At 38.2% G+C, this 72,089-nt stretch overlaps 4 protein-coding genes across 5 annotated transcripts; 3 read left to right on the forward strand and 1 right to left on the reverse strand.

Annotated features, from left to right (window-relative positions):
• The first annotated feature begins 10,641 nt into the window (after positions 1-10,641).
• On the forward strand, positions 10,642-14,349 carry LOC104097186 (nuclear pore complex protein NUP43). 2 transcript variants are annotated; one of them, XM_009603719.3, is made up of 5 exons: positions 10,642-11,391; positions 12,433-12,502; positions 13,432-13,720; positions 13,812-13,885; positions 14,027-14,349. In XM_009603719.3, the coding sequence occupies exons 1-5, from the start codon at positions 10,736-10,738 to the stop codon at positions 14,078-14,080; spliced, it is 1,143 nt and encodes a 380-aa protein (XP_009602014.1). In that variant the 5' UTR covers positions 10,642-10,735; the 3' UTR covers positions 14,081-14,349. The 2 variants fall into 2 exon arrangements, with proteins under 2 accessions (XP_009602014.1, XP_009602015.1); XM_009603720.3 differs by having other exon boundaries at positions 13,483-13,720.
• Positions 14,350-28,094: 13,745 nt separating this feature from the next.
• On the forward strand, positions 28,095-32,530 carry LOC104114384 (large ribosomal subunit protein bL35c). The gene is made up of 3 exons (XM_009624812.4): positions 28,095-28,462; positions 29,193-29,309; positions 32,195-32,530. The coding sequence occupies exons 1-3, from the start codon at positions 28,187-28,189 to the stop codon at positions 32,267-32,269; spliced, it is 468 nt and encodes a 155-aa protein (XP_009623107.1). The 5' UTR covers positions 28,095-28,186; the 3' UTR covers positions 32,270-32,530.
• Positions 32,531-38,380: 5,850 nt separating this feature from the next.
• On the forward strand, positions 38,381-44,585 carry LOC104114385 (uncharacterized). Its single transcript, XM_009624813.4, has 6 exons — positions 38,381-38,736; positions 40,624-40,905; positions 40,991-41,164; positions 41,432-41,538; positions 42,437-42,771; positions 43,754-44,585. The coding sequence occupies exons 1-6, from the start codon at positions 38,611-38,613 to the stop codon at positions 44,326-44,328; spliced, it is 1,599 nt and encodes a 532-aa protein (XP_009623108.1). The 5' UTR covers positions 38,381-38,610; the 3' UTR covers positions 44,329-44,585.
• Positions 44,586-57,670: 13,085 nt separating this feature from the next.
• On the reverse strand, positions 57,671-58,096 carry LOC138901008 (uncharacterized). Its single transcript, XM_070188732.1, has one exon. The coding sequence runs from the start codon at positions 58,094-58,096 to the stop codon at positions 57,671-57,673; it is 426 nt and encodes a 141-aa protein (XP_070044833.1).
• Between the last annotated feature and the right edge of the window lie 13,993 nt (positions 58,097-72,089).

A 72,089-nucleotide genomic window follows, 5' to 3' on the forward strand; every position in this document is an offset into this window, starting at 1 on the left:
TCAAACTAGGGAGTGGAGACCCTATGTTGGAAAAGAGACTAGGGAGTGGAGACCCTATGTCTAAAATATCTCCAACTAGGGAGTGGAGACCCTATGTTGGAAAAGAGACTAGGGAGTGGAGACCCTATGTCTAAAATAAAATTAACTAGGGAGTGGAGGCCCTATGTTGGAAAAGATACTAGGGAGTGGAGACCCTATGTCTAAAATATCATCAACTAGGGAGCGAAGACCCTATGTTGGAAAAGCGACTAGGGAGTGGAGACCTTATGTCTAAAATAAAATAACTAGGGGGTGGAGACCCTATGTTGGAAAAGTGACTAGGGAGTGGAGACCATATGTCTAAAATAAAATTAACTAGGAAGTGGAGACCCTATGTTAGAAAAACGACTAGGGAGTGGAGACCCTATGTCTAAAATAAAATCAACTAGGGAGTGAAGACCCTATGTTGGAAAATCAACTAGGGAGTGGAGACCCTATGTTGGAAAAGCGACTAGGGAGTGGAGACCCTAATGTCTAAAAATATCAACTAGGGAGTTGAGACCCTATGTTGGAAAAGCAACTAGGAAGTGGAGGCCCTATGTCTAAAAACATCAACTAGGGAGTGGAGACCCTATGTTGGAAAAGCCAACTAGGAAGTGGAGACCCTATGTCTAAAAACATCAACTAGGAAGTAGAGACCCTATATTGGAAAAGCGACTAGGGAATGGAGACCCTATGTCTAAAAACATCAATTAGGGAGTAGAGACCATATGTCTAAAAATATCAACTAGGGAGTGGAGACCCTATGTTGGAAAAATGACTAGGGAGTGGAGACCCTATGTCTAAAAATATCAACTAGGGAGTGGAGACCCTATGTCTAAAAACATCAATAGGGAGTGGAGACCCTATGTTGGAAAAGTCGACTAGGGAGTGGAGACCTTATGTCTAAAAACATCAACTAGGAAGTGGAGACCCTATGTTGGAAAAGCGATTAGGAGTGGAGACCCTATGTCTAAAACCATCAACTAGGGAGTGGATACCCTATGTTGGAAAAACGACTAGGGAGTGGAGACCCTATGTCTAAAAACATCAACTAGGGAGTGGATACCCTATGTTGAAAAAGCTGACTAGGGATTGGAGACCCTATGTCTAAAATAAACATCAACTAGGGAGTGGAGACCCTATGTTGGAAAAGCGACTAGGGAGTGGAGACCCTATATCTAAAATAATCATCAACTAGGGAGTGGAGACCTTATGTTGGAAAATAGAAGGGAGTGGAGACCCTATGTTAGAAAAGAGACTAGGGAGTGGCGATCCTATGTCCAAAAATATCAACTACGGAGTAGAAACCCCATGTTGGAAAAGCAGACCAGGTAGTGGAGACCTTATACTACCATGATTTTGAATATTCTTTCTTTTCATCATATTTATTCTTTTAAAAACAAAAAGAGAATGAGTAAAATTCGAGAAATAATTTGGAGAAGACCTCCCTTTTTTGGAGTGGTTGTTGTTGCAGAGCTATTTCAGTCTCCACGTGATTTTCTTTTTGGTTGCGCCTGCTTCTTGCAAGGTTGCTTTGGATTACGCCTGTTTCCTGTGGTTCAAACAAAGAACAATTTGTCAGTTTGAAATGGTGGTTTGTTTTGCGACCTTGAGTGCTTCAGTCACTTGATCTCGGCCCGTCTTCTTTGATGGTACTTTCAACTGCAACTGGTTGTTCCCTGAACACCGACTTCATTTCTGCCCCCGGAGAACCCTTGGCTTTTCTAAAACTTTACCATGACGGTTGGTCGCGTGGGACTTAACCTTTTTCAGCTTCATTTTGCCTTTGTAGGCTTTTCACTTCTTTCCTTTAAATTTAACTTCAGAGCGTTGGGGAACCTTCGGCTTTTCAAACTTTGCAAAGACGGTTAGCCACGTGGGACTTAACCTTTTTAACTTTATTTTGCCTTTGTGGGCATTTAAATTTGCTTTTCTTATTACAAGAGTCTTTGACTTTGAGGCATCGACCATCATTGCTAGTTGGAGTCGACTTGATGCCCCTGCCGAGGCTGGGTGCCCTTTTTCATATTGGCTTGTATCAAATGAGAATCCTATAAATCAGTCTTGCCATCCCTTCTTTGCCTTAGTTTGGAACAGAGTTAGACCAAAAGGGATTCAAAGAAAAACAAACAATGGAATGGATAATGAATTTAGACAAGAGGTGTCCTTTTCGGGGAAGAGAAAGAAGGACTTATCTGGAGTAAATGCGGACTTCAATAAACATAACATGCCTTTTGGACTGGATGCCTGATATGTGTGAATCGTCTGACTCTCAGAAATTCATCACAACTTTTGCCTCGAAACAGAGAGACCTTGCCCAGGACTGTGTCAGTGCCAGTGACTGTGAGGATACTCTTTTTGATCAGTGGCTCCCTTTACGGGTTTTCACCAACTGACCTCTCTCATTTCTCTTCCCATCATCACCTTATAGTGCTCTTTGCGAGTTTTCACTAACAAGACTATCTCATTTTCCATTTCTCTATTTATCATCGCCTTACGGTGCCCGTGAAGGTTTTCACCAATAAGACTCTATCATTTTATTTTTCTCATTTTGGTTGCATCAAAACCAAGTGACTGTATCCTTCAATTGTGAACATTCTCGTTGATTGATCAGAAGGACTTGAAAAGGATTTGGGCAAAAAGGATTTGGACTGAATTACAACTTTGGAACCTTTCATGCGAAAACATTGCCAAACCATTATATCATCTGGCCCGGTTTCACTTTTGGAGGAATTTGGATTTTTATTTTAGTGTGACTGAACCCCAGAGAGAGGCTGCCTACGTATCCTTTCGGAATCAAGTCAAACGTAGTTCAAGAAACTTTTATTTTTGATTTTCTTTTGTTTTTCTTTTTCTTTTCATTTTTTGTCCTTTTTTTTTTGAATTGTCGTTTCATTTTCTTTTTGTCTTATTTATTTATTTATTTATTTATTTTCAATAACACTTTCAAGTTCCAAAAAGGATAATAAAAGAAAGGTAGCATGCTCAAAGTGTTGGCAAAAGGGTTAATGGTGTTTGGGTAGCGAGAATGAAAGTTTTCGTCATCCCAACCGGAGAACATTAATGCTATATAGAGGATCCAACATAGTACCTTTTGACTGCACCCATGTTGACAACTATTTCAGTGACATTTCCTTCGATGTTTCCCAGGTACAACACTCTATTTTGGTAGTACTCTTGTTATAACATATGGACCTTTCCAATTTGGAGATAATTTTCCTTTAGTTGTTCCGATTCTTTGTTTTATTTCCTTAAAACTTATCTTCATTGCATTCTGATTCTTGATTCATTATTTCGAAGTGTGACAACGTTTTAGGATCTGGGCATGAAGTCCGCAAGTATGTCATATCATTAAAATCTGCATTTAACAGAACTAACTAAAAAAATAATAATAAGAGGAGTGACAAAGTCAAGAAAAGAGACATGGACCGGTCACCGAGATTCCCGTTTGACAAGGAACTTTTCGGGCTTGGCACCCGTTTCTAGGTTTCTCCTCTGTTGCGGCGATTGGTACTATGGCTTTTAGTGCCAGATCAAATTCCCCATCATCACAGATCATTCCAACGACCGGCCTATTATTGTGAGTAGGCAAAGGATTGTTCATCACATATGGAGCCTTTTCAGCCCTAAGAACGATTCTTTTTGCTTCTCTCACGTCTTCAACTGCCCTCGTGAGGGTCCAACAGTCCTCTGCATGTCCCACTGCTCCAGAGTGGTATTCACATCTAGCATCATCTCGGTGCACAGGAGACTCGAGGTTTGGCCGGTTCAGGGCCACTGGCTGCAGCAGACCTAGCCTGGTTAGCTTTTGGAGCAAACTTGAATATGATTCACCAATAGGGGTGAACTGATTTCTTGTGAGAGGCTCTCTTGGACGAGGGTTGTATTGGAGAATATTTTGTTGGGGATTATATGGAGGTTGGTAGGGACAGGTATTTCTGGGAGGTAGAGCTCAATTTTGTGAATAATGTTGTGGTTGTGGGTAAGGTTTGTGCGTTCACTACCGCATAGTGAGGCGGTGCCACGACATAAGCAGCATCTTGATGGGGGTAATAATGTTGGGGGGTTCTTGACAGCACATATGATTGGTTGAATGGCCTGTGGGCCCCTCTCGAGCTCGAAGCCAACATGACTCCCCCTTCTCTCACGTTTGTATTCACCAAACCCCCTGAACCATTCTGAACGGCTTGTGATATAGCCTTAAAAGCAGCCTGACTTAAGATTCGGCCCGTTTTTAACCCATTTTCTACCATCTCCCCAATTTTGATGGCATCAGTGAACGATTTTCCCATGGCAGACATCATATTCTGGAAGTAGTCCGCATCTTGAACCTGCAGAAAGACCGTAACCATCTCCGCTTCATCCATTGGAGGCTTTATCCCGATGGCCTGCTCCCGCCACCTGATTGCATACTCACGAAAACTTTCTGCAGTTTTCTTTTTCAAATTGGACAAAGAGTTTCTATCGGGAGCGATGTCCACATTATACTGGAACTGGCAGACAAAATCTCGAGCCAGATCATCCCAAACATGCCAATGGGAGATCTCTTGATCCATGTATCTCTCAGAAGCAATTCACGTGACACTTTCTCCGAAGTAGGCCATTAACAACTCCTCCTTCCCACCAGCGCCCCTCAACTGGTTACAATATCGTTTCAGGTGAGCGATCGGGTCTCCGTGCCCTTCTTACTTTTCAAATTTTGGCATCTTGAAGCCAGCTGGCAAATGAATATTTGGAAACATGCACAAGTCCGAGTAGGAGATACTTTTTTGGCCACTTAGGCCTTGCATGTTCTTCAAACTCTATTCCAAACTTTTTATTTTTCGAGCCATTTCTTCATGCTCGGGATTTTTAACTGCTCTTTCTGGTTCAATTAGAAACTCATATTATAGTTGTTGGGCATACGAGTCCGGGGTGACATGAGTCATATCATGATGAAATTGCGAACCTTAGAAGTTGAATGTTGGGGGTTCAAAACATGGCTTGGGCACAGTTGGCTGCCCCGTGGTGAAGACAGGCGATACGGAGAATAATACTGGAGGTGCCCTGGAAACTGGCGCCTGAGGGCGAACCACAGAAGGCATGCCAGGACCGTTAGACAGCATTGAAGGGTGCCTACATGGGATGAGCGGGCTGGGCACATGGATGTTGGTAGCCCCACTTGACCTTGGGATCAACTCGGGGAATCCAGGAATTGCACTCGGCGGTTCCCTACTATTAGACCAGGCGTCACATATTTCCAACATGCGGAGACGCAGCATCCTATTCTCTTCAGTAGTTACTAATTCTGGTTGTGGAATAACCGGTGCCGGGCTATCCCAAGGATTGATAATTGGTAGATGACTTTCGGAGGCCATAGGAACCCTGCCTTTGGATCTTGTGAAGTAAGGATGGGAAGACAGGTCACCAACAAAAACCAACCACCTGAACGGAACCTGGTCAACTTGGACACACAACAACCTTGTTAGTTTTGAGACATTTAACATATAGGAAATCGCACGTTGGAATGCAAAGCACCTAAACAGTTAAACGCTTCTACCATGTGTTTGAACGGTTGTGTGTTTCATCCCGGCTTTAACTAACCCTTTTTCAATTTGTACTTCTTTTATTTTTATTTCGCATTTTTTTTGGATCTTTCACATCTTGATTTTTTTCTCTTTTGTTTTTTGTCGCTCTTGGTTTTTCTCTGTTATTTTTGTTACTCTTTTCTTTCTTTTTCACTCATTTTTTTTTTGTTTATTTTTCACTCAAATAATTTTATGGCTCTGATCGAATCCAATGGGGATTGTCTACGTATCATGACGCCGCATGAATCAGATCACTACGTAGTTCAGGAAAATCAGGAATTGAGTAAATAAACTAACTCTTTTTTTTAAAATTATTTTTATAACACTCGAACCATGAAAGCATTTAGAAAAAGAATATATATATATATATATATATAAAATTTATTTTTTTATTTTTTATTATTCTTTTTTCGAATGAAAGACTTCTACAAAGAAAATATTTTTGGGTTTAATTTTTTTTTCTTTTTCTTATTTTAAATTTTTTAAGAAAAGACTTCTAAAGAAGGAATTAAAGGAAAATATTTTTGAATTTTTGAAAATTGGGGGCCGGAACCGATGAGGTTTGCCTACATATCTCACATCCGGTGAAAATCAGACCCATGTAGTTCGGTCAATTTTGACATAATATGGGAAACATGACACTTGAAAATTTTGGCTCATTTTGAAATGACTTTTCTTTTTCTCTCTCTTTTTTTTTCAAAATTTCAGCAGAGTTTCGGGATTTTTTAAATACTGGGATTTTTGAAAATCGGATGAATTTTCTCTCTCCTACCTCACTCATAGTTTTTTCTCAATTTTCTGTACTTATTCTAGAAGTCGATCAACATGCAAACCAGATCAAACAAAATGCACAAGTAGCACGTAGAATGTATCAGGATGGTCTTTTATTTTGGGTACACCTGTCCTAGATAGACCCAACCCCTGTGTTGAGTCCCCAAAGTCAAATGCACGTGATGCAAACAAACGTTCCTACTAGGGATCCGGCATTAGGCTATGTTATTCTAGGTTTAAACCTAGGGTATGTTCTAGACATGGCTTACCCAAGCGGACAGCTCGAGCCGAGGTGGGGTAATATACTGGGAGCACGAAAGTCTACCCGGCCTAGTTGCTGATCCAGCCTCGTTCTATTTGGTACGACCTCTAACAGAAAAGTGGGTCATGCGTACGTGTGCTCCATATTTTTAGAAGACTCGGAAGGGAGGCGTAAGAAGACAATTTAATACATTTCAAATAATATCAAAGCCGTAAATGAGCGGCAATTAGCATATTAGGCCCACAAATACAGTAATATCAACAAACAATAAAGCTAAGTATAGATCACATTAACAAGCTTGAATTCTGAACCCTAAACCAGAGATTCCGGGTTCGTTCCCCAACAGAGTCGCCAGAGCTGTCACACCTCCTTTTTCCCGAGGGATAGGGGAGTTTTTCCAATTAAAGTGACATTATTCGAAATGAGATTATTTATTTAATTTAGAGTCGCCATTTGGGATAATTTTTATGGTGTCCTAAATCACCGGTTTATTTTAAAATCCCAAATCGAGAAAATTTGACTCTGTTTAAAGTCTGCGAAATCAGAAGACCGGGTAAGGAATTTTATTAATTCGGGAGGAGGTGTTTGGCATTCCCGGATTTCGTAATTTTAGCATAATCACTTTAATCATACGTGGCTTAGTTAGATTATTTAATTACTTATATTTAGAACCTATGTACATTTACCTTTTTTTACCATTTTTAATTATGGCCTTATGGAATTAATCTTGGAAACGGATCACATGTGTGTGAATCCGTTTTATTTGGGACGCTTAAAATCATGTCACACGTACGTGTACACGATTAATCACGCTTTATTAATTAACAAGATTATTTTGGCCAAAGTCGTGCGAACGCGTACCTTAATTTATTTTTGAAAAATCATAATTATGTCATACGAACATGTACATAATCACGATAATAGATTAAAATACGCCTAAAAGCATTTCTACGGATATTTAAGGGTTAACTAATTTTCAGAAGGCTGAGGCTATATATATGAGAGTCTGATTTATAGTCTAAAGAAAACAAGCTATTAGCAATTGAGGTGCTGTTTTTGGGTGATACGTGACTAAGATCCTCATTGACGTTAGTGGGTTTCGACTATTTAAGAGAAAAATTGAGTTTATGTTCACAGGGAATCGTTTGGATCAAAATAACACAATTAAGCTCCTTAGGCTAGCTTTTAAGAGCTTATGGATCGTTAAGGCTCCTGAAATGGGATACAAATTTTGGGCCAACCCATAGCTCATGTTGAGTCCATGTGAACTCCTTTATTATACAACTACTTTGTTGTTGGGCTTAGTGTTCTGGGATCAACGGGCCCACCAACCTACAATCTTATATGATTCTTTACAAATTTATGGTTTATTAATGATATGAAAGATCACCTACGATAATATCATCATAATCATTCAAAAAAATACCATTTCAGATACCCAGAATTAAGGATCGAAATTATACAAAATAGATAATTTAATTAAATTTACACAATTCTAATCACAAAAAAAAACTTAGTATTATAGAATCCTTGCATCTAGATAATTATCAGTTGTAACTTCATTGAAAAACTATACAAGCACTCCTGCTGTTTCCAATCTCATTAACTTCTGCTAAGGTACTCATTTCTGGCACATGTGATTTTACAATTCTCCAAACCAATGCTGCATTTACAAGGATAGCTACAGAGCTAACTTGCAAATCAGCATCCAACTTATCACAATTGAAACAAGCAGAAACAGAAAGTTAGGATTCAAATGATTTTAACTTTTCAGGATTTCAACGCCCAAAGGGAAAGCAGGGAAAAGGCATGACAAAAACATCTTTCAACAAGTTGTTTTAAAGAAATAAAGATTAACTAGGAACAAATACAAGAAGATCTAGCTACCAAGCATCACAAATTTATGAAAACTAAGCATGAATGTGACTTGAGCAAGTCAAAATTATTCATATATAAACTGCAAATGAATATTTACATACCTAAAGCAGAGAACAATGGAGAAATGACCAAATAAAGGTATGGAATCCAAAAAAAACACGCTCAGCTACTAGCAGAGAAACAACAAACAGAGGAACAAGCAAGGATTCGAGCTTTAGAACTAGAGCTCAAACACATCCAAATGAGAACAAGAAACAATACAGAAGAAATAGCCCCAAAAATTTAGCTTGATGGAACTTTTTTTTTTAGTGTTTTCCTCAGTCTGAAAATCAGTCTTAAAATGAAGAAAAGGATTCTGAATTTCAGAGCGTTTTTCTGTGTGTGAGTCCAGTCCCTTTATGCAGAGAATTCCTCTATTATATAAAGTGTAAGAGTGTATTAAGATAGAGACGAGGGAGGTTCCAGAAGGGAATCTGGTAGCCCTCCCTAAAATTCAAGAAAATAGCATCTTTTGGCAACTGAATTGGACAGTTGTCCTATTTTCAGCATCTTTTCTAACAGTTGTCCCTTTTAGATATTTTTCTTTACTCCCAAACCTTTAAACTTATGAAACTTTAACTTTTACCCCAAGTTTTGAACTAATTCCCCCTATTTTAATGTATTTTCAAATCTTTTATCCTATTTTAAAACCTTTTAACAAACAAACAGACAGATTCCCTTATTTTCCTATTTGTTTTAGACCCCTAAAATCCCAATTACTATACATAAACATACAAAAAGGAGCATACTGATCTTAAATAAAATATTAATGTTAAAACCTAGCTATTCAACCATTAATTGATTATACTTGAAGTAATTGAGCCGATTAACAATATCAGACTAATTAATCAGGCAAGTAACTAATAAACTAGACAAAAGAAACATTAAAACAGTAGTTAATCTTAAATGCAAAAATAATAACTAATTTAAACTAATGAGAAAATACCCCGAAGAGTGTGGAAATTCGAAACTTCGACTAGTTGGCCGGACTCTAGTATTTTCGACACGAACTGAAATTAACGTCAACCGATTGTTCTCGAGAACAATCAATTAACGAGACTTTCAGTTTGAATCGAACCTTGAAGCTTCTAAAAACTTAAAAAGGGCAAGACTAGGGTTTCTGGATTTTTTAGATCTGGTATTGGGTGAATTCGGGTGGGTTTTGGAGGCTAAAACTAAGAGATTAGGAGTGAGGGGAAGGTGGGGATTGTCTGGTAAAATTTTGGATTTATTTGGAGTGGTGCCGCAGGTCAAAAGCGGGTTGGGGATGTAGTGGCAGCTAGGGTTTGATGAGGGGTGAAGGAGATAAGAGAATGAGGGGTCTTCAGGGTTTGAGGGTCGGGTTAGGATAGTTATATGGGAATGGATGGATTAGTTCCGGGCTGTGGGATCATGGGGAATCAACGAATAGGATTGTAAAGGGTGAAAGTAGGTCGTTTTGGTTTAGGGGGTGCTGGATCGGGTTTAATGAGGTTGGGCTTAGGCAGATGGAGAAAAAATGGGCCATGCAAAATTGGCTCAATCCAATTTTAACTAAAAACAAACCCCCATTTTCCTTCAATTAATCAAATCAATTTATTTTCAAATGTGGCCATTCTAATTTCCCAAATCAACCCTAATTTTGCCAAATTGAACTACTTACTATTTTTAACAATTAACTAGTTAACTTAACACTAAGAAAATTATTAATTTTAAAACCTAAAGCTAAAAATGTAAAAATGACATTGTATTTTTGTGATTTTCATTTAATAATATATTTAATTAATATAATTAAATCCTAAATGCATATAAACATCTAAACTTCTAATGCAATGAAGAATTAAACACTTTTTGGTAATTTTTATGACTTTAAAATATTAAATATGCGCAAAACTACACCTAAATGCAAAAAAGTGGTTAAAAAGAATTTCTAAAATTCTATAAAATTAAAAACAATTAGAAAAAATTTATTTTGGTGGATTTTGTGGGAGTATTTTTATGAGTCAAAAATTACGTGCTCACAGTAAGGATATATTTGGACTTATAGTATAGCGAATGATATATTTAAACATTTTTCGAAGCATGTGGTATATTTGGCCCTTTTCCTTCTTTTTCAAGTAGTAATGCAGCAAAAAAGTAAACCAAAACCTCAGTCCCTCCTTTTAACTCACAGTCAAATCTCAGCTAAAACCCTCAAAGCAAAAAACCGCATTCAACAATGGCGGTAATCACCTCTTCTTCTTCTCAACAACTCCAAGTCCACCGTTTCCCTCAAAACAACTACATTGATTCCCTCCGTTTTCTCCCTCAACTCTCTGCTTTTCACCGTCACATCATCCTCGCCACTTTCAACTCCGACTCCTCCAGCTCATCAATCCAAATCCTAAATTTAATCCAAAAAACTTCAAATTCAGACTCAAACTCAAGCTCACCAGAAATTATACTTCAGTCCTCACTCACAACACCATCAAGAATCAGCTCATTAAAAACCTCACAAAACCCCAATAAACCCCTTATTGCTGCTTCCACATTTTCGGGGGATTTGTTGGTTTATACAGCTGATTTGGTTAATGGGTCGTTGGATTTTGTCGATTCGGTAAAGGGGTTTCATTTGGGTCGGGTTGCGGGGATTGATGTGAGTGAAAATGGGTCGGAGTTTGTGAGTGTTGGGGAGGATGGGAGGATTAATTTGGTGAGTTTTGTTGGTGGGGGGTCGAGTTCTAAGAGGGTTTTTGATGGTAATGGGTTGGTTTCATATGGGGCGGTTAAATGGGCGTCTCCGGTGGAGTTTGTGAGTGGTGGATTGGGGTTTGGTCTTCAATGGTGGGATCAACGACGGCCCGGGGGACCGGTTTCACAGTTTAAAGGGAATTGGTAATTGAACTTTTGTTTTAATTGCTTATCATTTCTTGAATAGGCGATATATACTAGTTGAGAATATGTTTTAGACATTAGCACTTATATTGTAGGTCTTATGCTTTCTAAGAGTGGTTTAACCTTTCAGAGATTTATACCTTATATACGGAACTTCTTGTACTTATTATTTGTATCTGCATAATATTGGTCAATGAGGATTTATATGGCTGATACCAACTTGTTTAGGCGTAGTGGTACTAGTTGTTGCTATTCATGTTTTGTAATAGGGCATAATGGAAGAAAAAGATCTATATAGACGATACATGTTAGTTGAGAATATGTTTTGGATGTTAGCACTTTTAATGTTGGTTTTATGCTTTCTATGAGTGGTTTAACCTTTCAGAGATTTATGCATTTGATCTCTGAGTTCTGTCCAAGTTTTTTGTTGGTGTAGTATCATTAATGTATATCGATGGTGTATATTTTTGGTTCATTTTTGCATTTCTTTGATTGCTTTTGTTAGACTTCTTACTTGAGGAATAATTGATAGTAACAGTAGCTGAAATTGATGTGAAGACACTGACTTCTTACAATGGTACCTCTGCTGTAACCTATAGGTCTAAATCTTAGTTAAGGTAGAGTGAGCCTGTCTTGAATATAGAAATTGAGCCAATATATACTTCACAGATGATATGTGTCAGCGTATTAGTTTTTTCTATGCTATTGTGTTGGAATTGACCTATCGAAAGGAAAAAAATCAAGGAGGGGAAAAATGTAATCTTGGAACCTTTCTCATAGCATGAACTTGCAGTTAGGGCTTGTCTCGTCCCTTAAAATGTCAAAATTAGAAAGTGACATGTTTATTCTCAACCTGCAATCCCGAATTGAGGACGGGTTTTTGGGGTGGACAAGTTGATTAGACCGAATAATTCCATATGTCCCTTAGTTATAGCATGAAGACGCTTTTTTGTGATTCTATAGTCTGCATCCTTTAACTGGCCAAGAGTGTTGTTCTGTATTGTTGTAAGTCCTTTTTCTGAAAGTTTATTTACATCGCAGGACTCGTGGATCAACTTCTGGCATTGTACATTCAATTGATATTCATCCATCAAGAAAGCATACTTGTCTTGTAAGCTGATATTCCTGCCTTACCTTGAACTCTTGATCGACAATGCTTGTCGCCCCTCGTTCCTGAACCTTTTTTTTTCCTTTTTGATAACGGTGGTATTTGAGTCAACTTGTGTGCACCTGGTCTAGTCCACCAGGTAATTGTTACTGGCGGAGGTACACAGGAAATCTACTCTTCAAGATTTAGGCAAATGGGAAGAATTTACCTCGATTGCCTTTCCTGTGGCCGAGGTCGTTATCTCAGCTCTTTAACCACTAAGGCCACCCCTCATTCACTACCTTATCAAGCTTGAACATAAAACTTAATTTTCAGTTTTATTAGCTAGTAGGAGGTGAACTTATGGCTAGAGTAGAACAGAAGTACGAGAAGTGATAATTTAGAGAAGAAAGCTTGTGACTACCTCGACTTTCAGTTGCTGATAAAATGAAACATTGTGCCACTTCAATGTGGTTAAAACATGTAAAGAGATTATCAATTACCATTTCTAGAGGAGTGAGGGAATTATTAGTTGCATTGGTGACGAGGAGTTCATCAGTGCCATTTGACGTCATAACTAGACTAGAATACATCAAAAAACTGTAGCTAATAGCATAACTATACAGATGTCTCGAATGAGTATGTTATCTTTATTTAACCCATGATAGATCTGATGGCCTGCCCTTTGACAATCTCTTAAATTAAAGTTCATTTCCAAGAAATCAACTGAAGTCAAAATTCAAAGAACCAATTAAATGAAGTTTCTTGTCTTTCTTTTATTTTCTTTATTTTTTTTGGAGGATGTGCAGGTATAGTGGGGAGGGGAGGGGAGGGAAGAGGAATGGAGTGGAGAGTGACTGGAAAATTTTAGACGCAAAAGAAACATGTAACTAGTACTATGGTCAATTAATTTCTGGGTTATGACTGATAATGGTTGGATGTTTTTCTATTAGGCTTGCAAGGTTGTTTCGAGTTTCACGTCTCTAATTCTATTGTTTTTGAAGGCAGGAGGTTCTTCTGGTACTGTGTTTGCATGGGACCTTCGCTGGCAACAGCAGCCCATAATACTTGCTGGTGTCGGAACCAGTGATTTTTCTGCCCTTTCACCATCGGAAAGTGATGTTTGGGAGGTCCACTATGACAACTATACTACTTCATCCAACTACCGCAACATCTCAGAATCACGTGTTCTTCCTGCCATGATTTGCTCAGAAGATGGCATTCTTGCCGTAATTGAACAAGGTATAATGCGTTCAGACTTCTTCTGCATGTTATTTCTTATGTATTATTTCTGATTGTCTGAAGCTGATCTGGTTCGTCTTCATTTGCACAGGTGAAGAACCCGTTGAGCTTCTTGCTGAACCTTGTGCCATCAACAGCTTTGACATTGATCGACAAAACCCCTCAGTAAGTGAAACCTTATCTGATAACTTTGATGTGCTTATGTTCTTTAAGAGAATCATTTTCGTCTCTGTGTTACATTTCATTTTCGTAGCAACCTGTTACTGCTATGCATACATATATAACATCAAGAACGCTACATTGCAGGACATTGTTTGTAGTTTGGAGTGGGAGTCGATAGCCATCTTGACAAGGTCTTAACTGCTGCTTATGAAGCTGAGAACTTTGAAAGACTAGTGCTTGTGAAGCTGAGAACTTTAGTTATATGGCGACGGGTTATCGTTGTTGTATTTTGAGTTTATTATATAGTTAAGCACTTCAGTTTTGGTCATTTGTTTATTATGAGAAAGTCTGCTGTTTTTTTTTCTTCACTATGAGAAAGTGTTGCTGTAAAGGAAAAATGCTGGCAAAGCTAAAGGAATTACAATGCTCTTTAGGTACTTTTATAGCATAGAATATTTAACTGTTCCTCTTCTGGTGCCCACACAGTTGAATTTTGGCCAGTACAAGGTTATAGATTATATCTAGCACTTCCGTTCATCCATAATGACAAGTACTAACACTAGAGAAGATTTAACCAAAATGTGAAAGACAGAAAAAATGTGAAACACAATAAAAATCGCTAGCACTCCTAGACAAAACACTATCAGACTAGCGGACAAAACACTATTAGACTAGCCGGCGCAACGAGGAGAAATGCTCGACTACCCCCTAACCTACAACAATAATGCTCGACCTCCCCATCTTACTATCAAGGGCCATGTCCTCGGAAATCTAAAGTCGCGTCATGTCCTGCCTGATCACCTCGCCCAAATACTTCTTGTGCCGCCCTATACCTCTTCTCGTACCTGCCAGAGCCAAACGCTCAAACCTCCTAATCGGAGCATCTAATCAAAACATGGAAAGAAAAATAACAAAAAATTGCGCCATGTTTTTTAAAATCTAGTTAAAGGATCGTCCATCCAATAAAATAAACTTGAGTTCATTTACCCAGTAGAAGACTTAGAATAGGTCTTTCTGTTAAATTAAGAAGAATTAACTTCAATAACCGACCGCCCAACCATTTAAACAAAATATATTTTTTGGATGTGTAATATATGTATAATTCATATATAATATGTGTATAACCATATAGAATTTATATACTCCCTCCATTTTAATTTATGTGAACATATTTTCTTTTTAATCCGTGTTAAAAAGAATGACACCTTTCCATATTTAAAAATAATTTATTTTTATGCAATTATTTATAGTTACACAAAATATATGTACCTCATTTTATACCACAGGTTCAATCTTTTTAGTTTGTTGTTGCTAGACCAAACACACTCACGCAAGTATACGCGGTCGTCAAGTAATAAAGTGACTAAAAGTCGGATATCGAACTCACGAGGACTTATGATTAACTATTAACTAAATTAGACTATCCTTATTATCTAAACAAGAATTAAATCTAAAAATATTTTATTCCAACTAATTAAATAAGAAAAATATAAATAATAAACTTTGAACAGAGAAAGAGCAGATTTTAATGATATCAATGTAATTAAAACGATCTAGGGTTATGGTCTATCTAACAATCCTATTGTATTCTTCAATTGAATTGACCGACTAATTTATCTAGCTTATTGGTTGACAGGGTTAATGCTCATAAGAATCTGTCGAGTTCTTACTTGCCTATTCAAGCTAACCTAACGCCTATATGTCTATGGAGTTAGAATCAACAAGAACGCATTTATAATTCCTGTAAATCAACCAAGCAAGGCAATTAGGTATATGTCTATCCTAACCACGAATCCGTTCCCCGATGCCCGAGTTCAAGAACTTGCCCTACTCAATCCTATATGCAATATAGAATTCCCACTTTCGAGTTCAATTCTAGATTCGTAGATAGTATTCAATTGGTGATCAAGCAATTAAATAATTAAGCGCAAGATTGAATAAATAAACTAATATGATAAATCAAGAAGTCAAAATCAATATCCGAATAACAATAGTCATGAAAGAACCACAACCCTAGAACGTGAAGTTTAGCTCCACATAGACATGGTAGCCAAACAACAAATCATATAAAGAAACATAAAAATTACTAAGTTTGGTGGGAGAAAGATGAAACTCGATGAATTCCGGCCTCCACAGCTTTGTCGTGGCTTTTTTTTCCTTCCCAATATGTTAGATAACCTAAAAGAGGCGTTTTTAGCTTATATATTGCGTACAAAAGTCGTGGGCCAAAGCTCTCCTATTCCTAGTCCAATTCGGCTTCAGGGATTGATGCTAAGGTGGATGCGACGCATCCACCTTGTCCTCCATTTCAATTTTTGCCTGCGAAGGTGGATGCGACGCATCCACCTTGTCCTCTATTTCTCAGCTTGCATGCGATGGTGGACGCGACGCATCCAGCTTCACTTCTACTTCCCAGTTTCGCACGCGATGGCGGACGCTATGGCCCAACTTCACTGCTAAGGTTGCATGCAGGATGATGTTTTCCTAGGTTGGATGCGACGCATCCAACCCTTCTTCCTCTAGCTAAACTACTTTTTCTTCATATTTTGTACTCCGAACACCTTAAATCGTCACACATAACTTAATGATATCAAACACAATAATTACACCATGTTGGGTGTTTTAAAGATTAAATAACATCAAAAGGTAGTTAAAACATGGGCAAAGTAACATCAACACATATCGAAATATGCCAAACATCACTACCCCACACTTAAACCTTTGTTCGTCCTCGAACAAACTATCCTATAGTAGACGAAACAAAATTGAGCTCTTATCATTCAAAGCACACTGCACCTCTGACCGTGGTTATTTGCAACAATTAGGCTCTAGGCTATGCATCACATACCCTTCGCTTTACTTAAGCCATTCTTTTAAAAATATTCGAACAAAGACAACATGCTCACAACAATCCTAACCTCAAAAACCGACTCAATGTCACTATGCACTCATGGCTTGAACAACCAACATCATATGAGAAGTCTAATAACGTTACCTATCCCTCGTGAAACCATGTGCCCTCACAACAAAAGCAGAGAGAGTAGAATCAATCCACACATTCGAATCTCATGCTCACAAAGAAAATCGCTCACTCTCACAAAAGAAGTCACATGCATGTAGTTGGTACCATAGGCTTGCCCTTAATGTAAATCTCTACTAATGTAAGCTCGCTCGATCTAAAATCAATTAGGACTTTTTCATGGTTGTAATGTGGGCTAAGGGACGGGTAGGATATATTTAAGGAATAGTGACTCACCCTCCTAAGCACTTTAATACATCACAAAATTACTTTAAGCGCAAATTCTTCAACACCACTTCAATTTCACAAACAATATCACCCCCAAAACAGTCCCTTTTTCTTTAAGCACTACTTTAATTCATACCCACTAGCAAGAACAAGATAACAATTTATTCATTTATATTTTTCCTTTTTTTTTTTTTTCAATTTCCGCTAGTGGTGTATTATTTTACAAAATAAGTGCACCCTTCTTTCTTTCATTGGTTCCACTCAAAAGTCACCCCACACTTAGTCCCTTCTTACTTCTTTTAGCGCTCATCTAACAATTAAAGTGCTTTAAGAGGTAAAAGGATCAAAACAATGTCAATTAAGAATAAAAAGGGTATAGGCTTGTAATGTGGGTACCAAATAAAAGGTCTACAGGCTCAAAAGGGTTAACTAGGGATAGATTTTATTTGTGATAAGCAATAAGCTCAAAAAGATCAAAGAAAGCCTAAAATCATTTTTCAAACCGAGCATCACCTAAAATTTCGCTTCAACTCACATACCGGGCAAGTTCTAGACACAAGTACAATACATGGACAATACAAAAACCTTACCACACATGGCACATGACTCATTAAGGACGGTTACATTCCGACTCTCAAGTAATGCAAGTATTCACGGAGCAACGAGATATTAAGCATTAAGCGCAAAGTGAACACAAGTCAAGAAAATGAGAAATAGGCTGCAACAAAACATGCTATCCGTTTTAACAAGGCATCATCAATAATTTCAGAGTGAGAAGGGAAGATATTACATATGTAAAAGCTTAAATATGCCAGTATCAACCAAGTCAAGGTCACCTAGGTTCATCATTCTTCCTCCTTTTATTCCCTACATTCCTACTCTACTCTAAAAAGAAAACAAAATTACCCGGTTCAAACTACATCCCATGGAAAAGAACCGATGCACAAAGAAAAACCACAGGGGATTATTACTATCTACAAAGATACTATATATATATATATATATATATATATATACACTATATATATATTTTCATAATGATAAACTGATAGATAAACTGATAGTTATTAATCCAGTGAATATATTAGTACATTCATCCATACATCAAACATAAATCACCCCCACCCCACACTTAGGACTGTGCGTTGTCCCCAACGCACACAAACAAGGTAAAGTAGGGTGAGAAGAACTCCCTCAAGTCAAGGTGGAGGGCTCATCCGCAGTCTGTGGAGGAGCATCTGCATCCATAGCATTCCTATCATCAACAACTGGTGCGGATTCTGTATCAGGTGTTACAGCGACCTCAATAGGCCTGTTGAGTGGAGCCTCGGTGACTATGGGAGGAACAGGAGTGGATGGTCCGGCAGTGGATGATGCAATCAGCTGGGAGATGTCTGTACCTGCACATTGAACCAGAGCTCTGAGGAGTAATGATATCTCCTTCATCATCGTGGCCTGCTCGGTCTGAACTCGGCTTAGATCCGCACGAGTCTGTCTCAACTCATCCCTGGTGGCACTCAACTCGACACGAGTCGCTATCAGCTCAGCCCTGTTCTCTTGCATATCTGCTTGCATATGCTCAAATAATTGTTGGATGGTGAGCTTAGAAGACCTTCCCTTGTTCGGCTCTAGAACATGAGTGACATCATATGGTCCTGGAGCTTTAGCCTCAATGTCGTCATTCTCCTTGTCCCATAGTACTCCCCTCTCTGTTAAAAAAGCCGTTAGGGTATTAGCAAAGAACAGCCTCCACTTGTAATTCATCCTGGTTCGCTGCATTTGATCATGCATGATGGCTCCGAAGTTGAGTGGTATCCCCTCTAATAAAGCATATAATACGAGTGCGCGGTAACGAGGGACATCAGTTTTATGTTGGCATGGCAGCAGGCGGTTACAAATGAAATTTAGAGCCACACGTGCTAACGCACTCATGAATTCCTTTGCTATAGAGTGGTACTCCATACTCCCATGCTTCCATTCTGCATCCTTCCTGGTAGGGCATAGGACAGACTTAATGTGTGCATAATCTGGTGTTTTGCATATGGCGTCAAACCTGTCTGTGAGTGTGTGTGGCACCCTTAAGAAGTTATTCAGAGCTTCAGCTGACACATTAATATCTACCCCTCTTACTCGCACAATGTTTCCCCTTGCGTGACGCCAATTGGCGTAGAGCTCTCTAACAATGGTGAGGTTGGCTTTGCCATGACCTTTCAGAATGGGTCCCCATTTTTGCACCTCTCGAATTGACTTGAGAAACTCTGAGTACTTTGTCTTAAGAGGTCCGATGTTTATCGGCTTTTCCGGAATATACTTTCTTTGAAACCAGTATCTTCTTATAGGCTCGGAATGCCTTCTCATTAACAAAGTATTTCTCCCAATCAACTCGGTCTATGGGTTCACCCTCGTCTTCATCACTCATGTTGATCTGTAGGTGGTCATTGTCCGAATCGGAATCGGATTCAGATTCTGTAGTAATCTTCTCCTTCCCTTTATCAGTTGGAGCACTCATTCTCGAAGCTTTTCTTTGGTATGTCACAGGCTCTCGTATCTCTATTCCTTTGCTTGGTGTAATACCCTTCTTCACTGTCCTCCTGACCAATGTTTCCTCATCCTCTTGCTCTGAATCATCACTTAACTGCCTAGGCAGCAATTCCATTTCCTTCTCCGTCCGCTTCCTTTTTTCTGTGGATTTGGACCGCCCGCTGCCCTTCCGGTAGGCTTTTTGGGCGGTTGCTTGTTACCATCTTTGTCTTGTTGCTTGGATGGTTTACTCGCTGCTGTCATTTTACGAATCTAAGTACCTGCAATGCAAAGAATTCAACAATTAGCAGATGAAACAGCGAAGTTCAGCTTGAAAGCAATTGCAACAGCTTGCAGACTTCAATTTATTCGTAAAGTCATGCCATTCACTCTTCATGGAATTGTAGCTCATGACTTTCAGCAAGTATGTGATAACTCTCTTCAAAAATTCAATTTCACATAGCCCCTCACTCGACCCCACACTTATTCTCAAGCATACACCAATGTTGCTCGGTTACTCAGACTTCACCGACGCCTAAATTTTCCTCAGGGACAATTCGTCGAACATGTGGTATGCAACAAGTGTGCCTAGTTCATTCTATCAGTTGAGCAATGCAACTACCCTCCCAAAGTTGGACGAGATGAAGGGAATTATAGTTTATCATCTCGCAACCATTACAACTACCAAGAACGACAGCCCTAAAAATCTTGAAATTGCAAAACCTACTTGTTGCTACCATTGAAGGAGGGAGGAGAGACGAATTAGGAGAGAAGCCAACGGAAGAACGAAGAGGATGATGCGTACCTGTCGCGTTTGAGCTTATTGCGTTACAATTTCGATGAGAGAATTCTGTTCTGCGTTCGTAGGCGTCGCCAAAAATAGACGAGTGGATGCGTCGCAAGAAACGTTTTTTTCGAATAGGTTATCTTAAGATGTGTTAAAATATATATTACTTACCTGTGCGTGCGAGCTTTGACGCGACGCATCCCCTTGTCTTCCTTCAAAAATTTTCAGACGCGATACGGGCGCGATAGGCAGACTTCACTGCCTTGAGCAATTGGCCCGTCAAAAAAATTTTTTTATTTTTTTTGCTGAGGGGGACGCGACGCATCCGCCTCGTTTTCTCATATCTGGGGAACTTTTTAGTTTTAATTTTTTTTTTTTTTGAATAAGATCTATGTCCTACGAAAAGAAAGAAAAAAAAAATTAAAAATAAAATAAAAATAAACTAACTAACTTGGGTGGCCTCCCAAGAAGCGCCTGATTTAACGTCGCGGCACGACGCAACATGTTCTTCATGCCTCCACTAAATCCATTGTGGTCTTGTGACGTGCAATGTCACCACCCCAATAGTGTTTTACTCTTTGGCCATTTACCAAGAATGTCGTATTGGACCCCTTATCACACAATTCTATCGCACCATGAGGTTTCACACTAACCACTTCAAACGGACCCGACCATCGAGATTTAAGCTTTCCTGGAAAAAGCTTTAGCCTTGAATTAAACAGTAGAATTTCTTGACCTGGTTCAAACTCACGATGTTGGATATGCTTATCATGCCATCTTTTGGTCTTCTCTTTATACAATTTGGCATTTTCATACGCATGCAATCGAAACTCATCAAGCTCGTTGAGTTGTAGCAATCTCTTCTCACCGGCCAAGTCCATCTCCATATTTAGCTTTTTAATCGCCCAATATGCTTTGTGTTCAAGCTCGACGGGCAGATGGCAGGCCTTCCCATAAACCAACCTGTACGGAGAAGTGCCTATTGGGGTCTTGTACGCAGTGCGATATGCCCATAATGCGTCATCCAACTTCCCGGCCCAGTCCTTTCTATTCATACTTACTGTCTTTTCCAAAATCTGCTTGACCTCTCTGTTGGAAACTTCTACTTGACCACTCGTTTGGGGATGATAGGCAGTGGAAACTTTGTGCTTGACTCCGTATTTTGCAAGAATATTATTCAGCAGTTTGTTACAAAAGTGAGTTCCCCCGTCGCTTATCAACACTCTTGGGGTCCCAAAACGTGTGAAGATGTGCTTCTTTACAAAGCCTACCACAACTTTTGCGTCGTTAGTAGGAAGAGCTATGGCCTCTACCCACTTAGAAACATAGTCGACCGCCACCAAGATGTATCTGTGTCCGTTAGAATATGGGAATGGTCCCATAAAATCAATCCCCCAAACATCAAAAAGTTCTACCGCCAGTATATTTTGCAAGGGCATCTCGTGCTTCCTCGTGATAGTTCCAGTTCTTTGGCATCTATCACAATTTTTAACGAAGGCATGTGCATCCTTAAACAATTTTGGCCAATAAAAACCTGATTGTAGCACTTTTTGGGCGGTTCTATCCCCGCCGTGATGACCTCCATATGGTGACGCATGGCAGTCATGTAGTATAGCCTTCATCTCTTCCTCAGGAACACACCTTCTCACCAACTGATCTGCACACTGCCTATATAGGAATGGCTCATCCCACACGTAGAACCTTACATCATGTAGGAATCTTCTTCTATTGTCAGCTGTCCATTCTAGTGGCGTTACCCCACTTGCGATAAAATTCACATAATCTGCATACCATGGGGCTTCACCTGAGGTGATTGCTAATATTTGCTCATCCGGAAATGTTTCTTTAATTGACCCTCCTTCAGCTACATGGTTCCGGCTCTCTAATCTGGACAAATGATCGGCCACTTGATTTTCTGTCCCTTTTCGATCTCGGATCTCTAAGTCAAATTCTTGCAAGAGGAGGACCCAACGAATCAGCCTCGGCTTGGCGTCTTTCTTTTCAAATAGGTATCTGATAGCTGAATGATCTGTGTAGACGATGACTTTGGTTCCCACTAGATAGGATCTGAACTTGTCAAATGCCCACACCACTGCAAGCAACTCCTTTTCAGTCACTGTATAATTCATCTGAGCTGGATTCATAGTTTTGCTTGCATAATAAATGGAGTGAAAGATTTTATCCCTCCTTTGCCCCAACACCGCTCCAATTGCTATGTCACTTGCATCGCACATCAACTCAAATGGTTGTGCCCAATCGGGGCCAATGATAATTGGTGCAGTCACCAATCTTCCCTTCAGCTCCTCAAATGCTTTCAGACATGCATTATCAAACTTGAAGGTAACGTCTTTCTCTAGAAGCCTGCACAAAGGGGAAGAAATTTTCGAAAAATCTTTAATGAAACGACGATAAAAACCTGCATGACCCAAGAAACTGCGAATGCCTTTGATGGATGTCGGCGGGGGCAATTTTTCGATCGTCTCCACCTTTGCTTTATCCACCTGTAGACCATCTTTTGAAACCTTGTGCCCCAAAACTATACCTTCACGTACCATGAAATGGCACTTTTTCCAGTTTAGCACCAAGTTCGTCTCTTCACACCTAGCTAGCACTTTATCAAGGTTCATCAAACAACTATCAAAAGAACATCCAAACACAGAAAAATCGTCCATGAATACTTCTACATATCTTTCAACCATGTCAGTGAAAATAGCCATCATACACCTTTGAAAAGTCGCAGGTGCATTACAAAGACCGAAGGGCATTCTCTTGAACGCATACGTGCCATAAGGACATGTAAATGTAGTTTTCTCTTGGTCTTCTGGGGCTATAGCAATCTGATTATACCCCGAATAACCGTCCAGGAAACAGTAGTATTCCTGGCCAGCTAATCTATCAAGCATTTGGTCAATAAAAGGAAGGGGAAAGTGGTCTTTCCGGGTGGCATTGTTCAGTTTTCTGTAATCTATGCAAATTCTCCATCCAGTTACAGTTCTTGTAGGAATTAAGTCATTATTTTCATTAACTACTACGGTTATCCCCCCTTTCTTCGGCACACATTGAACGGGGCTTACCCATTTACTATCAGAGATTGGAAATACAATACCTGCATCAAGCCACTTAATCACTTCTTTCCTTACCACTTCTTTCATGATTGGATTTAGTCGGCGTTGGTGTTCTACACTTGGCTTGTGTCCGTCCTCCATGAGGATTTTGTGCATGCAGAAAGCTGGACTAATGCCTTTAATGTCAGACATTGTCCACCCAATTGCTCGCTTGTGCTCACGTAGCACCCTTAATAGCTTTTCTTCCTGTAATTTAGACAAGTGAGCAGAAATAATAACAGGTAAAGTGTCAGAACTTCCCAAATAAGCATATTGAAGGTGAGGGGGTAGGGGTTTAAGTTCCAAATTTGGAGCTTTTTCAATTGACGGCTTTGGTGGGGGGCCACTTGGCCTATTCAGGGGCTCAAACGGGATTATTCCTTGCATGTAACCACATGATGTATCTAGGATTCCCTTCATCTCCTCAACCTCATCATCCATCTCCAAGCTATCAAACATCATGATTGCTTTTTCTAAACAGTCGCCTAGATATACACTCGTGTTAAGAAGTTTCTCATCCACCTCCACCACAGATATCATAGAGAGCTCCTCATAGTGGCGGGGGAGTTGGATTGCTTTGTAGACATTGAAGACTGCCTCCTCGTTGTCCACTCTCATAATCATTTTCCCTTCTCTCACTTTAATTATTGCATCGCCAGTAGCCAAGAGAGGTCGTCCCAATATGATTGGAACTTGTTCATCAGCCTCGAAGTCTAGAATAATGAAGTCAGCTGGGAAGATGAATTTTCCAATTTGCAGCAGCACATCTTCAATCACTCCTTCGGGGTAGGCTATGGACCTATCAGCTAATTGCAACATCACGGTGGTTGGTCTCGGAGCTCCCAGACCTAATTGCTTAAACAAGGATAACGGCATCAGATTTATGCTTGCACCCAAATCACACAGAGCACGTCCTACGTTAATATTACCGATTTGCACTGGAATGGTGAAGCTGCAAGGGTCCTTAAGCTTTTGGGGAAGCTTGTTTTGGACCCTTGATGTGCACTCCTCAGTAAGTGCAACCATCTCGAACTCAGTCAATTTCCTCTTATGAGCCACTATGTCTTTTATGTACTTAGCGTACTTTGGAATTTCACGAAGTACATCCACTAATGGAATATTTAATTGAACCTGACTCAACATGGCGAGAAATTTGTTGAACATGCGATCGTCATTCCTTTTCTGCAATCTTTGGGGGAAAGGTGGTGGTGGCCTTGTAACCTCCATTCGCTCTGAACTTGCATCATCTTCCTTTGACTCTTGTGTTGCCTTAGGTGTCAACTCCCCCCCAGGTATAGGTTTTTCTTTTATCTTCCTTGGCGCTTCCTCTAGTTCCCTCCCGTTTCTAAGTGTAACTGCATTAATTTGAGGGTTCTTCTCTGTATCACTGGGAAGTGAGCCTGTAGGTCTAGTATTTTGGTTTGCTGCTAACTGCCCCATTTGCCTCTCAAGATTTCTGAAATCGGTCCTGAGCTGTTGATTGTCTAGTAACAACTTTTTCAGCAAGTCATTCGTACTTTCTTCCATTTGTTGGGGTGGCTTCTGAGGTTGAGTAAAATTCCCTTGAGGCCTATACTGATTCTGTTGACTTCCGCCCCATGAGAAGTTAGGATGATTCCTCCAGTTTGGGTTGTAAGTGTTCCCATATTGCGCATGTTGATTCATAGGACCTCTGTTTTGTTGCCCCACATAGTATATAGATTCAGGATTCGTGGGGCACATGTCAATCATATGACTGTCTCCGCATAGTTCGCAACAAATAGACATCTGCTGTACATGTTGCATTTGTTGTGTTGTCATTCTATTCATCTGATTTGCCAATTTTGCTATATCGGCTCTCATGGCGGAAAAGTCATCAAGCTCAATCAAACCGACGGCCTTCTGTTTAATTCCCCTTCGTGAATCACCCTCTCCTTGCCAATTATGGTCATTAGCAGTGAAATTATTTAGCAAGAGTTGTATTTCACTATACGGTCTTGCCATGCAACTACCCCCACAAGCTGAGTCAAGATTCATCTTTGATGCTTCATCTAACCCATCAACAAAAGTGTGACCCAATACCTCATCAGTTTGACAATGATGCGGGCAGTCTCTGAGTAGTTTCTTGTATCTTTCCCAAGCTTGACGAAGTGTCTCGCCATCCCGTTGTTGGAACCTAAGAATTTGGCTCCTCAACGACTTTGTCTTCTTAGTTGGGAAAAACTTGATCAGGAATTTCCTTGCTAGATCATCCCAAGTGTGGATAGAGTTCGCGGGCTCCTTTTGCAACCATTCTTTAGCTTCCCCCAACAGTGAAAAAGGGAATAGTGTCAGCCTGACATAGTCCTTGGAGACGTTCGGATAATTGTAAGTGTCCGTGATTTCCAAGAAGTTCTGAATATGCCTCTGCGGGTCCTCATGAGATAGACCCACATATTGTCCTGTGGACTGAATCAGCTGTACCATGTACTGTTTGAGTTCAAAATGCCCAGTGATATCAGGCTTCACAATAGCCTGAGTCATATTCGCAAGATTGGGCCTTGCGGCTTCAATTACCGGACGCTCTTCATTGCCTGCCATATCTATTGGCTGTGGTTGGACTGCGATGTCCAAATCTCTTTCTATTCTCGTTCTAGCTTCGTGTTCCCTTCTCACTCTATGTAGTGTTCGTTCGATTTCTGGATCAAGAGGAATGAGGTTGTTTGCACTTCTACTCCTCTGCATTCGAGAGAAAACCCTGCGTTGACACAAACCAGGCAAACTGAAAATTAAAACTTGAAAACAAATATCTAATAAAAGCTTAACTTAGTCACGTAGCTAATTTCTAAGTCCCCGGCAACGGCGCCAAAAACTTGTTGCGACCAAACACACTCACGCAAGTATACGCGGTCGTCAAGTAATAAAGTGACTAAAAGTCGGATATCGAACCCACGAGGACTTATGATTAACTATTAACTAAATTAGACTATCCTTATTATCTAAACAAGAATTAAATCTAAAAATATTTTATTCCAACTAATTAAATAAGAAAAATATAAATAATAAACTTTGAACAGAGAAAGAGCAGATTTTAATGATATCAATGTAATTAAAACGATCTAGGGTTATGGTCTATCTAACAATCCTATTGTATTCTTCAATTGAATTGACCGACTAATTTATCTAGCTTATTGGTTGACAGGGTTAATGCTCATAAGAATCTGTCGAGTTCTTACTTGCCTATTCAAGCTAACCTAACGCCTATATGTCTATGGAGTTAGAATCAACAAGAACGCATTTATAATTCCTGTAAATCAACCAAGCAAGGCAATTAGGTATATGTCTATCCTAACCACGAATCCGTTCCCCGATGCCCGAGTTCAAGAACTTGCCCTACTCAATCCTATATGCAATATAGAATTTCCACTTTCGAGTTCAATTCTAGATTCGTAGATAGTATTCAATTGGTGATCAAGCAATTAAATAATTAAGCGCAAGATTGAATAAATAAACTAATATGATAAATCAAGAAGTCAAAATCAATATCCGAATAACAATAGTCATGAAAGAACCACAACCCTAGAACGTGAAGTTTAGCTCCACATAGACATGGTAGCCAAACAACAAATCATATAAAGAAACATAAAAATTACTAAGTTTGGTGGGAGAAAGATGAAACTCGATGAATTCCGGCCTCCACAGCTTTGTCGTGGCTTTTTTTTCCTTCCCAATATGTTAGATAACCTAAAAGAGGCGTTTTTAGCTTATATATTGCGTACAAAAGTCGTGGGCCAAAGCTCTCCTATTCCTAGTCCAATTCGGCTTCAGGGATTGATGCTAAGGTGGATGCGACGCATCCACCTTGTCCTCCATTTCAATTTTTGCCTGCGAAGGTGGATGCGACGCATCCACCTTGTCCTCTATTTCTCAGCTTGCATGCGATGGTGGACGCGACGCATCCAGCTTCACTTCTACTTCCCAGTTTCGCACGCGATGGCGGACGCTATGGCCCAACTTCACTGCTAAGGTTGCATGCAGGATGATGTTTTCCTAGGTTGGATGCGACGCATCCAACCCTTCTTCCTCTAGCTAAACCACCTTTTCTTCATATTTTGCACTCCGAACACCTTAAATCGTCACACATAACTTAATTAGTCATCAAACCAATAATTACACCATGTTGGGTGTTTTAAAGATTAAATAACATCAAAAAGTGGTTAAAGCATGGGCAAAGTAACATCAACACATATCGAAATATGCCAAACATCACTACCCCACACTTAAACCTTTGTTCGTCCTCGAACAAACCATCCTATAGTAGACGAAACAAAATTAAACTCTTATCATTCAAAGCACACTGCACCTATGTTTTTTTTTTATTTTTAAAATTATAAGTTTATATAAATAAAATGGAGGGAGTATAATTTATATATACCGGCCAGTGAAACTAAACATTAAATCAAATCGGCTATTTAGGTAAAGACAGATCTTTAATTGAAGGACCATATACCAGCCAACTAACAGTGTCAAGTGTAATTTCACAAACAAGAGGGGTTGTTTTAATTATTTCCATCAAGTTAAATTGAGGTCCATAAAACTTTAGAAAAATACCACAAAAGGATAGAGAACTCCCTTCAAATCCTCACATTATCCATATACTACTACCCCTTGAGAAAAACGAAGCTCAAATGTTACTGACAATGGCTTCTTCTTCTTCAACTTCACTATTCTCCACATTTCTCAACCTTTCCCCTCAAAAAACTACTGGTTTTACTTGCCGTACATCAGTTAAAATCCCATCAATTACCAAGAAAACTTCCCTCAATCTCAGTTCTTCACATAACATTTCAACTTTTGCCCCAATTGTCTTCAACAAAGTCTCTTTTGCTGCAACACCCTCTAATGGAAATCCGCAGCCTTTGACTGTAGTTTGTGCCAAAGGGTACAAAATGAAGACCCACAAAGTAAAGTTTGCATTTTTAATCACTTTTTTTATGTTTTTTGTTTTGTGTGTGTATGTTTGTTGAGGAAGTTTGGTGATGAATGTGAATTAGGCGTTTGAATTCGTTGGAAATTTTACACTGCAAAATTCACTAACGGAAACTCACAGCCATTGACTGTAGTATGTGCCAAAAGGTACAAAATGAAGACCCACAAAGTAAAGTTTGCATTTTTCTCAATATTGTTTTTTAATGTTTGTGTGTATGTGTGTTTGGTTTTGATATGTAGGAGGTTTTTTGTGGTAATTGTGATATTGGGTGTTTGAATTTGTGATAAGCTCGGAATTTTCAGGCTTCAGCAAAGTAAAGTTTCTATTTTGCTCGCTATTTTGATATTTTGTGTCTGTTGAGTTTTGATGATGAATGTGAATTGGGTGTTTGATTTTGTGATAATCTTGGAATTTTCAGGCTTCAGCAAAGTATGCTTCTAATTTGATGTTGTGTGTGTTTGATTTCGATTTGTGCAGAGTTTATTTGTGGTAATTTATATTTTGGGTGTTTAAATTTGTGATAATCTTGGAAACTTCAGGCTTCAGCAAAGTAAAGTTTCTATTTGCTCATTAATTTTGATGTATTTGTGTGTGTGTTGTGTGTGTGTGGGGGGGGGGGGGGGGGGAGGTCAATACGTGTGGAGATTTTATGTGTTGAATGTGATTTTGGGTGTTTGAATTTGTGATAATCTTGGAATTTTCAGGCTTCAGCAAAGAGGTTTAAGGTATCAGGTACTGGGAAGATATTGAGGAGGAGAGCTGGGAAGCAGCATTTGCTTAGGAAGAAGAATGCTAAGAGGAGAAATAGACTCTCCAAAACGGTTTGACCTCTGTCTCTGTGAACTCATAAATTCTGTTGTGAATGCTTACTTAAATTAAAAATTTATCAAATATTGTAATGGTGATCAATGAATTTGGGAAGAGACTCCATATTTATATTGCATCGAGAAGATAATGAAAAGAGATGCTAAAGCATGTGAAACATTCCGGGGAAATATTTCAAAAAGAATTTTCGAGTGCAAATAGCTACTGCTGGTTTGCAGTTCCCAGCGACGAAAAGAACTTATTTATTCATGTAGTTTTTGGTTAAGTATTGCTCAATTTTGTGTCAAACGAATACTTATGCAAAACACGCTATGACAAATGTTGTTATTCTACTAGACGGTAGTGAAGAGAGAATATACTTTATTTATCTCCATAGCTGGTTCATTTGGATTAAAGGAACTGTGGTCTCTCTATCAATATTTACTGCATAAGGTTTAACAACAGCAACTATGCGTCAATCCAAACAAATTGGGGTCGGTAGATATTAACTTCTTCCTTTAAGCTAAACTCAATATAATCATCATACTTACCTCGTAAGGTATGCGGGTTGAAAATCCTTTGGAGCTATTCTTAAATAATTCAACCCATCTTGTCGTGTATTAGATAAGCTACACACCCTCCCTATTCTTCTCTCCCTGGCGGTGTAGTATGCCATACTTAGAAAGATGCCCTTCACTTAATTGTGTGAGCTCCCCGCCAGCTCATACTCCTTATCAACAACCAGGAGGTTGACGCTCCATTCACGTCCATCAATAGAAGGAGAATGCTACTTCCCTAAATCAAGGGACGACGTGCTTTCAATTCCATACAGCTACCTCCAAGCTCTTCCACTGCCTGAATTACCAGCACAGTCTTTGTTTGTTTTGTTCAACTCAAACCTCTATTATAGCACTTTCTCAACTCTCTCAAAACTTATATAATGAATGTGATGAACATGTATTAGCTTTGATAACAGTAACTATACCCTCGAAAGCATGTAGACAGAAGGCCCTTTTTTCGGACTGTCTTGTTTTCAGGCCTCCACGGCTGTCCGGGGTTCTCCATTCTCAGAAAGCTTCAATTTTCCCATATGTGCGCAAGCTTGCGAATAGTTTCTGCGGTCACTCTGTATAATTTATTAAATCGGTTATGCTTGTAGCTACCCCGGGGGAATACGTGTAATAGCCCCGCGGGGAATCCCCGTCCTTCTGTAAATGATTGCTGAATAGGGTTTAGGACTATGCCCTTGCTTTCTGATATTCATAAAAAGGCCTAGGTATTTTGGCTAGCCACCAGTTGGCATGATTAGTTGACTATCTTTGCGTATACAATAAAGCAACGACAAGTGTCAGAATCCCAAGCGAGTTGGAGTTTGTTGTGGGAATCTTCACTGTCCCTTATGCTTCTTTGAACCCGTTTCAACTATTTTTATGGATCTGTGAAATAAAAATGTCCATGACTAAGAAGTTAGAATGTCATTTACGCAGTTGTTAGATACGTGATATTTGAATAATTCCTAACAGTTCATAGATTCATCCCATGATTGCACAATATTTGGTCCAGTTCCTGTAAGTGTGCTTGACATGTAAAGTACAAGTTTATTATTTATAACAGCAATGTTCTCGAGAAATGCCCTGTACGCTTTTCTATTCCAACACAATGGACCAAGTATGCTTCTGCCATAGGTGTAATCTAAATGATATTTGTGCTAATAGCCGAGGATCTATCGGAAACAACCTCTCTTCCTTCATAAGGTAGGGGTAAGGTCTGCGTATACATTACCCTCCCCAGACCCACGCGTGGGATTGCACTGGGTTTTTTGCTGTTTGTTGTTGTAGACTTGCACAAATACACAGAGGTACCGAAAGAGTTGGAGATTATGATTATAAACCATCGTATTGTACGCACTAGACTTTTTCTAGATGTCTTAGAGTTTGATGTAATTTTGAGAGTAAGATTTTCCAAGTGTTTGGTGACAGGTTCCGGTAATGCAACTTCCCTTCTTCTGCATGCCATCTTGCTCTATAATATAATCGATGCGAATGAATGACAGTACACTTGAGGATACATTAGTTGCAAATTCATATTTATTGAAATTGTGAGAGTCACTTTTTGGCGTTGAAGAGATTAACTATATGCAATATGCAAATAGGCTCTGGTTCTGACCATCTTCCTCTCAACTTCTACGGCCGTTCAAAGTGATTAAATCTGCTTTGAACGCTTAATAAGGCACCGTGTTGATGAAACTTTATGAATACACGGCTTACACATTTTCTTGACCTCCCCCTCCCTCCACTTTCTAATATCTGCCATATCCTTTCTAACCTGTGAGTATGGAATTTCCTCCATTGAAGATGTTTACTTTTGCGTAATATTATTGGGGCCTCTTATCTTATACCACTAGAAAATCTTGCTATAGGTGATTCTTGGCCACAAATTAGAACATGGAAAATACTCAGCAACTAAATCTAGCTCCCTTGAGTCTGTTTATCATTTATCTTTTGTGTTAATATTTTTTTCCTTTTTGGTGTTCATTTGCTTATATTTGTTTGAGCAGTAGTACTTTTTCTAACGCTTAGTTGAGTCCAGAAACTAGCTGATTGACCTCTTATATGTGTGCCGTGTTGCCTTTGTAAAACTAATGGTACCACATACTCTTTGAGTAAGCAAGATCAACCATACATTTGATTTCTCTTGAAATTTGGAAGCCTATTCTTAGCGCAAGATAAAACGAGTGCTGGTTTAACTGTTTCACATATATAGAACGAACTTAAGCCAAAAACGTAGAGAAGGAAACACGTCTATTTTCTGGCTCGTGAAACTCTCTAACTTCCGCTGTAAGATATGAAGTATGTTCTCCTCAAAGTTAGATGGCTCATAATCTTGATGTTTATGGATACAGGTACAAGTTGATCGCAGCGACTACAACAATGTAATAGGTGCATTGCCTTATCTGAAGGTAAACCGGGCCAATTAAGGTCAAGATGCAGTTAGATACAGACTCTTCTTCAAGTTGCAGAGCTCGACGGGGTTCTCTCTTTTTGTATAGAGGATGAAGAAAACACCATTTCTTGATGACCCTTTCCAACTTTAATCCATCTGAAATTCTTGTACTTATGATTTTTCAAATCATTTTGACTTGTTAAGCACCAGTAAGTTCTGTTTCCTTTTTCCTTGTAACTTACTAGAAACTCTTCAGCATCAACTTATAATGATCATTTGTAAGTTTTTTGTGCAAGTGAGCTTCTATTCCCATCATTCATAGATTGTGATTATGCTTTTGCAAGATATTATTTTTATAACCCAGACTTTGGTCTAATGGTAAGAGCATAACATGTAATTTGTGGGTTAGGGTTGTTAGGCGCACGTCACGGGTTTGAATCCTCATAGTTTCAAACCGTGCACCATTGTCCCTCGGAAATTTTTTCCTTATAAGAAAAGAGATATTCACTAACAATGTAAATCATACTTCCATTATATTTTAACATGTAATAGTAGGGGAGTTATTGTTTTTACCATGTTATCAATTAATATTATTTTCATGATTTTATCTCTAATTATCTTAGAGTGACATGATTGTGTAAATATCTTTTTTATACAGTCAGTATATAAAACTTCAAGTCGATATATGAAATGTAACATTTGGTGTTATTACCTTTGCTTGACACGTAATTTTTATACATATCTCACTTAGCAATAAAGATTATTTTATTTTATTTTATAGATTTATGTTTGCATTCAGCCAGAAAACTAGTTAATTCAACGCATGTCTAGAGAATAGAGATATTGCGTGTAATAAATAGAGGTTCAGCATTCTTTGATTAGTGAATAACTATATGTATCCCTAATGATATAGGATTACTCAAAATTTAATTTATAATGAGGTATCACTAAAACATAAGTATAAAATTTAGGAGGAAATGGTTCTGTTGACCAATTTATTATGCACCATCTTTTACTTTTTTTAAAAAATAATTGTGAACTTAATAGTTTTTGCTTACACGTTTTATTATATTAAAAAACACACTAAATATTTATACCTGTGGTCTTTCTATGTATCGCATCCACTACGGTCTAAGCATCTGAGAAAAATATTACTCTTATTCAACTCTTCTGAAATCTGAATTGCTCAGTTATAGGCTCCGTTTTACCCATAATTTTTTTTTTTTTCAATTTTTTTTCAAAAATGTGTTTGTCCATGAAATTTTGTAAGTTTTTATAAATTTTTCTAAAATGAGTTTTTCAAAAAATACTTTTTCAAAATTTTCAGAATCTTTTTTTCCCCACTCACAAAAATGCAATATTTTTTCAAGTGAAATACATGTCCAAGCATAATTTCAAATTCCTAATACTATTTTTCAACTCAACTCCGAATACTATTTTTTTTTCAAAAATTACAATTTTTATGTCCAAACTCTCTATTTAGTTTTTTTTTTTTTTTTTTTTAAATAGCAGTTGCTTCAACAATCATGACATGACCTACACTCTAAATGAAAATGACATAGACAATCATTTTGGGGGGTTAACATAATCTTTTTCTTAATTTTTAAACTTTTTGATATGCTACGTCATATTCCATATTATCCAAATGCTTACGTTAAATAATGCTTTTTTTGAAAGTTATGACTCCTATGTATTATTTAATTTTATTGACCCCCATATAATATTTTTTTTGAGAAAGAAAGGAGAATCTATTCATCCCATTAGGAAGGTGTAACTTTCAAACAGTGACGCAGCCATCTTACGTGTCAAATGACACTCATTCGCGAAAAAAATATACTGTGTACGTAGGTAAAATAAATAAATTTATATGTATATATGCTTTGTATTGACTCCTCGTAATTTTTTGATATATTTACTTTTATATATTTTAACACCCCTTAATAAAACTTCTGGTTCCGCTACTGCTTTCAAATTGAAAAAAAAAAACTTTAAAAAGAACAACAATAATAAAGAAAGACCAAATACATATACAACCCATTGAACTTGGCTCCATTTTTTATTTTGACACTCTATCTCAACCTTGTTCCATTTTGGCCCTCCAACTCTATTTCTTATGTTTCATTTTTAACATGGAAGCTGATTAGTCACATAGTGTGAATTGGCTCACATGGTAGGCGCGTGAGGCAGATTGTTTATGGTAAAATTACTTCTCCAACAGTAATAAAATAACTGTTGGCCCCCAACTTCCTTCCCAGATATTTCATCTTCATTATTTCCTTTCCCATTTACTGTTTATATAAAAACCGACTGATTTCAGTCGGTTTCTATTGCGGGACACTAAGGACCCGTTTCGCCATGAGTTTTGCCAAAGTAAATTTGGGATTTATTTAGCAAACACATATTTGGCCATAGATTTTGTCCATATTTTGGCAAAATTCCAAATCCCAAAATCGCCTCAATTGCTAATTTTGGGACAAAACATGACCGTTATATTTTTAAATTTTTTTAAATATTACCCTAAACTTTTATAGTTTGTAAAAAAACCCCACATTTATTACAACCAACTAAATATTTGATGAATATGCTCCCTTATCAGCTCAATCCTTTGTGCATCTTACTTTTGCTTCTGATTTGTAGGCTAAATGGCTTTCTGAATACTCATATTAGTTAACTTTTTCTTTTTAATTAGGAGCCGTAATTCTCTAATGGGATTTCATTGTAATTAATGATTTATGTAGTTCATTATAAAAATGATAATTTTGTACCAATCTTATTTATGTTTAGGACTATGGTTTGTGATAATGGTACTATTGGGTATTTGTGATAGTTTTTAGAACTTGTGGGGTATAAGTCATGTTTCATGTTTTTTCAAATAAAAAGTGAAATATGTTTTGAAAAATCATGTCCAAACACATTTTCATCTTCAAACCAAACTTCACCCAAATTAGATTTTTCAAAACAAATTTGGGAATCTATGGCCAAACGCTAGCTAAAAGAGTTTCCTGCATTTTTGTGCCCAAAATAAACGACCGAAGTTGGTCGGTTTCGTAAAAAAAAAAAATTGAAAAATAAAATATTTTGAAATAAATTTTATATTTTGTGAAACGTGTGTGCATGCATATCCTGAAATACCTACAAATTTCATAAACTTCCGAACCGCTAAATTTTTGAAACCGCGAACTTTCGAACCCGTAAACTTCCAAACACATAAAACTCCGAACTCATAATTTTGAAACTTGTAAAATTTTGAAATTGTAAATCAAAAGATGAAAAAATTAAAACTGAAAATATATATAAAAAAATATTTTTTCCCCCGGGGGAGGGGGTGCAGAAAAATGAAAAAAAACAAAAAATTGAAATTACAAAAAAAAAAAGAAGTAAAAAAATATTTTTTTGGGGTGGGGTGGGGGAGGGTGTTGGATTAAACCCAGCTGACAAGGATAAAAAAACAGGTGACCAAATCTAATTGGATGGTTGTTACACATTAGAAGTAAGTATTTATACGTGCTGTATTTTTACGTCGCATAAAAGTTTTTGTGTTAAAATGAAACATAAGAAATAGAGTTGGAGGGCCAAAATGAAACAAAGTTAAGATAAAGTGCCAAAATAAAAAATAGAGTGAAGTTCAATGGAGCCAAAATCAATGAGTTGTCTATATATTTGGCCAAAAAGAAAAAGATCACTTACTATGAAGGCTAACTTATCCAGAAACTTAGATAAAAGAAAAAAAGAAGAAAAATTAGGAAAAAGTTACACATTTTTAATAAAAAATGCTTATATACTATCCAAATACTTACTTTTATCTACAACAATATTACTTTTAAGTTCATTCATATCCAGAGGTGGAGCTAGAATATTACGAGTTCGACCGAATGTAATAATTTTAATCTAAACTTTATATTTGTCTTAAAGAATCTATTAAATTTGTAGAAATTATTAATTTAGAACTAGTAACTTAAACGAACTAGAATACCTAACCCAAAACTCCAAATTCTGGTTCCGCCTCTATTCATAGCCATGTTGTAAGCAAACAATCTTATATTTGATTTTATCCTTAACGAAACTCAAAAATAAAATAGATGAATTGCACGTGTCAATATATTTCGAGAAAAAAGTTCAATCCATTTATTTTTATTATTATTTAAAATTACTCTTCATTATATTTTATGTTGAAGCATCGTCAAGAGTCAATTTTTCCCTAAAATAAGGGGAAGATTACTATAGAGTGCCAATTAAGTCAATGTCAAATAATATAGTACAAAATTTGATCCTTTTTAAAGTGTTTTCCTTTAATGAAATACGTGTAAAGTAGAAGAAAAAACCAACTAAGAGAAGTAACTCCACCATCAGATGACACGTGTCACATCTCACAAACCATTACCCGTCTTATGTAAAGAATCTGGACCCCACTTCCTTTATCCAACTTCTAAGCCTACCTGTCACGTGCATATTTAATTCTCCAACAAATTACAAGATTGCCAATTAGTAATTTACAAAACGGGTTTTAATTTATATCCTTCACATTATTTTTAAATTTTCTAAAACAAATTCTTTCATTTAATACGGATAAAATTTTTATCTATAATTTTCTTATACACTCTTTAAAAAAATATTTAATAGGTTTATTCATAAGGTATTCATCTATTAGCTTACAGCTCCTAAAATATCTCATTTTATTAACACTTCACTAATAGAACATTGAGAAAAAAAAGACAGTCTAGTGCATAAAGTATTCCGCTTTCACGCAGGGTTTGAAAAAATACCACACTCTTAAGGGGTCGTTTGGTTGCCGGTTAGAGTTATGCAGGTATTAGTTATGTATGTATTAGTTATGCAAGAAGAAGTAATGTAGGGATTAATTGTGCATGTATTAGTTATGCAAGGTTGAGTTATATTGAGATTAGTTATGCGTAGATTAGTTATGCAGTAGTTATATAAGGATTAGTAATATAAATGTAATGTGAGTGTTATTTATTATTAGCTTATTTTATTTTATTAAAATTGTTAGTATAGTTTAAATATATATTTCTAAACAAAAAAATACAAGTTTGAATAAAGGCTTGTCATTTTGTGTTTTAATACAAGTATTACTAATATATATGCATAAGTTATTCCACCTTCTACCCTGCATAAATAATACATAGATTCCCTCATTACTTATACATATATTAGTTATGCGGAAAAGGAAACACATGAATCAAACATTATATTAGCAATGCTATATTTTTATATGGAAAAGAGGAAAAAATAATCAAACATTGTATAACTTATGCTAGCTTCTATGTGGAGATTATTTTTCCCCCCCTTCTTTTAACCAATCAATGTATAAAGTTATCCTAGTTTTAATACATGGATAACTCCTCTCCAACCGGCTACCAAACGACCCCTAAGGATGTAATGTAGACAGCCGCACGGCTCGAACTCCTGACATATATGTCATACGTAGACAACTTTAACTGTTGTTCCTAGATTCCCTTCTAATAGAACATTGAGAATAAATATAAAAAATAGCAATATATGACTTTTTATTTAATAAAATATTAATATTTAATTACACATTTAGATTATATAGGAACAACCATGGTAATTTATGATTATTAGGCAATACTTTAATTTAATCATACATATATTTTAATCATATTTAAGTAACGAAATATAAAAATGTATTTTACATTACAATACTCAATTAAAAGACTAAAAGAAAACTACTATCAATCAAGGATAAAATAAGAGTAGAATTGCCTAAAATACTTTTACATGAAGTGCAACAATTACCTCAGGGGTTGCTCTGATGGTAAGCACTCTCCACTTCCAGCACCATTCACTTCCAACCAAGAGATTGTGAGTTCGAGTCACCCCAAGAGCAAGGTGGGTAGTTCTTGGAGGAAAGTACGCCGAGGTTCATTTGTACACACTACCATTCCCACTCCCGTAGGGATAAGGTATGCGTACACACTATCCTTTGTTGTTGTTGAAGTGCAACAATTACGAAAATTCATAGTATGAAAATCAGAAAATATGACCCGAGTATATGGCGGATCCAACTAGGGGGGCATAATAGTCAAATCAGATTTCTGCCAATTATTGGACTAAGCTTTCTTGCTTATTTTCGCTTTCTCCACCACTTTATATATACAAATTATTTTTTTTTAAAAACTATTCCCCATTTTCAATCTCCGCAATAAGAAAAGGAGAATCCCAAATTTTCTCTCTATTCCTAGGGTTTTTGGATTCTTCACTTCCAATTCAAATTCAAATCCAAAAAACCTAGGCGTTAAATTTCAATTTTTTGCCCAATTTTATTACTATCCTCTGAATCTTAATTTTGATTCAATCAATTCTACAATTTTGTTTTATTTTTGTTTTGGGATTTTAATGGTACAGTTGATGAAGTCGTTAGGAATGTCAAACTTAACGGTGAAAATGGAAGTTGAGGATTCTCTTGAAGATGAATATGCCCCCCTGACTAAACGGCCCAAGTTTTCTTTGCAAGTTAATCAGGTTTTTTTTTTTCTCTTTTAAAAAAAAAATGTTTCGTTGATTTATTTGGATCAGAAGTATTTGTAATTATCAACAGTATTTGTAGTTATCAAAAGTATTTGTAGTTACTCCTCGGTTCCATTTTATGTGATAGTGCTTGACTTAGAAAAATAGACTTTTGAAACTTAATGAAATATCTCATTTAAGGATAAAATGGCAAGCTTAAAGTTAAATTGTTTATTTTTTTCCTTTTAAAAAAGTATGTTTCCTGGTTTATCTGGAGGGAACCTATTTGTAGTTACAAAATAGGATTCCTCTGTACCATGTTTGATTGAGCACGGAGTTTAAGAAAGAAAGGAAATCTTTTCAAACTTGTGGTCCTAAAACAAGATATAGATTGTGTGGTTATAATGTCTCATTAGGAGAAATGAGAAGTTTAAAATAGACATGTGTCATATTCTTTTTTGGGACAGATTTGAAAGGAAAGTGTGCCACATTAGATGGGACAAAGGAAGTATTTTTCTGATGTTTATTTGTGTTTGATGTTGTGCATTATGGCTTTTTGAACTGAAAGTGCCTTTTCCTTTTCTGGTGGAAGAAAGCGATTTTAGAAGAGGAATTGCTTTTTGTAAAGTAAAGGAGCTGAGAAAATATATTGGATGTTTCGGGTTAATCTGTTTAGATTGCTGAGGAGTTAGTGGTAATTTGGTTGAACTTTAACTATTTTGATGAATGCAGAATCCGTTGGTTTTGAGTAGGATATAGTGCGTTAATGCTAGTATGACCTTTTTTACATCCTTATAGCAATGGATTCTTGTACGAAATAATGAACAGGGTAATTTTGCAATTTTTGGGTGGCTGTATATTGCTTAGGTATATGCATTGACTCCCACCAGACAGACAAATAAGAAAAAGAAAATGAACTGGGTAATTATTTAGTTATTATTACTGTCCTTTTCTTGGTGTGGAGGGATAAGAGATAATTTGGATCCTGCTAATTGAGAAAGTAAAATCTAGGAACTATTGATCCTTGGGACTTTTAACTATTTTTCTTTGTCGCTTGAGCTAGTCTAACTGGTGAGGTGAGTTTGACATGGTAAGTGATATTAAAAGATGAGTCAACTAGGGAGCTTTATGTTGATGAATTTATTATTTTCTTAAGCTTTCTTCAGAATGCTGTCAGCCAAAGTATCAACTAGCCTGAATCATAGGTTATTTGAAGTGAGTGCAAATGCGTTGCCATAAAAAATATGATCAAATGGAGATTAAGAGATTAGTTCAAGTGAAAAGAGAGCTAACTAGAGTTCAGGAATCCATCATCGAAGAAGGGAGTTGGGTTTTGATGACTGGAACAGGTAAAACTATGGAGTCTCTGATTAAGAATAATAATAACTGATCTTTATATTTCAGATGAGGAATTTAAAACTTTACTGTCAAATACGGCTGATCAGTCTTTTTGGCATGGGAAAAGTGGGTAGAGGTTTGACTGTTATCCATTGTGTCAAGCAATTGTTAATGAAAGAAGAAAAGACGCCAAAGGGGTACCAACATTTCTGGAATACTGGAACTGGTAACACCAGACAGATGATTAATATATTGTTAAGATACATAATTCCTTGATTTTAGGATGGTGAAAACTCATATTGGTAAGCATACTCCACTCTATCATGGTGACGAGCATTTGAATCAAGAATAAGGCCTTAGCTCATTTTATGGTACAGGCAGCAAATTTTAGCTGTACAGGGCTAAAGAAGAGTCTTTTTCTTCTTGCAAGGTCACTTCCCAAGTTTTCAGATATTTTAAATTTGTCCCTGATATTATTCTGAGCTTGTTTGTTATTTGCATTTGACCTTTGACTAAGGGACCCAACTTTTCAGCTACTTAACTTCCCTCCTGCTTTCTTTACAGTGGAATGCTGGAAATAATGAATTTCCAGTTCCTCCTCCAGAATATAATCCGCTTGATGAGCCAAGTCCTTTAGGTCTGAGGTTGAGAAAGAGTCCATCTCTCTTAGATTTAATCCAGATGAGGCTGTCACAAAACAATGCTTCGTCTGTCGCGCCTACACCAGCTGAAAACTCTACTGCTGTAAGCAAAAAGGAAACACGGGGTGTGGCCACTTCAGGAGCAACTGACAAGCTGAAGGCATCAAATTTTTCTGGTTCACTTCTAAGGATAGGGTCTTGGGAAGTAATTACCATGAACCTTTTGTCTGCCGTAATATGATTATCTGTGAATAATTTGCTTTTGGCTAACTTTTTCTATTTTGTTTTAGTATGCATCTAGATATGAAGGTGATTTGGTGGCAAAGTGTTACTTTGCTAAGCATAAGCTTGTTTGGGAAATTCTTGAAGGTGGGCTGAAAAGTAAAATTGAGATTCAGTGGTCGGATATCATGGGATTGAAGGTGAACTGTCCAGAGAATGGTCCGGGCAGTTTGACTCTTGTGGTAAGCATTTAGTCTCCATGCTAATTGCTTCAGAGCCTAATTATAAGCATTATTTTTTAGCAGCACCAAAGTAAAGGGTCACTCTACCATATTGCATACTTATTTTTCCTACAGAAGAACTTTCTAGGGAAAAAATACTTCATCCTGTGAACAGAACATTTCTAATGCTTGAAAGAATAATTATACTGGCACTCTAACCCTTCATTTAGTACGTCAGGAGTTGTAGTATTTTCTTCAGTTTTTAGCTTATGGTTTTCTGTGATTCAGCTGGCTCGACAGCCCCTCTTCTTCAGGGAGACAAATCCACAACCCAGAAAGCATACGCTATGGCAAGCAACTTCAGATTTTACTGATGGACAGGCTAGCTTGCATAGGTAAATAATTTTTACTTCCTGTTAGGAAATGACTGCTTGAGAATTTATATTTAGTTCGCTATGATGTTTTGTCTTATCACCCCCGTAACATATATTTTTTAGTCCCTAGAGGTTTTATTCACATGCTGGATCATGTTTATTATACCCGCCTTCTAGATTACTTTAATCATGTTAGACTATTTCCATGCGGCTGTAAATACACCTTACCCTCCTTTATGTGAGTTTTGTGATCGGACCTTCTGGATTATTTATCCAATAAAAATATGAACCTTCTAGGTTATCAGCTTCAGCAAGGGGACTGTCTGTTAGGTGAGATTGGAATGCCTAAATGGGTTAATATTGTGGAGATGGTATGTGGTGATGAGCAGATGAGGGGATTATGCATGGGATTTGATAAATTGGACTCTTTTATGTGTTTGTTTCCTGGAATTAGATCCAAGATTGCTCTTCTTCAAAAATTAGATCAAAGATTGTTATTCAGAACAATATTCTTTCTTTGACAATTATACCCTTGTTGTCGTATTGATAATAATGAAAACTAATAAAATTAGGTGGGAGGGTTGGGCTAGGAAGTAGGAGTGGTAGATGGGAGTGGAGTGATGGGGTGGTATCATGGTGTGTGTGCTTGCGAGAAGGGCTAATATGGTAGTTTCTGTATAATCTGCAGAATAATGTTATCACTAGGGTTATCGTGATACCTGCTAGTCCTTCCAGAATGGGATTGAAAATCCTCCTGTTAGGCCAATACGTTGAAAAGCCAGCTCAGCAATGGGGTTGAGATCCCCCCACCTTAAAGATGCACCAAGCATTGAAAAACTGAATCACCTTATTTATACCATAGTTGAGTAGTTTAACTTCTAATGCTATTGGTGATAACTTTTTTGTGTGATCTGTATAGGCAACATTTTCTACAGTGTCCACCTGGTGTCTTGAATAAGCATTATGAAAAATTGATCCAGTGTGACGTCCGGCTTAACTTTCTGAGCGAACAGCCTGAAAAGGCGTTGGAATCTCCATATTTTGATACAAAAGCTACTATGCTTGAAAATCCTGACGAGTTTAACGCCCATGTCTTCGATCCAGTTGGGTCTGATACGGGATCCCCACTATCAAGCTTCCAAGATGCAGCATCACCTGCTGCAGTACAGTCATCTTCCTTGACTTTTGAACAACCTGATCTCCTTGGTGCAACCCGTGAACGTTTGTCCAAGGATAGCCCTTCTCCAAGCTCAGGTAAATAGTTCTTCCTTCCTGTTCTTATATTCCGGGTGTAAACATCAACTGTTTGTTCGTAAGCTATGACCTCAAAATTATGAGACATCAACCATGGAAAATGTATCTAGTAGATTCAGATTCATTTTCATTAGTGAAAATGTGTTGCTTTTGGCAAAATCATTCTGGTATACATGTTTTATACTGACTAGTTTACATGCATACATGCAATAATTGGTTGTGCTATTGGACTTTGGTAACTCCTTTCCTCCACCCCTGTGGTGTTTGATGCCATCTTCTCTTTATTTATTTATTTATTTATTTTTTATTTCTTGGGACAAGGAGTTCTGATCTGATGCCATGTCTACATTTTCATCTTCAGCCTTTCTTTTTAACTTGTCTTACTATTTGGTTTTTCTTAATGGAGTACTTGTGTCATCTTCTTTTTCCCTGTTGATATCCTTGTCAATTTTCTGCTCCTGAGATGAGTGATGGGGAAGATGATCGTTTTGTCCTTATACAAGGATATTATCTTTCTGTTGGACCACTTGTTTTTGAGGTCTATGGCCGCTGTGATCTTCAAGTTCATGAATTGTACTATTATGTTTAGAATCTCTTTTTCATGCCTACAATTTGTAGCTTCTGGGTCAGGATTGATCAAATATTGTATTAGTTTGACTAAACAGAGGTACCTAGATAAAATAGCTAACAATTCATGTCCCTTTTCTAATGTGTTGTGAAGTTGGTGCTTCCCTACAATCTTGGTCTGGATTATCCAAAGTTGCATATGCCTCGCTAGACTGGTTTAGATAATGAAATGAAGCAAGGTAGCTAGTGTCCCATTTTTATGCATTTTCGATTTTTTGAAGCTGTTGAAGTTCGGATACCAGATTTTTTGACACTGGGTTAGTATTTACATATAACATGCAATAGTAACCGACTTCTGTATGTTAAAAGCTGTTATGCCAAAGTTGTCACTGATGATTATTCTTCTTATGTACAGTGATGGATACACCTGCTATTGAAGGGAATGCAAACAGCATAGGCTATGATCCTCACGGGATGAGAAACTTTGGGCAGTTGAAGGTGCCAGGACTTCGTCCGTCAATGTCTATGACTGACCTTGTCAGCCACATTGAAAACTGCATATCGGAACAGATTAGTTTCGGAAACTTGCCTTCTGATCAGGCGTTAGAATGCAAGGGCATGCTGGAGGACATAGCACATGTGTGGCTGAGTGACACTCAATGTACAACATCAGACGAGAAATCTCTCCTGAAGAAGGTCAATTCTCTATGCTGCCTCTTGCAGGATCCTAGTGCATCTCACGAGTCCCATTTTAATGGAGAAAATCATCTGCAAAAACCTATTCAATCTAACGATGCTTGTAGCTCTTCTGCATGTGAGAGCAAGGGAAATGACGCAGAGGACGCCAAGGATTTTGCTGGTGGTAAGCTGACACCAAGTATTCCAAGGAGAGACTCCTTTGGTGACTTGCTCCTTCATCTTCCTCGTATTGCATCCCTTCCAAAATTCCTATTTGACATTGCTGAAGATGATGAAAACCAAACTAGATAGTGATTCATTTCTTGAAAGATGTATTTAAATGCGAGGGTATTGTAGTCCAAGGAAATCATCGGTTTGCCTGTTTGTTCTGGTCCTGATGGAAGCACTCCTCTGGGGTTCAGAGGACGTTATACATGGAGAAAGACTGGGATTTGGAAATTCTTTTGTGTTGTAGCTGTAAGAATTAATGTTTTCACCTTAGCTGAAGAGCATACATTGATTATATTGTTGTACAGGGGTTAGGTCAATTAGTATAAATTGTTGTCATACTTTTTTTTTTGAGAAGGTAACAAGTTTTATGTAAATTAAGTAGAAAAACCTTTAGCATAAAGATAGTTACAAAGACCCTCCAAAAAGAGCGAAAAATGCAAACCCAGACTTGTGGTAGTTACAAAGACCCAATGATATCCACTATAGACTCTACATCCTCTACCACATCTTTTTTTACCCCCAAAAGATATATTATGTTATTGTGGATTATGGATTAAAGAGTTTCTCCAATTAAAGTGACAAACTTGAATATGGATTATTTTATTTACAGAGTCGCCACTTGAAATTGATTTTTTGGGTGTTTTAAGTGACTTTTTATTTGAATACCCAGTCAAAGGAAGATTTGACTCTATTATTATTGGTTTACGAAAACAAAGTACGGGTAAGGAATTCTATTAACTGGGGAGAAGGTGTAAGGCATTCCCTGAGTCCAATGGTTCTAGCACGGTCGCTTTATTGACTACAACTTGGCTTGGATTAATTTTGGACATACTATGATTTATTGGTTTCATATTTTATCTATCCGCTTTTAATTATTAAAATATGAAATTATCTGAAACGGATCACATGTGTGTAAATCCATTTTATTTAATGCGCTAAAATCATGTCACGCGCACGTGTAAATAATTAATCACGCTTTATTATTTACTAAGATTGTTTTTGGCCAAAGTCACGCGAACGCGTACCTTGATTTATTTTGGAAAATCATAATTATGTCACGCGAACGTATACATATTCACGATAATAAGTTTAAAACGCGCCTAAAAGTGTACTAGCGGTATTTATGAGTGGTCAAATCCTAAGTTTGAGATTATTGTAAAGTCATAAATTATGAAATTTGTTGGGGAGAAGTGTAGCATTTAGATATTATTGTAACTAAAGATATTACTATAATGTCCCTATTATTCCTATAATCAAGCATATAGATAATCCTAAAATGAAAATGCTTTAAACAACAATACAATCACATCAAGTTAACAGAACAGTAACATATAGGACATTGTCCACTAGAGCACAAATTTAAGCACTAAAATATTAATAATAAAGCTTACCAATTTATGATTATTAAAGGAAACAGAAGAATTACAATGAGAGTAAAAGTGGACCTTTACGTCAAAGACTATGACGTCAACACCCTTTGAAACTTTAAAGACCAAAGCCGGCTTCGAACCGAAATCAGTGGTTGAAAATCTCGCAGTTGACTGAACCTCGACCGAAACTCTAATAACAACGATGATCTAAAGGTTGTTTCATGGTATTGCTATAGCTGGGTTTTCTTTTTAGCTTGATTTCAGATTTAAAAGTTGTAATTTATGGACTATTTTCTTTTTGCTGGGTTTGGAGTGTTGATTTAGGGACTGCTTTTGGGTAAAACAAATGGGTTGATTTTTAGTTGATCTCCCAATTGACTTTTGTGAAGAAGTAGTAGTGTTTGGCAGCGATGTTAAGTTATTGGGTCATGGAGTTTTAGAGGTAATTTTAATGGTGGAAAAATGAGTGTTATGAATGGTATCTCCCTATGAAAAAGATAAGATCCATTTGTAGTATATATATATTTTTTGTGCTGCGTTTTCTTCTCTCTCTGGTCTTTGTCCCCAGATCTAACTTCCTCTCTTTTTTCTTCTCTCTCGGATCCCCTCTCTTTCCTCCTTGCCTTTTTGACTTTCCTCCCCCCTTTTTGGCTTTTTGTTATATGTATAATAGAATGAAAATTGGGGGAATGAGAAATTGGATTCCTACCCTATGTGAGCTTTTGAAAAGTGGGTAGCCAATTGGAAAAAGTGAATGTGCAAAATTTGTGCAAAATTTTTAAGGCCACATCGTTGTGCCACCCTTTTGTTCATTTTTCTTTTTTACTTTATTTATTTATTTATTTATTTAGAGATAATAGGTAAATAGTGTAAAATACTACATCTTACTAACTAAAGGATTAAAGTACTAAATATTCAATATTTATTTATAGAAAGTCTTTAGACTAATAAAAAATATACTAATAAAATATATTTTAATTTTTTTTGTTTATTTTTATATTTAATTTTCTTAAAAACATATAAAAAGATAAAACAAAAGCTTTAAAAATATTTACCAACTAAAAAGTGATGAATAAATTCAAATATGATAAAAATTTAGGTGATCACAACATGCCCCTCTTTGCTTGGAAACATGAAGTGTTTTCAGGCAAAGAAAGATGAGCGATATGACTAATTTTTGTCCATACTATTATTCAAAAGGGAAGAGAGAAAAGAGTGCAACCGAGTCCTGGTTTTGGACGACCTACATATCCCGGGTTATAAGGGAATCAGGTCGCGTGTAGTTCAAGAAAAATGATGGAATTCTGAGTTGGAGAGTCGAGTGAGATTCAGTCGAGGCTCCGGTCTGTGGTCATGTTATTACATCAAAATCAAAAGAAACTAAACAAGCCTATCAGCTATGAGTTACAAGATTTCTATTTATAAGTCATCTAAAACTTGATCTTGAATCTTGACTGGTTCTTCACGCAGACTCTGATCCGAACCTTGATGCTTGGTAGCTGCAGGTGCTAGTTCATTCTTCTATGGCCTCTTCTGATGAAGACGGGAAATGCAATGCTCGTGAATTCAGTCATGTCTTGAGCAGTTCATATCTTTTCATCCGCTTCTGCATTCTGGATTCACTTTTTCTTTTCTTTTCTTTTCTTTATTCTGTATTGAGAATTCTTCTATTTTTCATCTCGAACCCGTGCCTCGAGGTAAAACCTGCTCAAACACCAAAACAAACAAACGAACGAAGTTTTTCTGCCCCAGTTTTCACTAGGAACATTTCATGAGTTATTTGTAACAAAACTCTATACTACTTCATTATTGAAAGCAATAAAAGGTCGGGATTGGTGTACCCTGGAAAAACATATTCTTTGGGAATGGTGTACCCTGATTGTCTAAATGGTGTCTCAACTAAGGATTGATGTACCTTATGTTGGAAAAATGCGATGGAGAATAGTGTACCCTGATACTAGTAAGGAGACTAAGGAGTGAAGACCCTACGTCTAAAAAATAAAATCAACTAAGGAGTGGAGACCCTATGTCGGAAAACACAGTTAGGGATTGGTGTACCCTGATACTGGTGAGGAAAAGTAACCAAGGGTTGGTACCCTGTATTACAGAAAAAGAATGTAATCAGGGATTGGTACCCTGTATTACTAAAATGAAATGTAACCAGGGGTTGGCGCCCTGTAATATTGAAGAGGAAATGTAACAAGGGGTTGGTACCCTGTATTACTCAAAAGGAAAAGGTAACTAGGGGTTGGTACCTTGTATTACTGAAAGGAAATGTAACGAGGGGTTGGTACCTTTTATCACTAATAAAATGTCAGATCCCTTGGGCGAAAAGGTTCTACCTGAGGTAAATTACCAAAAGCAAGCCTGGGCGAAAAATACTTCTACCCGGAAATAAGAGCTGGATCCCCTAGGCGAAAAGGTTCTACCTGAGTTAAGCTACGTAAAACATCCTGAGCGAAAAGTACTTCTACACGGAAATATGAGCTGGATCCCCCTAGGGGAAAAGGTTCTACCAGGGTTAAGCTACGTAAAACATCCCGAGCGAAGAGTACTTCTACCTGAAACTATGAGCTGGATCCCTTTAGGAGAAAAGGTTCTACCTGGGTTAAGTTACGTATAGCAAGCCTGGACGAAAAGTACTTCTACCCAGAAATATGAGATGAATCCCCTTAGGCGAAAAGGTTCTACCTGGGTTAAGCTACAAAAAGCAAGCCTGGGCGAAGAGTACTTCTACCCGAAATATGAGCTAGATCCCCCTAGGCAAAAAGGTTCTACCTGGGTTAAGCTACGTAAAACATCCTGAGCGAAGAGTACTTCTACCCGGAACTATAAGCTGGATTCCCCTAGGCGAAAAGGTTCTACCTGGGTTAAGCTACGTAAAACAACCTGAGCGAAAAGTACTTCTACTCGGAACTATGAGCTGGATCCCCCTAGGCGAAAAGGTTCTACCTGGGTTAAGCTACATAAAACAACCTGAGCGAAAAGTACTTTTACTTGGAATTATGAGCTGGATCCCCCTAGGCGAAAATGTTCTACCAGGGTTAAGCTACGTAGAACATCCTGAGCAAAGAGTACTTCTACCCGGAACTATGAGCTAGATCCCTCTAGGCGAAAAGGTTCTACCTAGGTTAAGCTACGTAAAACTACCTGAGCGAAGAGTACTTCTACCCGTAACTATGAGCTGGATCCCCCTAGGCGAAAAGGTTCTACCAGGGTTAAGCTACATAAAACATCCTGAGCAAATAGTACTTCTACCCGGAACTATGAGCTAGATCCCCCTAGGCGAAAAGGTTCTACCTGGGTTAAGCTACGTAAAATAACCTGAGCGAAGAGTACTTCTACCCGGAACTATGAGCTGGATCCCCCTAGGCGAAAAGATTCTATCCGGGTTAAGATAAGTAAAACAGCCTGAGCGAAGAGTACTTCTACCCGGAAATATGAGCTGGATCCCCTAGGCGAAAAGGTTCTACCTGGGTTAAGCTACATAAAACATCCTGAGCGAAGGGTAGTTCTACCCAAAACTATGAGCTGGATCCCCTAGGCGAAAAGATTCTATCCGGGTTAAGCTAAGTAAAACAGCTTGAGAGAAGAGTACTTCTACCCGAAAATATGAGCTGGATCCCTCTAGGCGAAAAGGTTCTACCTGGGTTAAGCTACATAAAACATCTTGAGCGAAGGGTAGTTCTACCCGAAACTATGAGCTGGATCCCCTAGGCGAAAAGGCTCTACCTGGGTTAGGCTAAGTAAAACAGCTTGAGCGAAGAGTACTTCTACCCGAAAATATGAGCTGGATCCCCCTAGGCGAAAAGGTTCTACCTGTGTTAAGCTACGTAAAACATCCTGGACGAAGAGTACTTCTACCCGGAACTATGAGCTAGATCCCCTAGGCGAAATGGTTCTACCTGGGTTAAGCTACGTAAAACATCCTAAGCGAAGAGTACTTCTACTCGAAACTATGAGCTGGATCCCCCTAGGCTACAAGGTTTTACCTGGGTTAAGCTACGTAAAATATCCTGAGCGAAGAGTACTTCTACCTGGAACTATGAGTTGAATACCCCTAGGTAAAATGGTTCTACCTCAGTTAAGCTATGTAAAACATCTTGAGCGAAGAGTACTTCTATCCGGAACAATGAGCTGGATCCCCCTAGGTGAAAAGGTTATACCTGGGTTAAGCTAGGTAAAATATCCTGAGCGAAGAGTACTTCTACCCGGAACTATGAGCTGGATCCCCCTAGGCGAAAAAGGTTCTACCTGGGTTAAGCTACGTAAAACATCCTGGGCAAAGAGTACTTCTACCCGGAACTATGAGCTGGATCCCCCTAGGTGAAAATGTTCACCTAGGTTAAGCTACGTAAAGCAAGCCTGGGCGAAAACTACTTCTACCCGGAAATATGAGATGAATCCCCTTAGGCGAAAAGGTTCTACCTGGGTTAAGCTACAAAAAGCAAGCCTGATCGAAAAGTACTTCTACCCGAAATATGAGCTAGATCCCCCTAGGCGAAAAGGTTCTACCTGGATTAAGCTACGTAAAACATCCTGAGCGAAGACTACTTCTACCCGAAACTATAAGCTGGATTCCCCTAAGCGAAAAGGTTCTACCTGGGTTAAGCTACGTAAAACAACCTGAGCGAAAAGTACTTCTACTCGAAACTATGAGCTGGATCCCCCTAGGCGAAAAGGTTCTACCTGGGTTAAGCTACATAAAACAACCTGAACGAAGAGTACTTCTACTTGGAATTATGAGCTGGATCCCCCTAGGCGAAAAGATTCTACCTGGGTTAAGCTACGAAAATGATCTGTATGAACAATAGTGGTACATGCTGAAAATAAAAGAAAATAGAGATTTTGCGGAAACTTACCTTTGGTGATATTCGTCCTTTAAGGATCGCCATCCTGCACTGCTTTGTTTCTGCTTCAAACAAAGAAAAGTTGTGAGTTTTAAAAGTGGTGGTCGGTTTGTGCCCTTGATGTCTTTGGCAGCTTTGCTTTGTGCCCATTCGTTTTAGGAAGACCGACTGTATTGGTAGTTAGCTACATTGCTGGTAGACTCTGTTGTTGCTTTCAAGAGACTTTTGCTCTCTGTACCAACCCTGATTGTGTTTGTGGCTCAATCAGCCTTATCCCAACTGGAGATCTTTACTTAGGTGACCTTTTCTGATAACTTGAATGGCTTCTTGCTTTTTGAGCAATTTGTTTGTTAGAGAGAATCGCAACTGGGTATGCGCCTTTTGCATGATGTGCACACTTTATATTCTCTGTCCAGTACTACAGGGAACCCGTAATCAATCTTGCGGTCTTTTCTTTGCTTGTTTTTGACAAGTAGGCAGACATAAATATCTTTTGGGGGAACCTTTATGCTGCACGAATCCTCAAGACCTGTCGACTGTAACAATTGTGTGTGCATGTTACTTCTCCGATAATGTTATCTTGAATGTTCTGGCCAGAATTTGCTTTGTGCAACTGAAAAGCTGGTAGCAGATTTTGAAATCCTTTCTTACTTATTTTGACAAAGACTGACTCAAAGCAAAGGATATAATGATGCGAAGAAACAATATTTACAAGAGATCCCTTCATCAGGAAGGAAAGAAGGAAGGATTATATATATATATATATATATATATATATATATATATATAAAGAAGGAACTATTTTTTTTTGAATGAGGTAACTAGCCATAATGATCATGACATGCATTTTGGACTCAATGACCTGATCTATCAAACTGATCTAATCATTCCTTTCGTTTTCCCTTCGGGCCTTGAAGTCATCTTGTTTGTGTTAATTCTTTGCATCAGTTTCATGACTTACTTTCGACTAGTGGTGCCCCGAGAGATTTTCATCAACAAGCCTCTCTCGTTTATTTATCTCTACTTACCGTCGTCTTACAGTGCATGTGAGGGTTTTCACTAGTAAGACTCTCTCATTTATTTATCTCTACTTACCGTCGTCTTACAATGCCTGTGAGGGTTTTCACTAGTAAGACTCTCTCATTTTTATTTATTATTTTTTATTTTTTTCTTTTTTTTTCTTTTCTTGATTCCTTGAGTGAGAACCATGACCAAGTCCTCCATATGACAACCATTGCTCATTGCAAATTTCTCTTGGCATTCTCAAAATTGATCAGGAGGTCTTGTTTGGAAGGCTTTTGGATATGGTTAAAAAGAAAGAACGACATGAAGGCTTAAAGTAGACTCAATATGATGGGTTTTACACTTACAACTCTTGGATTGACTCTTTCAAAAAACTAAAACAAACTCATGCCCGAGCTTTAGATACAAGATATATTTTTTTTTTGGAATTCTTATTTGGTTGGACCGAACCGTGTAAGGCTGCCTACGTATCCCTTTTTTATGGAATCGGGTCAAACGTAGTTCAAATATCTGACCTAACTATTTTTTTTTTATCTTTCTCTCTTTTTTTTTCAAAACAAGTTGCCCCAACTTTTATTTCCTGGGGGCATGGATCTTTGACTGTTCTTTTCTTATTCTTTTTTTACTTGAACTTTCTAAGAGTTGCCCCAATTTGTACTCTTAGGGCATGGACTTTTCTTTTCATTTTTTTTGACTTTTGACTCTACACTTGATTCCAAAAGAGGGTGGCCAAACAAAATAACACAGGCTCAAAAGGGGTAACGAAGGGTATAAAGTGTTTGGATAGCCGAAAAAGGGCCTCCTAGCCTCGAGAACGCCAAACATAGTATCCTTTCGTGATCACAACGTTGATGAACATGTCTGTCTTCTTGGTGTATAGTGGTCAAAAGATACTTTCCATCCATTAATGTTAAATTTTCCACCAAACTTCAATTAATTCTTCCTCAAACCCGATCTTCACAATAATTTGTAGGTAAAGATCATTAACCCTACAGGTATGATTATCCTAGTTCCACATGAATTTGAATCGAGCTTAATTTCAAAGTGTTTCAACTGTGTATTCATCCTCAAAAGTGTCTTGTTCTCAGTTAACCAGTTCAAGACTAAATAAGTTTTCTAGGATCTGGCCAAAATTCTACATGCATGTCATGTCACTAGAACTAGCGTGAAAAGAACTATGCAAAAAAATGGACATAAAATGACTGACTATTTTTTTATTGAATAAAGGATAGCATGGTCCGATAACACAAAAAGAAGAAGAAAAGAGGACAAAATAAGCTACCATGTCTCCTTAAGGGCTAAAAGAGGAGTGACATTCCAGTTACTAAGCGACATCTTAGTCATGGACTTGCACATCAACATTACTACGACATTCAACCATTTTAATTTCTATGGATTCAACACTCAAATTTTGACTTTTGATCAAACCGCTCCCCATATTGGCTATCGAATTTTAGGACTTACAGCATGGGAACTTTCACATTAACTAATTTGCCAAATGACTTGGACGAATTCTGATGTGTCTCTATCATCACAGATCATCCAAGCAGAGCATGTCCTGTTGCTCAAAACTGGTAGAAGTCAGCCAACATTTGCCTTCATTTTTATCACCAACTTGTCTACTTGCCTTTTCGTGACCTTAGTTGGATCAACAATAGTGGTTCTTGTTCCTTCGGTTGAGAAGATGATGATAGAATGATCCTGGATTATTTTCGTGATTCACCATGGCAAACCAACAAACCAACCATCTTTAACTAGCTTTTATTTCAAAATAACAAGTATGTTAGAATGAACACACTCTTCCCCTCTTTCTTCTCTTTTTTTTTTCAAAATCATTCGATCGAACCTGACGTGGATTGCCTACGTATCATGTGGGAACATGAATCTGATCTTTCATAGATCAGGGATACCAGAAATAAAGTAAATAAGCTAACTCTTTTTCTAATTTATTTATCAACCTTCTTTTTTTAAAATCATACCACAAAAGCTCCTAACAAGGAAAATATTTTAGATTTTAGATTTTCTTTTTTTTTATTCGAAATTTTCGAAAGAAAGACTTCTAAACAATAAAGAAAATAATTTTGGATTTTTATTTTTTATTTATTTTATTTTTTCATTATTTTTGAAAGAAAGAAAAAAAAATTGAATTTTGATTTTTGTTTTTTTTGGAGAAAGACTTTTAAAAAAGGAAGAAAATATTTTTATATTTTTGGATTTGACGTCTCAAAGAAAGACTTTTAAAGAAGAAATTAAAGGAAAATATATTTGGATTTTTAAAAATTGGGGGCCAGAACCGATGAGATTTGCCTACGTATCTCACATCCGGTGAGAATCAGACCCGTGTAGTTCGATCAGTTTTGACACAACAAAAAAACATATGACTTTTAAAAATATTGGCTTATTTTGAAATGACTTTTCTTTCTCTTTTTTTTCCTTCAAAATTTCGACAGAGTTTCGGGATTTTCAAATACCTGGATTTTTTAGAAATCGGATAAATTTTCTCTCCTACCTCACTCTTGATTTTTTTTGGTTTCCTTTCCCTATTCTAGAAGCCGGTCAACATGCAAGCCGAAGTAAACATATACACAAGTAACACGTAAAAATGCATCATGATGGTCTTTCAAATTAGGTACATGTGTCCTAGACGGACCCAACCCTTGTGTTGAGTCCCCAAAGTCAAATGCACGTGATGCAAACAAACGTTCATAATAGGGATCTGGGATTAGGCTATGTTATTCAAGATTTGAATCCTGCTGGAGAAGGTATCTAGACTGGCTTACTCGAGCGGGCAACTCGAGCCGAGGAGGGTCAGCGTACCGATAACATTACTTTTCGGCTTAAAAACATATGTGACTAAAATCCTTCACCGGGTAACAAGTACCTTGGCTATCTCAAAGAAAGCGGGCTATGTCAAGCCAATGCCTAATTTAAATTCAAGAAGACTCATAGGAGTGCGAGAAAAGACCGTTTATATGTACAATTCAACAATATCAAAGCGGTAAAAAGCGGACAAATAGCACATTAGGCCCAAATAAATCACATTATATACAAAAATTAATAAAGCCAAATAAAGTCAATGTACAAGCTCGAATTCTTGAGAGTCCCCAGCAGAGTCGCCATAGCTGTCACACCCCTTTTTTACCTCCCAAAAGATATATTATGTTATTATGGATTGTGGGTTAAAGAGTTTCTCCAATGAAAGTGACAAACTTGAATAGAGATTATTTTATTTATAGAGTCGCCACGTGGAATTGATTTTTTGGGTGTTTCAAGTCACCTTTTATTTGAATCTCTAGTCAAAGGAAGATTTGACTCTATTATTATTGGTCTGCGAAAATAAAGTGCTGGTAAGGAATTGTGTTAACCGGGGAGAAGGTGTAAGACATTCCCCGAGTCCCATGGTTCTAGCACGGTCGCTTTATTGACTACAACTTGGCTTGGATTAATTTTGGACATACTATGATTTATTGGTTTCATATTTTATCTATCCGCTTTTAATTATTAAAATATAAAATTATCTTTGAAACAGATCACATGTGTGTAAATCCGTTTTATTTAATGCGCTAAAATTATGTCACGCGCACGTGTACACAATTAATCTCGCTTTATTATTTACTAAGATTGTTTTTGGCCAAAGTCGCGCGAACGCGTACCTTGATTTATTTTGAAAATCATAATTATGTCACCCGAACGTATACATAATCACGATAATAAGTTTAAAACGCGCCTAAAAGTGTACTAGCGGTATTTATGAGTGTTCAAATCCTAAGTTTGAGATTATTGTAAAGTCATAAATTATAAAATTTGTTGGGGAGAAGTGTAGCATTTAGATATTATTGTAACTAAAGATATTACTATTAAGTCCCTATTATTCCTATAATCAAGCATAGAGATAATCCTAAAATGGAAATGCTTTAAACAACAATACAATCACATCAAGTTAACAGAACAATAACATAGAGGACATTGTTCAGTAGAGCAAAAATTTAAGCACTAAATTATTAATAATAAAGCTTACCAATTTATAATTATTAAAGGAAACAGAAGAATTACAATGAGAGTAAAAGTGGACCTTTACGTCAAAGACTATGACGTCAACACCCTTTGAAACTTTAAAGACCAAAGCCGGCTTCGAACCAAAATCAGTGGTTGAAAATCTCGCAGTTAACTGAACCTCGACCGAAACTCTAATAACAACGATGATTTAAAGGTTGTTTCATGGTGTTGCTATAGCTGGGTTTTTGTTTTTAGCTTGATTTCAGGTTTAAAAGTTATAATTTATGGACTATTTTCTTTTTGCTGGGTTTGGAGTGTTGATTTAGGGACTGCTTTTGGGTGAAAAAATGGGTTGATTTTTAGCTGAGCTCCCAATTGGCTTTTGTAAAGAAGTAGTAGTGTTTGGCAGTGGTGTTAAGTTATTGGTATATGGAGTTTTAGAGGTGATTTTAATGGTAAAAAAATGAGTGTTATGAATGGTATCTACCTATGAAAAAGATAAGATCCATTTGTAGTATATATATTTTTTTGTGCTGCGTTTTCTTCTCTCTCTGGTCTCTGTCCCCAGATCTAACTTCCTCTCTTTTTTCTTCTCTCTCGGATCCCCTCTCTTTCCTCCTCCCCTTTTTGACTTTCCTCCCCCCCTTTGACTTTTTGTTATATGTATATTAGAATGAAAATTGGGGGAAGAAGAAATTAGATTCCTACCCCATGTGAGCTTTTGAAAAATGGGTAGCTAATTGGGAGAAGTGCATGTGCAAGATTTGTGCAAAATTTTCAAGGCCACATCATTGTGCCACCTTTTCGTTCATTTTTCTTTTTACTTTTATTTATTTATTTATTTAGAGATAATTGATAAATATTGTAAAATACTACATCTTACTAACCAAAGGATTAAAGTAATAAATATTCAATATTTATTTATAGAAAGTCTTTAGACTAACAAAAAATACACTAATAAAATATATTTTAATTTTTTTAAAAAAAATTAAAACAAGACTAATTATCTAAAAATATATTTTTTTTTATTTTGAATTTTCTTAAAAATATATAAAAAGATAAAATAAAAGCTTTAAAAATATTTACCAACTAAAAAGTGGTGAAAAAATTCAAATATGATAAAAAATTAGGTGATCACACTTCTGCCTTAGTATAATACCAGGGTCATTCCAACAAGCTAACATTTCTGCAGTTGTCCTAGGTATTGCCCATTTCACACCTTTCATACTCATGAAAAATATCACAACCTACTAGTTACTTTGCAATGTAAAAAGAGGTGGTTGTTTGTTTCAATCTCTTTTCTACACAAGAAACATTTGGAACACATAAGCATTCCTCTCCTCATTAAATAGTCATGAGTTAGAACAGCCTCTTTGACTACAAGCCAACAAAAGTAAGCCACTTTAAAAGGGATTTTCACCTTCCAGATGTGCTTCCAGTGCCATGTCCCATTGTTCATGTGACCAGAGCTATTTAAGATTCCATATGCTGACTTTACAGTATATACTCCTCCGTTGTTTCTTTCCATATAAGCATGTCCTCTTCTTCTGTGATGCCCTTAAAGCCATCCAACAATTTGTAGAATTCAATCACTCTCGTAACCTCCCAGTCATTGAGGAACCTTCTGAATGTAACATTCCACCCCTGCATACTCCATACCTCAGCCACAGTAGCTTGCGGTTGTTGCACTATAGTGAACAAATATGGAAAAACCTCTTTAAGAGGTCCATTACCAATCCAATCATCATTCTAGAAAGAAGTTTTATTGTCATTCCCCACTTTGTTTCTAACATTGCTGATAAATCCTGGCCATAAATTTCTAATTGACTTCCATACACTTACACCATAGGGTCTAGAAGCTCCTGCTGTACACCACCTTCCATCTGCCCCATATTTTTCACAGATAACCTTTCTCCATAAAGCTTGATCCTCTAGAGAAAATCTCCATAGCCACTTTATATGTAAACTCTTGTTATGTTGTCTGATTCCCAAACCTCCACCCCTCTTGCTTTTAAGCAAAGTGCTCTATTTTACCAAATTGTAGGCCTTCTTCTCCTTTTTCCCTGGCCATATGAATTTCCTCCTTAAAGCATCCACTCTTTTCTCAACTTTTACAGGAATTGGGAAAAGAGATATCATGTAAGTAGGAAGAACATCTAGCACACTATTGACTAAAGTAATCCCTCATCCAAGAGAAAGATAATTTCCTTTCCATATAGCAAGTTTCTTTTCACACCTCTCCAACACCTCATTCCATAACTCCTGGGATCTATTTTTTGCTCTCAAAGGCATCCACAAATATGTTGTTGGGAGATTTCCCACTTGACAACCTAGCACCCCTGCCAATCTTTGAATGTTGGTGACCTCATTAATTGTGTACACCTGTGACTTACTCCAATTGACATGTAACCATGAGATAGCTTCAAAGACAGATAAGATCAACCTCAGATGTCTAACTTGCTCTTCTTTAGCATCACGGAACACCAAAGAATCATCCGCATAAAGCAGATGAGTAATCTCCAGATTGCTACTGAAATTATTCACTGCCTTGAAACCCCTTATCAACCTATCCTGGTTTGCCTTCTTAATCATACTATTCAGACCTTCCATTACAATTATACAAAGGAAAGGAGACAGGGGGTCTTCTTGCCTTAGCCCTCTCTGTAAAGAAAAAGAAACCATCTGGAGAACCATTAAATAGAATGGAAAACTTAACAGTGCTGATGTAGAAACCTATCCATTTGATCCACTTGCTTCCAAAGCCCATATTCTTCAGAGTTTTCAGAAAATAGTTCCAGTTTATATGGTCATAGTCCTTCTCAATATCCAGTTTGCCAAGGATCCCAGCGATCTTACTTTTAACCCTGTAATCAACACATTCGTTTGCTATTAGGGATGCATCCATGATCTGCCTACCTTTGATAAAAGCCATTTGTTGAGTGTCAGCCAGTTTGTGAATGACTGTCTTCAATCTCTTTGTCAAAACCTTTGAAATGATCTTATACACACTAGTTATGAGACTTATAGGTCTGTAATCTTTTAGTTCTATTGCCCCAGCCTTCTTTGGAATTAATGCTACATAAGTAGCATTAAAGCTCTTCTCAAACAATTCCCGTGAGTGGAAGTTTTGAAAAGTATTCATCAAATCTTCTTTCACCACATCCTAGCATTGAATTAAAAAACCCATGGTGTAGCCATCTGGACCTGGAGCTTTGTCTGCTGCACAATCCTTCAATCCCTCAATGATTTCTTGCTCTTCAAACCCCCTCTGTAGCCATTGCTCCTCTGCCTCACTAATTCTAGGACAATCTGGAAAATTTAACTCTGGCCTCCATGCTTCAGATTCAGTGTATAAGTGCTGATAAAAGGCTAAGATCTCACCCTTTATAACTTCCTTTTCATCCACTTGTATCCCATTAATGTTGAGCTTGTCAATGTTGTTGAACCTTCTGTGGGCATTTGCAATCCTCTGAAAATATTTAGTATTTCGATACTCTTGTTTTAACCATTGAACTCTTGATTTCTGCCTCCAAATAAACTCCTCATTTTTGGCAATCTCTTCCAATTCCATGACTAGGCTAGCCTTTTGCACCGAATCATCTTCAAAAAGATCCCTGGATTCTTGAACAACATCTAGTACAAGAATTTTGTTCAAACAGATAGTTTTCAGAACCTCCAAATTTTCCTCTTGACCTGTCCTCCATTCTTTCAGCTTAACTATCAACAACCTGAGTTTTTGGGCTAGAATATAATCAGGTCTGCCCTGTACATCAAAATAAATCCACCAGGAAGCTATTTTATCCTTGAACTCCTCTTTCCCAACCACCAATTTTCAAACTTAAAATAGGATTTTGTGTTCTCCCAAACCCCACATTACATAGAAATAGGAGAATGATCTGAGAAAACTTTTGGAAGAATAACTTGTTTGACATTCCTAAACTTTTCATCCCAGTCAACAGAGAACATAAACCTATCCAATCTCGACGCTATACGAGAATTAACTCCCCTGTTCCATGTGTAAATTTTCTCTTCAAGTGGTGGATCAATAAGCTCTAAATCCTCTACAAAATTAGTAAACTCTCTCATAGCTCTTAAAATTCTGTTGTATCCCCTCCTTTCCTCCATAAATCTTGTAACGTTAAAATCACCACAAATAACTCAAGGCCCTTCAAAAACTCCCCTAGAAGTAGCTAACTCCCACCAAACATTCTCCCTCTTTATTCTACAATGAGGCCCATATACCACAGACAAATGCCATGAAAAATTTTGATTTATAGAAAAGAAACTACAGGTTATGGAGTAACTCCCAATATTGACTACTTCCCCCCTCCATACTTTGCTATCCCATAATACCAAAATGCCCTCTTGTACCGCTAGCCTCTAGACACCCAAATTTTACCCATCTATAACCCCATATCTATTTCACATACCCCTGTACATCCCCTTCAAGCTTGGATTCTTGAAGACAATAAATGTCTGCCTTCCAATTCTCAATTAATAGTTTCACCACTCTTCTTTTGTTAACATGATTTAATCCCCTAACGTTCCAAGAGATAATATTGACCTTCGTTGATACACATTGCTAATAGATTTCCCTCTATTCCTAGAGCTTGACTTCGGAAAATTCATATTGAACACTAAATTCTGAGCCTCCAAACTCCCTTTTTTTCTTTTTGGAGTCGTGCACATCTTCATTGTTGACGCCTTCATCAACTCTTGTCTATGCCTATCAATTTTGAGAAACAGTTCTAGAGCTTTCCTTTCACAACCTTGAAAATTTACCTCATAAGTCTTGCTCAATTTTAGAACGTTTTTATGAACCCATAAAGAAGCCTCCATCTCTGCCTCGATAAATTGCACATCTAGAGGTTCTGCATCATCCACGGACCATGTCTCGTGGTCTTCTTCATCCATCAATTGGTTTAATCCAGAAGAAAGAGAAGAAAATGGAATAATTTCTCTCTGAGAGCAAGATGCTCTACCCATCTGCTCCTCACCTTGCATGCTCATTACTTCTGTGGGTTCCTCATGTACTACTACATCTTACAGTTTCTTTGTAACATAAATAGGAGAAGAAAATGGAGTAGTTTCTCTTTCAGGACATGTTGATCTAGCCACTTCCTCAAACCCTTGCACGTTCATTAGTTCTGTTGATTCTGTGTTGCAGATATCTTCTTCTCTCTACATCAGTGCAACCATAGCAAGCGATTCCCTTGTGCTAATGTTCACTAATATCTCTGTTTCCATCGGGTCAGGCTTATTAATAGAACCCAATCTATTTTTAATTCCCAGATCTGGACTCTTTAATGACCCACAATTGGACCCAGAAATTAAAAAACTCCCTTGGCCCATACCTTGTGGCCCAGTTGAATACTTCCCAGCTGGCACCTCTTTATCCACTAGGCCATGATTCCATCACCCCTTTTAACCCCTATATCATAGTTACTGTTTGTGTCTCCCCTGTTCAGCGCTGAAACCTCTGAAACAAATCTCCATATCACCGACGCCTCACACCAAATGAAATTGTGAAGATAATTCTATTTTTTTCTACCTCAATGCTACTAGGAACTGCTGCAACTAGGCCCTTCACTTTCAGACTAGCCCATTTAAGATGGTTACGCAGAGAAGTTTCTTTCTCTGTTTCGATCCAACCACCACATATATCACCGATCTCCTTGAAAATTCTTTGTGACCATAGATGGAGTGGTAATCCCAATACTCTTATCCACACCCACTCGAGATTGACAGTGGCCGGTAAATACTCTGCAACCGGCGACCACCAATCAAGACTCAATAAATTATTTCTCCAACTCCATTCCCCAAGTTTAGTGTGTTCAGCTAATTTTCTGGAAGGAAACTCAAATAAGAATTTTGTCCCATGTAACTCATACATCTGGACCCCTGGAATTGCATTCCATTTGTTGCTAGCCCATCTCTGGATATCAGAAAGAGTAGGCACCTCCTTGCTGATTGCGAAGCTCCCGATCAGACACCTGCTCAATACGTCTTCATCACCTATAACATGACCATTCATCACTATGCGTTGTACTTTCGACCGGTTCTCGGACGATGATGTTGAGGCTTCTTTTGCTTCCCACTTGTCGGACCTGAAAGCACCTCTATACGAAAGATTCGCAACTGGAACTACTGTAGGTTGTCTCTGTGTAGCAGGAGGCTCCCTATTAATGAACCTTTCTATCTTTAAAGCAAGTACCTTACACCCCACATTGAATGAAACTTCTGGAAGAATAATAACTGCTCTACGTACCCCTTGCACTGCAACCACACTTATGAACCTGCCATGGTCATTGATCATCTTGGCACAGTAAAAACTGAAGACATGATCCCGGGTCCTCCATCTCCTGAACTCATTCCCTTTCCCATCTGAAGCAATATGCAGAAGCTTACATAACCACAACATAACCTTCCGACTCAAAGTTATCTTTCTCATGAAATTTGACTTCCTCTCCACCCATTCATACCAAACCTCTGCTCTATCTTTATTTTCTGTAATATCAAAAGACTTACCACCCGCGTTAAAATAGATTCTATTTTTCATGATTTAACACAATCACTAAGGAATAATTGAAGAAAAAACTAAGTTGGTCTAAACACAAACTAACATCACATAGTAGACACACTCGCCAGAAAGTGTTTGTGACTCTTTCCTAGGGACTCGTGCCTGGGAGCAAAGTTTGTTGTCATATTGCTTATTTTTATTATTTCTTTTCTTCTTTCTTGAGCCGAGTGTCTATCGAAAACAACATCTCTACCTTCCCCAGATAGGAGCAAGGGATGCGTATACACTACCCTCCTGAGATCCCACTTGTGAAATTTAACTTAGTTTAATGTTGTTGTTACTTTTAGTGCAGGGATAAGTTCCCATTGAATGATAATTTTGACCCAATGAACAATAGTCATTGATTCTTCTTGACTACTACTATCTTTTTGGCATTTTAGGGCCATAAAACAGAAATTCAAGACGATATTTTTTGTGTGCCCATCTTCATGTAATCAAGCGAGAATCGTCTAAACTTTTGTGGGCCAATAAGAAACGACCTAATGAACAATATTCATCGCTTTGCGATGACCGTTCCTCTTTTTTTGGTGTTTTAGGGTCATAAAACAAGAATTCATGACGCTTTTTTATTTTTCGTATGCTATTAATCCACGCAATCTTCAGGAATTCGGGCGACGAGCTCTGAATATCCTAAAATTTTACGGGCCCATAAAAACAATCAAATGAACAATAGTCATTGCTTTGCCATGACCGTTCCTTTTTTTTTTTTTTGGCTTCAGGACGATTTCCAGATATTCGTTCACGCCATCTGCACGAATTCGGGCGACCGGCTCCGAATATATTCAAATTTTACGGGCCCATAAAAAATGACCTAATGAACAATAGCCATTGCTTCGCCATGACCGTTCATCATTTTTTAGCATTTTAGGGCCATAAAATAAGAATTCAAGACAATTCCCAGATTTTCGTGTGCTATATAGTCCACATCATTTACATGAATTCGGGCGACCGGCCCCGAATCTCCTAAAATTTTATGGGTCCATAAAAAATGATCTAATGAACAATAGTCATTGTTTTACCATGAACGTTCCTCATTTGTTTTTTGCATTTTAGGGCCATAAAAAGGAAATTCAGGATGATTCCCAGATTTGCGTGTGATATATAGTCCACGCCATTTGCTAACTTCGTGCGACCGCCTCCTAATCTCCTATAATATTGCGAGACCATAAAAATGACCTAATGAACAAAAGTAATCGCTCTGCCATATCCGTTCCTCATTTTTTGACGTTTTAGAGCATAAAACAAAATTTAGGACGATTCCAATATTTTTCTGTGCTATAGTCCACGCTATCTGCATGAATTCAGGTGACCGGCTACGAATCTCTTAAAATTTTACGGGCCCATAAAAATAAAACGATGAACAATAGTCATCGCTGCGCCATGACCGTTCCTTATTTTTTTGGCGTTTTAGGAATTAAGGACGATTCCCATATTTTTTGGGTGCTATAGTTTATGCCATCTTCGTGGATTCGGGCGCCCGACCCCAAATATCCTAAAATTTTGTAGGCCCATAAAAAAATGACCTAATGAATAATAATCATCGCTTCGCCATGACCGTTCCCTATATTTTGGCCTTTTAGGGCCATAAAACGGGGATTCAAGATGATTCCCAGATTTTCGTGCGCTAGTCCACGCTATCTGCATGAATTCGGGCGACCAACTCCGAATCTCCTAAAATTTTGCGGGCCAATAAAAAATAACCTAATGAAAAATATTGTTCCTCATTTTTTTGACGTTTTAGGGCCATAAAACAGGAATTTAGAACGATTCCCAGATTTTCGTGTGCTATAGTCTACGCTAAAACCACTAATTCGGGGGACAGGCTCCGAATCTCCTAAAATTTTGTCAGCCCATAAAAAATAACCTTATGAAAAATAGTCATCGCTTCTCCATGATCGTTCCTTATTTTTTGGTGTTCTAGGGCCATAAATGAAAATTCATGATGATTCCCATATTTTCGTGTGCTATAGTCCACGCCATCTGCATGAATTCGGTGACCGACTCCGAATCTCTTAAAATTTTGCTGTCCTATCAAAAATTAAAACAGAAATTCAGGACGATTACTAGATCATCGTGTGTTGTAGTCCACGCCAACCGCATGAAATCGGGTGACCGACTCCGAATATCCTAAAACTTTACAGTCCCACAAAAAATGACCCGATGCATAAAATTGTCACGACTAAATTTTCCCTCCGTTGGGTATCGTGATGGCACCTAGTCTTAGGGACTAGGTAAGCCTAACAATAATTAAAACAATAACATTATTTAATTAGAATCTCTTAAAAATTCTCAAAATCGGTAGTACAAGTCATAAGCTCTATAGAGTGTTTGCTAGAATATTTCTAAATACAACTATCCAGAAATAAGGATAAACAGTGCAAAATAAAAACTGGAAGGTGACTCCGAAGCCTGCGAACGCAGTAGCAGATTTACCTTGAGTCTCCACAGCAATAGTCCACACAGCTAGCTAACAAACAAATACCTGGATCTGCACAAAAATGTGCAGAAAAGTAGCATGAGCACACCACAACGGTGCCCCAGTAAGTATCAAGACTAGCCTCGATGGAGTAGTGACGAGCAACAGTCAAGACACCCATTGGTCTAATAAACTGAACAAATATAAGCACATGAATAACAGAAGTATGATGTATACATAAAAACTATGCAATATGGCTCGCAATACAGTAATGGCATTATAGCAAGAAAACAACAAGTATCAGCGGAATATCATGAAAATGACGCAGACAAAGTAAATGGAATGCAACCTAAATCCGGAATCACGAATACAGCAAGGACAAGTAATAACTCAGTAATTACAATCGCTATTACATCAGGTTTTAGTCAACAACTCCACGAGGTACCAAACCTTGGACAATTCACAACTCACGGGTCTCAATACCTGAACCCTAACACTTGGCATCCTATGCCCTCATAACACCTCATAACCACACTGACGACTCACGTACCAATAGAGCCATTCTCGCATAGAAGACAAATAAATGAGGGTGAGCATCTATGCTCAACAATATCAAGAATACCTCTTATCCGATAAGAGTGCTTAACTACATGTATGCTTGTGCAAGTGTCCTACCATAGTCCATATCAGCAAATAAGCATAAGGAAAAAGAACGGACAACACGTAGAATATTTTCTCACAACTTTCACAAGATAAAGCTCACACAGGTATGTATACCACTTCACAAATATCAATAACAAGAATGCCCCCAGGCCACAAATCATCACAAATAAATCCCTGACACAGCCCACCTTGTCTCGCCACGTGTGCAATAGTAACATAAATGTCCGCCTTGTCTCGCCACACGTGCATAATAATATTCCCATCTTGTCTCGCCACATGCGCAACCCACACATATATATATATATCCCACCTTGTCACGCCGTATGTGCAAATATCAGTAGTAACAATAGCACGACAGAAACCTCGTGTAACCCCATAACAACAACCGCACGGCAGAAACCTCGTGCATCACAATAATAACAACCGCACGGCAGAAACCTCGTGCATCACCACAACAAATACAACAACAACAATGGTAATAATACAAAGTACGACATGTAAATCAACTCAAGAACTTTTAAATCACAGGAAAAATATGGGACCAAATCACAAGGAACAACCATAATAAAGAATGATAGGCGTAAAGAGAACAACTCAATAAAGTGGAAACTAATATGTATCAACGATCCCACAATATACATTTCAACAACAGGGAAACTAATACGAGTCAAATAATTCCAAATAAAACAAGTCGACTAAGAAATATGATATCTAAAACTTCTTTTAAGGTTGAGAAATTACTAAGGATTTTCAATAATTAAATTAAGGATAAGCAGCGGAAAGATAATCATAACCTCAATTAAGACTGAACAAATTATAATATGATACAATAATAATTTCAAATAAAGATAAGTAGTTATGAAAAGATAGCATGAAAATAGAGGAGATAAAATCTTCAGTTAAGTCAAATAATAGTCAAATAGGCAATAAGAGTGAATCATGACAGCAATTAATTTTAATTAAAGTATGTAGAGGCGAAACTAGTAAATATGAACTTAATCATATCAAGAACAACTTCATACTCAGTGAATATAAGGACCTAAGAATTCTAAAAGGCCAACTTTTCACAAATAAGTCCGAGCACGCACTCGTCACCTCACGTGCATGGACTACAGATCAAAATAGAAGACTCAAATCCTAAGGGAAAAATCCCCCACACAAGGTTAGGCCAGATACTTACCTCGAACCAAGCTCAAACAGTCCGTAAGAATGTCCTTTCCTCAATTAACCGACTCCGAATGGCCCAAATCTAGCCAAACACAATTGCATAACATGAATACAACAATAATAAACTTATCTAATCAATGAAATCAATATTTAATAAAAATTCCGAAATTCGCCCTAAAAAGTCGACCCGGGCCCACGTCTCAAAATCGGATAAAAGTCACAAAATACGAACACCCATTCACTCGCGAGTTCACTCGTACCAAAATTATCCAAATCCGATGTATAAATCCCAATCAAAACTCAAAACTCTTAGTTGAAGAACTTCTCCCCATTTTTCCTAAGTTTTCAATCCAAACCCGAAACTAAATGGAGAAAACAACTATGGATTAATGGAAAACAACCAAAAACGAGTTAGGAATCATTACCCCAAAGTTTTCTTTGAAAAGCCCTCGAAAAATCGCCAAATTCCGAGCTCTCAAGTCCAAAAACAAAGAATAAAACCAAACCCTCGGATTTCTCTTTTCTGCCCAGGCGTGACCGCACCTGCGCATAACTAGCCGTATCTGCGCGACCACAGGTGCGCATGTCCAACCGCACATGCGCTTCCTCTCGCTTCTGCGCGCCAAAAATCCGCTTCTGCGGAGCCGCTGATGCGCACAATTTCTCCGCACCTTCGGAGACTCTCAAGTCCAGTTCTTCTCACACCTGCGCCTCAATCTTCGCATCTGCGGGCATCACAGATGCGGAATTTTCCTTGCACCTGCGACTCCTGGCACTCCTCTATTTTTCCGCTTCTACGCTTGCCTCTCCACACATGCGCTCTCGCACCTGCGGTCTCTTCTTCGCAGGTACGAAAATACCAGAAGCCTAAAGATCTAGCTGTAACACAAATCAAACTTTTAATCCGTTAAGCACCCGAAACTCACCCGACACCCCCGGGACCTCAATCAAACATACCAACCAATCCTAATACACAATACAAACTTAGTCGAGCCATAAAGTCACATTAAACAATGTCGAATCCACAAATCGCACCATGAATCAAACTCATATATTTCAAATCTTTCAACTTCTAAAACTCGTGCCGAAACCTATCAAATCAATCTGGAATGACGTCAAATTTTGCACGCAAGTCCCAAATAACATAACGGAGCTGTTCCAACTCTCGGAATCGTATTCCGACCCCGATATCAAAAAGTCCAATTCCGGTCCAAATCTCCAAAAATTCGACTTTCGCCATTTCAAGCCTCAATCAGCTACAAACCTCAGATTTACAGTTCGGACACGCTCCTAAGTCCAAAATCACCCAACGAAGCTAATGGAACTGAAGGAACTCCATTCCGGAGTCATCTTCACATAGTTTTGACTACGGTCAAAATCCCAAGACTTAAGCTTCCGTTTTAGGGATTAAGTGTCCCAAATCACTCTGAATCATCCGGTAACTGAATTCAACCACGCACGCAAGTCAATACACATAATATGAAGTTGTTCAGGGCCTTATGCCGTCGGGCGAGACTTAAATTCTCAAAATGACCGGCCGGGTCGTTACATCCTTCCCCTCTTAAACCAACGTTCGTCCTTGAACGTGCTAAGAATCGCCTCGAAGTCTTTAAATCACTGAAGGTACATATCCAACACACACCCGCGGGCGACTCCATGTCACCCCAATCCATATAAGCCTGATGACACCATCCCAACTGTAATTCATCCTTTCAGCCAATACCGATAAGCCTTAGAGTCAAAATGCTTACCTTCCATTTGTCTTCAAAAGACCCGATTCTAAATCCATAACCGATAACAGTCTCAACCAGCTGTAACAACTCATGCCTACACTTACAAGGTACGACCACACAACAAAACGCCACACATAGGCCCATGATAACATTTCTGATCACAATAGCTGCCCGAAATCAAAACCAGCACCGGCAATTAGACCCATATCCGTTAGCAACCCGTTTCAAACCTCCACAACGCTGATAATGATGCAAGAAACACGAAGACCTCATAACTATACACCCAATTCAACAAATCAAAACTAACACCACCGGGAACTCACCCCGCAAGCCAAAACTCAAGAAGCACATAACGAAATGGACTAAGTATGTAAAGGGAAACACATAAGATAAATATCAAACAAGCCCGACAGGCACAACTTTCTAACAATACCCTACTACGAATCAATTCAAAATGAAAAATCAAAGTACATGAACAAATCATAAGGATCTCATCCCAGCATCACCCTCCACCGCGACACGCAGCCCGACTCAGATATATCAAATCACATGGAATAGCGAGGGTCTCACCCTCAACTCTGAATTAGAAGTCGAATACACATCATACAAATGGAAATCTTCCACTAACTCAATTCTGCCAATAAAATCTCAACACTTGCTAAACTCTCACCCCGGTAGAGTATCAAATCATAATTTATAATCAATTTACTTAGGAATCACATCAACCTTCCATAATGGACAACATGAATTCACTTCTAGTCTTGTAATAATGAATAGAAACAAATGATAGACACGGGCTACCACTCATAGAGTCTCCTAATAGGGGTAAACACCTAAACATAATACTGAGTCATAAACGCACCCATATGTAGGACAACAAGTAGGGGAACTCGCCCCGATAAGCAGGACCGAATCAAAATACGAATGGTGCCCCTCTGTAACAAATCAAAAGAATACATGTATGACATCATCCGGCGCAGTGACCTCGAGCCTACTATATGAAACACATCAATGGGTCGGGCCTTCCCCTCTTGGGCGCCCTCTACTCGCCTGAATACTCCGATGTGACACACCTGTCCAAAGTCTAGGACAATCTCTCATCCTGTGGCCGGTATCTCCACACTCGAAGCAACCTCTCTACTGACGTGGTTGTGGGAATTGTGCGGTACGGTTACTCTGAGACCCATGAGCACCCAAAATATTGTACGAAGCCTGAAGTGCAAACTGAACTGGCTGACCCACAAAACCTCTACCATGTCGTACCCTGCCTCCAAAATAAGGACCAGTAGATCTCTCCGGTCTACGAGGCCTCCTCACCTCCCTGTTCTCTCTCTCCTGATCTCGCTTATACTCTCTCTCGTGGCCTCGACTATCTTCTCTCTCCTGGTCCCACACGCCCTCTACTCGGCTGGCGATCCCTACCACCTGCTGAAACGAAACATCTGACTCTAACTCACGAGCCATGCTGAACCGAATGTCATGTCTGAGTCCCTCAATGAATCTACGGACACGCTCTCTAACTGTGGCGACCAAAGCAGGTGCATGCCTGGCCAAATCACCGAATCTCACGGCATACTCTGACACCGACATAGTGCCCTGGCGCAGCTGCTCAAACTCCGCGCGCCATGCATCTCGAAGGGACTGAGGTACAAACACTCTCAGGAACATCTCTGAAAACTGAATCCATGTAAGTGAAGCTAACTCGGTCGGGCTACCCAACTCATATGCCCGCCACCACTAATAAGCCGCTCCCCTAAGCTGGAATATAATAAAAGCAACCCTGCTCGTCTCCACAATACCCATAGTACGGAGAATGCGGTGACACTCCTCCAGAAAACCCTGTGCACTCTCTGAAGCCAAACCGCTAAATGTAGGAGGGTCATATTTCTTGAACCTGGCAAGTCTAAGATGCTCTTCCTCAGATGCTACTGCCCTGACCACGGGCTGAACTAGGACCACAGGTTGTGTCGCCATGATACCAGGAGCCTAACCAACATGAACTCGCTGCTCTGGGGTGTGGGCGGCAGGAGTCTGGGTTCCTCCTCCGGTCTGTGAAGTAGTTGGTGCAACCGGAATCAACCCCGCCTGAGCCAATGTACCAAACATGCTCAGGAACTGTACTAAGGTCTTCTGAAGTCTGGGGGTAACAGCAGGCGCCTCCGGTACCTCCTCCCCAATTGGAACTAATGGCGGCTCCTCAACTGCTGCTCTGGTAGGTGCTCTAGCTGCGACACTTACTCCTCATCGGCCTCTGCCTCTGCCTCTAGCGATACTTGCTCCAGTAGCAGCGTCGTCTATAACTGTAGCTCGTGTCCTCACCATCTGTGAGAGAAAGGAATGATAGAAGTTCAAATTCCGAGATCAATAAGCTGGCACGATAGGAATGAAAGAAGTGAGATTGTCCTAAAAGTTCTGTAGCCTCTCGAAGATAAGTACAGACGTCTTCGTACCGATCCGCAAGACTCTACCCAAACTCGCTTATGACTCGTAGCACCTATGAACCTAGAGCTCTGATACCAACTTTTCACGACCCAATTTTCCCTCCGTTGGGTATCGTGATGGCACCTAGTCTTAGGGACTAGGTAAGCCTAACAATAATTAAAACAATAACATTATTTAATTAGAATCTCTTAAAAATTTCCAAAACCGGTAGTACAAGTCATAAGCTCTACAGAGTGTTTGCTAGAAAACTTCTAAATACAACTGTCCAGAAATAAGTATAAACAGTGCAAAACGAAAACTGAAAGGTGACTCCAAAGCCTGCGAACGCAGCAACAGGTTTACCTTGAGTCTCCACAGCAACAGTCCACACAGCTAGCTAACGAACAAGTACCTGGATCTGCACAAAAATGTGCAGAAGAGTAGCATGAGCACACCACAGCGGTGCCCAGTAAGTATCAAGACTAACCTCGGTGGAGTAGTGATGAAGAACAGTCAAGACACTCATTGGTCTAATAAACTGAACAGATATAAGCACATGAATAACAGAAGTATGATGTATACATAAAGACTATGCAATATGGCTCACAATACAGTAATGGCATTATAGCAAGAAAACAACAAGTATCAGGGGAATATCATGAAAATGACGCAGACAAAGTAAATGGAACGCAACCTAAATCCGGAATCACGAATACAGCAAGGACAAGTAATAACTCAGTAATTACAACCGCTATTACATCAGGTTTTAGTTAACAACTCCACGAGGTACCGAACCTTGGACAATTCACAACTCACGGGTCTCAATACCTGAACCCTAACACTTGGCATCCTATGCCCTCAAAACATCTCATAACCACACTGACGACTCACGTACCAATAGAGCCATTCTCGCATAGAAGACAAATAAATGAGGGTGAGCATCTATACTCAACAATATCAAGAACACCTCTTATCCGATAAGAGTGCTTAACTACATGTATGCTTGTGCAAGTGTCCTACCATAGTCCATATCAGCAAATAAGCATAAGGAAAAAGAACGGACAACACATAGAATATTTTCTCATAGCTTTCACAAGATAAAGCTCACACAGGTATGTATACCACTTCACAAATATCAACAACAAGAATGCCCCCAGGCCACAAATCATCACAAATCAATCCCTGACACAGCCCACCTTGTCTCGCCACGTGTGCAATAGTAACATAAATGTCCGCCTTGTCTCGCCACACGTGCATAATAATGTTTCCACCTTATCTCACCACATGCGCAACCCACACATATATATATATCCCACCTTGTCATGCCGCATGTGCAAATATCAATAGTAACAATAGCATGGCAGAAATCTCGTGCAACCCTATAACAACAACCGCACGGTAGAAACTTCGTGCATCACAATAATAATAACCGCACGGCAGAAACCTCGTGCATCACCACAACAAATACAACAACAACAATGGCAATAATACAAAGTACGACAAGTAAATCAACTCAAGAACTTTTAAATCAAAGAAAAAATATGGGACCAAATCACAAGGAATAACCACAATAAAGAATAATAGGCGTAAAGAGAACAACTCAACAAAGTGAAAACTAATGTG

Source organism: Nicotiana tomentosiformis, chromosome 11, assembly GCF_000390325.3.
Source record: "Nicotiana tomentosiformis chromosome 11, ASM39032v3, whole genome shotgun sequence".
Taxonomy (NCBI): Eukaryota; Viridiplantae; Streptophyta; class Magnoliopsida; order Solanales; family Solanaceae; genus Nicotiana; species Nicotiana tomentosiformis.

Coding starts and splice junctions, on each gene's coding strand:
- LOC104097186 (XM_009603719.3), top strand. CDS start 10,736: ATGGCGGTAATCACCTCTTCTTCTTCTCAACAACTCCAAGTCCACCGT. Junction 11,392..12,432: donor TCACAGTTTAAAGGGAATTG/GTAATTGAACTT, acceptor TTTACATCGCAG/GACTCGTGGATCAACTTCTG. Junction 13,721..13,811: donor TCTTGCCGTAATTGAACAAG/GTATAATGCGTT, acceptor TCATTTGCACAG/GTGAAGAACCCGTTGAGCTT.
- LOC104114384 (XM_009624812.4), top strand. CDS start 28,187: ATGTTACTGACAATGGCTTCTTCTTCTTCAACTTCACTATTCTCCACA. Junction 28,463..29,192: donor ACAAAATGAAGACCCACAAA/GTAAAGTTTGCA, acceptor TGGAATTTTCAG/GCTTCAGCAAAGAGGTTTAA. Junction 29,310..32,194: donor GAAATAGACTCTCCAAAACG/GTTTGACCTCTG, acceptor TTATGGATACAG/GTACAAGTTGATCGCAGCGA.
- LOC104114385 (XM_009624813.4), top strand. CDS start 38,611: ATGGTACAGTTGATGAAGTCGTTAGGAATGTCAAACTTAACGGTGAAA. Junction 38,737..40,623: donor TTTCTTTGCAAGTTAATCAG/GTTTTTTTTTTT, acceptor CTTTCTTTACAG/TGGAATGCTGGAAATAATGA. Junction 41,539..42,436: donor GGACAGGCTAGCTTGCATAG/GTAAATAATTTT, acceptor TGATCTGTATAG/GCAACATTTTCTACAGTGTC.
- LOC138901008 (XM_070188732.1), bottom strand. CDS start 58,096: ATGGAAGGTCTGAATAGTATGATTAAGAAGGCAAACCAGGATAGGTTG.